This window comes from Ylistrum balloti, unplaced genomic scaffold (assembly GCF_031769215.1).
Source record: "Ylistrum balloti isolate Yb309-2 unplaced genomic scaffold, AGI_CSIRO_Ybal_v1 Utg370910, whole genome shotgun sequence".
Classification (NCBI taxonomy): domain Eukaryota; kingdom Metazoa; phylum Mollusca; class Bivalvia; order Pectinida; family Pectinidae; genus Ylistrum; species Ylistrum balloti.
The window spans coordinates 644,685-716,773 of NW_026782516.1; the positions used below are offsets into that span (position 1 = coordinate 644,685).

Sequence of the window (72,089 nt, forward strand, 5' to 3'; positions counted from 1 at the left end):
CAGTCTCCTTTTAGCCATCTGACATAAATAGTTAAGAGGGAAGGAGTCCATCGTGATCACAATGTAGGTAAATATAAAAAAACAAGTAAAGAACTTCGACAAATCTATGGCAAATAAAAAAAGATTAACAGGAAAAACTACTGAAAAAGTACAAGTGAAATAAGACCAGGGTCCGTATTCACCAAGCCATTCTCACGCTCAAACTAAAGGTGTTGTGCTCAAAATTCAAATGTTGTACTCGCCTATTTATTCTCGTGCTCAAATCATATTCATGAAACGGCTGTGCTCAAAGTTGTGAGCACCTTCACATGTTTTCTTGAGAATGGTCTTGGTCATGCTCAGGACATCATTCTCATCATGGCGGCATAGCGGTTAGTTCATAAGAAGAAAGAGAATTTGATTAAATGCCAAAAGTAGTGTGCTGTGTTTCTAGATCGTCAAAAACCCGCTATATAGAATTTATCTAATTCTGATCGGTTACTTCGATGTACATCAATGTATAATGTATGCATCTAATTTAAGTTGAAGTATCCGATTTATTCACCAATAAGACCAAGAAAGTTCTGTTGCATGCTTGCACTATTTTGGGGAATATTACCGCAGCTGGTTGTATATTGTATGTCCTGCAGTATGACTCTTCTAGAAAGGTATACATGCGCCATCTTCTTTATCGACAACAATCACTTAGTAAATCTTGAAAATGTCACGTTTCGAATTGAGAAAGTTAAGGTGCATGCCAGGGTCTGTAGTGTTATAATTATTTTATGTCCTCGCAACAGCCAGGGTCATATGAGTACGGATCCATGTCTACTGTTCATGGTCTCAAATTTAGCTATCGCTTACGAAACGCAGTGAGACATTCTTTCTCTGCTCTTTCACTGACAGTACTGTCATTACTTTGAAATTCATGGATGACATATCGAGGTTAAAGTGTCGCAAATTGTTTTCATTAACCAATCAAATGTCTTGTTGCTTCTTAAATGAATTAGAATATGCAGGAATTGTGCTCTTTTGGAATATCTTATTTCTGAGACTTGAGATGTCATGTTTTTTTATTGGTGTCTCCGGTATTCATTTCCGATTTACTCGGAAAGCCAGACAGCTGAATGGAGACATCCAACGTAAGAGGACAACACAAAACTGTTTCCATCTGAAATCCAGACTTTAACTGGTATACACGTACATGTAGTCAATAAGGTTCAATGTGCAATATATATTCAAATGTTTTTCGATTAAACACCTACTAACGGGGAGAAGTTATAATCATATCAAATAACTTCTCACAGAAATGTTGACATTTCACTTCAACCAAGTGAAGTGTGCGACATTGTCACTTGTTAAAGAAGGTGATTGCTAAAATATTTATACAAAAAAGAGAAAAACGACGTCGTCCATTAGAATTGTCAGAGAACAAGTGAAACAAACCAAATGGGACAATAGTAAACGAAAAGGTATGGTTAAAGAAACCGTGCCTTATGTTTAATGAAACGAAAAACAACCAAAATTAATGTCTTTGCAGAAACGTAAGAAATAAGCTATCCAAAATTTAGTTCTACATGCAGGTCACTGGACACATGAACACATGGAAACACACAAACCAGCATATTCCTTCGAGACTGAACACATGACCACATACAAACACACAAACCAGCATTTCCCTTCGAGACTGAACACATGAACACATACAAACACACAAACCAGCATTTCCCTTCGAGACTAGACACATGTACACATGGAAACACTCAAAACAGCATTTCCCTTCGAGACTGGACACATGTACACATGGAAACACTCAAAACCGATATGTTCCTTCGAGACTGCACACAGGAACACATAGGACACATGACCACATACAAACACACAAACCAGCATATTCCTTCGAGACTGAACACATGACCACATACAAACACACAAACCAGCATTTCCCTTCGAGACTGGACACATGACCACATACAAACACACAAACCAGCATTTCCCTTCGAGACTGGACACATGACCACATACAAACACACAAACCAGCATTTCCCTTCGTGACTAGACACATGTACACATGGAAACACTCAAAACCGATATGTTCCTTCGAGACTGCACACAGGAACACATAGAAGCATATAAAACCGATATCGTCCTTCGAAGCTGGATACATTAACACATGGAAACATACAAAACCGACATCTTCCTTAGGGAATGGACACATGAACACATGGAAACACACAAAACCGGCATCTTCATTCAGCTGGACATATGAATACATGGAGACATAAAACCGATATCGTCCTTCGAGATTGCACAAATGAACACATGGAAACATGCAAAACCAGCATTTCCCTTCGAGACTTGACACATGAACACATGGAAACACACAAAACCAGCATTTCCCTGCGAGACTTGACACATGAACACATGGAAACACACAAAACCAGCATTTCCCTTCGAGACTTGACACATGAACACATGGAAACACACAAAACCAGCATTTCCCTTCGAGACTTGACACATGAACACATGGAAACACACAAAACCAGCATTTCCCTTCGAGACTTGACACATGAACACATGGAAACACACAAAACCGGCATCTTCCTTCGAGCAAGGACACATGACCACATGGAAACATACAAAACCGGCATCTTCATGCAGCTGGACACCTCAACACATGGAGACATAAAACCGACATCTTTCTTCGAGACTTGACACATGAACACATGGAAACACACAAAACCGGCATCTTCCTTCGTGCAAGGACACATGACCACATGGAAACACACAAAACCGGCATCTTCCTTCGAGCAAGGACACATGAACACATAGAAACACACAAAACCGGCATCTTCATTCAGCTGGACACCTGAACACATGGAGACATAAAACCGACATCTTTCTTCGAGACTTGACACATTAACTCATGGAAACATATAAAACCGGCATCTTCATTCAGCTGGAAACATGACCACATAAAAACATACAAAACAGGCATCTTCCTTCGAGCCAACGATTCACATATCAACAATATTAGAAACCAGCTTTGATCTGTATGAAAACAATATAGATTTATAAGAAATGATGTCCGTTTTTATCTAGTTATGTATTATGACGTCACCGATTGTTATACGTTGCGCTTTCAAGTTATTAGGAAATGAACCACGGTAAATATTAACAGACATTAGGTAAATACGAACGAATCAACAACTCCTTGACCAAGGAAGTAACGCCTTAGGCGAAAAATTATGTTATTTCATTTCTACGTTGTTATGGGAATTGGTACCATCTAATCAGCTGCAAAAGAATTCTTCCACAAAGGATTATCTGGTTTAGGTTCTATACTTCTATCAGTAGTTACATTTAGTTGGATAAACAACTTTTTAACTGACGCTTGTTATGTGAAACTGTGCCAATCTAGGAGCCATCCAAATGAACTTTTAACCGAGCGGGCTTTCGGGGTTCACAAACCATATTACTGTCAAAATCTTCAGAACCAAAACAATGGTTTTAAGTTTACTGAGCCCCTCATTAGTCAGTTGGCTAAAGTACACATTTAAACCCACAAAGAACTGTCATAGACGAATCGGTATGACATGTTGATTAATTTCTACAAATGTCAGATCAATTAAACCAGAAATCTCTGGGATAAAATGAAATCCTATTAAGGAGAATCTTTCGTAAATTCCCTTTTCCCCCGGCTACACAGGTAACAGATCGTGATCTTTGTGGCGCAGAAACGTATATGTAGATGGATATGGGATTGCCTTGACATCTCTCGTCACTACAATATGTTGCATGTCACTTGTAATTCTCTAAAATTAAAAGTGTGTTCACGAAAGTCTCGACTCGTCTCCCCAGAGTAAGCGGGTTAACATACTGGTCACGTTCTAAAAAGGTTAGTGTTCTGGTCAAAGAAGACAAAAAGGTACCGTACCTAAATCAAGTCAAATTGAAGTATGTATTTACTGCTGTGGGAAAAGATCGCCTCACGGAACACAGTGTCTGTATAAAACATTACAAACCTGATCGTGTCACAAGTCGACTGAATCGTAGGAGGAATTCATTGGCAAAGTACATGTATAACGAATCGCGTGGAAGTCATTTCAAAATATAATGCAAATACCACATGTACATGTAGAGATTATTAAACACAGTGTTGATATTTATAGGCTAGCAAACGGTAGTACAGTCAAGACTAACCACTATTTGTAACAAACCTCTTAACAGAATACATAGAGGATAATATGATTTTTTTTTTTTTAATATATATATACAATGCTGTTAGGTACTAATTTCTCTGTTGGTCAGACATTATCCCCTCAACTTGTGTATATTGCGCAAGTATATATACATATATATATACCCAGCGTTTTGTGAATAATTATTTTGCAAATAGTGTAAGCATAGAGTCATGTATTATTTACTACAAAACAGGTGATGTAATTCCAAAAGGTCGAGCGGGTCATACTTCCAAGACGAGTTTGGAAATTCAAATACACCTAAAAACTATGCTTTGACTTTTGGGGAATTCTTAATATAATATAGCAACATCCTGGACCTCCAAACTATGATTCTTGCATAATACATGTAATTTGGCATCCAACGACTCAATTCAAATATCGCGAAATCTTGATTTTATAAAAAAAAAAAAATGTGTTTCGTTCTGTGACATGAAGTATTTCTTGTTGCTCGTTATCATGTCTGGTGGTTTCGCTGTCTGAACACTTGTCATTAGAGAAGGCACCACTACTGTTATAGATTGACAAAGGCGGGTGCTTTTGATGAAGCACAAGACGCATAAATAGGCCTATATTTTTTTGTAATTTAGTAGATTTTTGAGCTCGACTTAAACTTGTTAGCATATGGGTATGTTCTCGTGAGAAATGACTTCTACATTTCTATACTTATTAGTGTACTTTGTGGTGTCGTTGACGCTGTACGGGTCTCTATCTTTGTAGATGTAACTTATATACTTAAAATTTGATATCGATTAAAACCGCAGGTGTAGTCGATAAAATTAGACCACTTTGTACAATTTTCCTTGAACTTTCAATTTCAATTTTTTTGACATGTATTACTTTTGATGAAATACACAACAAAAATCAAACACACTGAAATAGTATAAAACGAAATGTAGATTTATTTTCATATATATGTACAGCAAAATAACAGAAACTATTGCTTCAGAATAAAAAAAAAGGAATTTTACACAACATGTGTTGGCTAGTACATTAAGGTCCTCTAGAGACGGGTATAGATCTCGACATGGTACAAACCCCCTTCCTTACAAATCACACAAACAAGCGATGTATTCTCCTTAAACTATTAGTATCACTCTTACACCTTATTAATTATAAATAAAAGATAACAAGCAAACAATGCAAACAAGTATTAGGTTAACAAGTAGTATACATATTCTGTTTTAAAATCCTTACATTCCAGTATTTTTTGTTAACATACACCTAGCTGCTAGATGTATGAAATATCTGGGATGTTCATATCAACCATAAATGCCATTTTATAATTTCAATTTAAATGAACAGCAAAATAGACATATTTAATTTTGATGATTGGCAATTAATCTTACTGGCTTTATCATCTATTCATATAATATCGCAAGTCCAGCTGTGATCCTCTATGTCAACTACATGTACACAGTCTACCATATATATATATATACTCTTTTTTTATCTTACTGGCACCACACACACGTATCTATCCTTTCATGATCCTACAACAACAACAACCCACCGCCTTGCTCCAATCCTTCTGTGATGGAATGTGGAATTATTTAAATCAGATTGACTGGTAGAAAACATAGTAAACGTAGCAAAAAAGTTAATTGAAAAATAAAAACAACTGATTGAAGATAAGAAACATGTTGCATGCCATGAAGTCAGTAAATGTCATCATTTCACAGAGAACTTAACAGCTATATGTGCCGGATTTCTCCATCATACTTTCTCTCGCTCTATGAAATAGGCATTCCTCCCATACACCTCATGCAACCTCACTACTAATTCTGAATCTCCCTATCACTACTGTAGAGGCTGACAATTGGTGTGAAGATTAGACATATATTCCTTACAATAAATTAAGATCACACAAAGATATGTGTTCAGCAATTAAGCATTTTTATCTTTTTTTAAAGATATCACATACAGAGTGAGAACAGACGCGTGACTACAGAAGTGCTAGCATCAGGTGCTCTAATCATCAAACTGTATGATATAACTGTAAATTTTGGCTCAAGTTCTCTCTCATTTCAAAATGCTTTAAAACGTGATGTCGATGCAAAAAGATGGAACTGAGTGGTTCACAAAAGCTTATGATGTGTTTAAATAAAAGCCCTTTACTGTACTAAAGTTCAGTCATTACCTCCAATGCAGTTTATATTTAACACAACAGGTGGGTGACAGTCAGCTTTTATAATTAACGACATTGTCTTACCACTCACTGAAGGAATGCATTTTTATGTACATAAAGGATACATATTTTTCAAAATCAATTTCAAAACATGAAAGTTGAAAGCCATTACTGACTAAATACTTTTAGAGGTAATTAAGTATTTCATTAACCATGTTGTATCAATAGAACTTGCTTAGATAAAACTTTACCATTTAAAATATATATAGAAAAAATATACAAGTGTGTGGGTTACTGTTGGAACTCTGCACTTTCCTGTAGAAACCTGCACCAATATATTCATACCTACATTTCAATATCCTTTTTGTCATTCTAAAAGGCAGCCTGCTGCAAAAGACAGCTGTGGTTTTAATGAGCTAAGCACTACAGCATTCATCATTTTAAAGTACTGCACACTACTTCATACATCTCTTCGAAAATCCCACAAAATGAATTTGGAGTGCACAACTTATAATATAATTTATCTCAGCTGTGCTCTGTTATACTAATTTCTCCAAGAGCTGTTAACTGTATACGTGTAAAAAGCCCACTGAGTGTCGTCTTATTCATTATAAAGTAATCAAATATGTAATAACTATGAAGATGTCATTTAATTTTCCCTGTTTCCCATAGTTTAATGTATAGAAGTGCAGTGTACAAAACACTGAAAAGATTTTTAATTATTGAGAGATATCTGTTAAGTCATAATCTTCAGAAACAACATCACTGACAGTGATTATGCTATCAAGTGATTACAACTCTGCTGCTTGATTCAATTTATCTATTGTACAGTAGGTTTTCTAAACTTATGGCAGATAAAATTTTTTACTAATTCAAATAAAGTGTCTTTAACAAATCATTTTAATGACTTACAACATTTAATACTTTTAGGTAATTAGATGTATTGCATTTGTGTCAGAGTAACGGGCTGACTTATGTTAGTAGTAATTAAGTTATACACAGACATGAACCCATAACATTACTTCTCTACAAAAACGTTGTGGCTTCTTATCTGTAAATTAACCACTACCTATACAAGTCAGCCAGGTACAATTACGAGAATGCAGTACATTGACTTTCTGCGTCAATTCATGAAAAACTTTTTTGCTCTGCACAATTCTCAACTGATATTTAACACTATCTGATTTAAAAATATTTCAATCATAATTTTTTTACAGAAGAGATGAATATGAAATCTGATATCTGATATTGTACCTATAATCTGAATCCATAAATACGGTGAAATTCTATATTTTGTTGGTGCTTAAGTTTCACGGTTTTTCAAAAGTATATTACTATGTTGTAAAAGTGCTCGTAGATTGTACTTGCCAACTTTTTAAGATTAATGTTGCAAACACTCTTTAAAATATTGAATTAGAAGCATATAATTTTACCTGCTTCACACCAAATATCAGCTCCATCAAAAGTCTATCTTTAGTTACCTCTTCCTGCATCAATAATCTCAGGTCCTTTTTTGCATTTAAGTGAGACAACTTTCACAATATCTGCCAGTTACACAGCATACCTTTCACACATATCTCCCTATATCTTACTCTTGCATCTGAAGTGAATTTCACCAGATTATGCTAGCAAAAATCTCGTAGGTGAATAGTATCATTCGACAGTAATGTCTGCTAGATTTGTAGCGTTGAACAGTAATGTCTGATGTAGCAATCAACCTCTTAAAGGATAAAAAAAAATTGTTCTTCACTTTACTTGTAAGTCATAGCAATGTAGGTACGCCATAAGTTTCTTAGTCCATACAGGATCATGTTCCAATACAATACAAATCATGGTAGGATTTTTCATATTCATCATAGGTAACACATTTTCCTTCAGATTTCTCATTATTCTAACAATGGTGGAAAATCAAAATTAAAAGCAATTTATCTGAAGTAACAAAAAACAGCGGTATATATCTGTAATAACATTACAAGTTATGACATTTTATGTCTATATCTGACCTAGCATGACCTGGTCACCTATTTAGTAAGTCAGTAAACTCAAATTGATAACCTACGATACATCCTTTCAAAAACCCATACAGCAGGACATGGGTGTTATATTGCATTGACTAAAAGGTTGTGTAATTCAAAAGTGCATGAATTCAAAAATAATCCTACAGTCGTGAGTAAACGAATACAGTGACTTTTGAATACATAAATCTTTTAGCATAAGCTTTCTAACGTTTTTATGAATGTTTTTTGTAATCAATATAAGATTCCATTTTCGAAAAAATTCAACACAGGAACTTTCATTTCAAATTCAATATAATAAACAGCGATATGAATCCTGAAAATCATATATTGGATTTCTGAAAAATGGAAAAGGCAGTGAATATTGAGACAAAACTGTCACATGACATCTCCTGTTTGGAGATAGTGATATCTTTTTCATTCAAATATTAAATGTATCTTTTGATAAGAGAAAATATATATACCTATATATGTTTTTATATCTTATAATTGATAGTTGTTCATTCGGTCTCCCGTTTTGCATAAAATACACTTTGTAAAAATACTCTGAAGTCTTTAAGACAACGTTACTTGATATAAAAAGGAAACTTTTGAAATATAACATAGTGAATCTACATGAATCATTGCAACAAAATAAAACTCCTAATGAGTTTATTATCAAATAAACATCGTTATCACGAAGAGTCACTCATATAATCACTTAATATACATTTTGTTGTTATCATAATAAATCTTAACAACAAATCTCTGTTTTGTTGAAAGTTAAAACTTCAACATAATTATTTTGGAATTCAATATCATCAACACCATGATACTTTGATTTTTTATAATTTAAAAGAAAGGAAATCAATTTGAAAATATCATTATACATATTTAATATGTTTAGATAGATTTGTTTCTAGCTACATTTTATAACTGTAAAATAACTGAAGTGATGATAACTGCAAGATCTTCCATTAACAGATCAATGATAAGAAACCCCAAAAATGTAACTTAATACAGTAGGGATCAAGTCTGGTTCATTTTCATTACAATGCATAATACAATCTGCAATTCCTGTGACATGTTCAGTACCGTGCATTCAAAATATTATGTTATCAACAACCATAGCACTTCCATATGTACTAGACAGTGGTATTTCAATTTATCTTAACTTGTCATCTATTCTACAATAATTGCAAAATGCTTAAGATAATATCTATGAGACTGGTTAAAATGGATGGAGGCACATGAGGGTTCTTATTGTGGTACCTAGGAAAAACCTATGTGGTTGGACAGCTACAGGTGACTCCATACCACTGCATGTCCAATCAGGACATCAAACCCTGGTCACCTAGATGAAAGGCGAGTCTACCATTGGATCATCCAAGCAAACATGATTCTAATGGTGTAACTAGAAATACACATATATATTATTTCCTTGAACTTTCCGGTCAATGACAGCGTACCCTGCTTGCTATACAGTGTGTCTATAATGAAAGTTACCTTGTTGATACTTTCATTTACTAATGGAACGTGATAAATATTGTACAAACCAAAGACATTTTCTATTTGAAGTATGGCCTAGATAGAATTGTATTTGCTCAATCTCTACTTCACCTAAGATTGGTCTCTAAGGTTGATGACTGAAATTTTTTGTTTCATATTATTTTTTTTTTTTTTTTTTTTTCAGAAGATTAAAAATGTTTTTTAAGTCTATTTATTAGTACATATCAAAGAGAAAGATGCACATCATAGGTCCATTTTGGATCATCATTACACAGAAGTGCTGCACTTGTGAGAGTACATCATTAGTGTGTATGATCTGAAGCCAAATATAATCTTAAAAGCTCCCGATGTAAAGTGTTATCTTTCAATCTGAAAATATAATTAGATATAAAATGAAGCCTCTGGAGAGATGAAAACAAACTCTGAGGTATCACTGTTAGTTGTATAGAGTCTAAAAAGATTGCTTGCTGCCGAGTTGATTAAATGTAAACATATAACTTAAGTATATCTAAGTAAAAAGTATGGTTTTGATTGGAATTAATTCATAAACAAATCATACAATTGATTTTTAACAATGTTTCTTGATGGTAATATGATTCTAGGATTTCTGGTATTTTACATGAAGATGTTTTATATCTTTTGAATTTGATAGTCAGTAATGAACATGTCATGAGTTGACTTGAATTTTTTATTTATTGTCGTTAACTTAAGGATACAAAAGAAGCAGATAAAGAATCGTACATGTTTGTGAGACTATAAAACTCAAAAGGTTTTGATGTCCTGTATCTGATGATATAAATGAAATATATTTTTATTTAAAATGAAAGTAGCTACTTAGTTTCTCTCTCCTTCACTTGTATTACACATGAAAGCCCTGTTTTTCATCTTACTTACAACATATTTTCAAACTATTGAAACCGTTACAAACATATTCATATGCACCATTTTAACACCACAGAAACACTCTGTGATCATTATATTTCATTAACATTGGGAATACATGGTATATGTTAAAAAATCAATACACATCATAAGCTTGGTATTAAAAAAAAGAAAATAAAAAAGTGCTCACCATCAATTCCTGCTGTTTTGAGTATGGTGGGTTGATTTTTCCAAGCTTACAACTTCTCAATGGCAGTAAGTTTATGAACATCAAGCATGAGAACTATTTTTGACTTAATGTACCTTCAATTTCATTAAGATATTTAAGATTGACATCATTATGGTGACAATATCAATATGATCAGTCAGGTTATTTTACTGATAATTCTCGTTGACAAGCACCTTTAATTACATCAGTCTGGACATGTGGTGTATCATTCTCTAATGTATGAAATACTGTAGTCTTTTTTTTCTTTCTTTCTATTTTTACTTTGTTTTGAGAGTGAATGATGCACTGATGCAGCCTCAAATAGCTTACAGGTTAGTGATATTTTTTCTTTAAATTTAAAAACATAATAAGACAATTAGCTATGTAGTGTTGTAAACCATCTTTGGCTTTGACTGGATGTCATCCCCATTCCTAAGCAGACAGATGATCAAAAATGTCACGATTTAAGTGTATTTGGCTGCTGGTAAAATTCAATCAAACCAAGCATTTTTCGAAAATAAATCTGCAAGAAACATGTCTTTTCCTTGTTATTCTATTTGAACATAAAAGTGAAGGTACACTAGCCAGGATAAGCTTTGTGCTAACTTTTGAAGAAATTTGAATTTGATAAAATATTTCATAATGCGTCTTTAATATTGGGTATATGCTGTAATTAAGACAGAAAGCATTCTTGAATTTAAATTGTAATCAACATGATTTTGGCTTTGTTTTAACTTAGTATTGCATAGGACTTTATCTCAATGGTGTAATTCATTACATGAAACTTCATATTAAATTTACCAGAAATTCTTTTTCATTTGAATTTAATTTCTAATAAAGAAATGCATATATTTGAAATTACAGGATACAAATGAGATAGGTTGTCTTGCTTTGTTCGAGTATCATTTCTTTGGTGAATATGGGTAACAAGTGCTAATCTAGTCACATTTCTCGACAAAACTTCCTGGGAATAATCCAGTCTTTCCTGTCCTCTGCTGCGTTCCCTTGTACCATCCATCATCACGCTTCTTGTGGACGTACACAATATCGCCAATCTTAAGTTCCAGCTCAATGTCACTCTGAGGAGGGTAAGGTACCACACATCTGCACCTGTGAGATGGAAACATAAAACTCATAAAGAGGTTTTTAAATAATTTCATATCTGCAATATCATATCCTATTATCTTCATCTCATAAGTGTAGGACATACAGGCAAAACTAGCATATCAAGTTATCTATCCAGTTGAAGGAATTCTACAATGCAAAGACGTGAAAGATAATAATGTCTAATATCAAAGCCAGAAAAACAGACAGCTATTTACAGGGAATATATCACTTACTTCTCCCTGAGAGGGGGATTTGGTCTCTTTGGTTTGGATGGCTGTGGAGGGGCAACAGATGAGTCAAATGAGCCAGTCTTAACATGTAGAGAGGTCTCCACGGACAGCAGACTGGAGGTATCTGAGGGGCACGATCCTGACCTTACATGGGAAATAGTGTTGTTGTTTTCCAATACTAGAGAGCTGGCAGCACCGGAGGCTGCAGCAGCTGCTGATCCTGCATCTTCTACTGCAGTGGACTTGGACTTCCTGCTCTTCCCAGAGGTCAAGCGCTTTACAAGGCTGATCTTCTCTTTGTCTCTCTTCTCCTTCTGTTTATTACAAAAAGAAAATATAGCTTAAACTTATGTGGTTTCTTCTGTTTTAAACAAAAGGAAAATACAATTTTAAATCAACATTATGTGCCTTCTGCTTCTGTTTTACACCAAAGGAAAACTAACTCAACTTAAATGAGCAGGTGAATCGCGATTAATTGGTCTGATGTCAAGATAAGTTCAAAGTGCTGAGATGTACAGTTGAAAGACAAAAGATAAAATACAACTGAGAAAATGAAAGAATATAAATGTGGAGGTTTAAAGTATTATGACTTCTAAACACAATGACTTTGTGAATATCCTACTTCATCTGTAAAAGGTATCTATCACTAATATTTACATTTATTGATTGACAAACTTTTTGAAATCAAGAGAAAACAAACTAAAAATATTATGACTTGTAACATTACAAAGAATATATATAATTACTTCTATAGTTACAATGTCTGATATTTAGGAATTCCATAAACTTACTTTGTCCTTTGGCAGCTGTAGTGCTGCACTAGGTCCATCTCCTGAAGGCCCTATGACAACATTAGGTGGCGTGATGTTAGCACTAGTAGCCATTGATTTTTGCATGGCTGATAACTCAGGTGAAAGGAATGCTGGTCCTTGGTGGTTGGTGGAGGTGCCCGACCGTTGAGATTGGTAATTTGTCATGGCGATAGAGACTGGCTTTGGAACATGCTGGTGACTAGCTGCATTGCTAGATGATGACTTATGGGCTGAGCTCGAACGATCTAACCTGTGTGATGAATGACTTGATGATTTGTGTGACGAGTGAAGAACCTGAGCATTAGCACCTGTGGGCACTGTACGACTATCTGATGAGTGAGCAACAGAGCGAGATGATACAGATGAGGATGATGATGTTGTCTGGCTGGACTTGGAGCTGGACAAAACTGGCACAGAGGACGGTGAAGAGGAAGATGAAGAAGACACAATGACAGATGATGGTGGAGATGGTAGTTTGGCACGACTACTGGATGGCTGGGGCGATGATGTGGCTCTGGGAGGTGTAACAGAATGACGTTTGGGGGATCGGCTGCGTCTTGAGTTGAGTTGTGGTGACCCAGACATTGGTGTGACACCAGCAGCTGAAGCAGAGGTCGTGGAGGTGCAAGGTGGGACAGAGGATGTTGGAGCAGCAGCTGTGGTAGTGGCTGGTGCTGTCATCACCTGAGGCTTGGCCCTTATATTTAACACATTGGAGCTTCCAACAGCACGAAAAGCACTTTGGTGCCTGCAACATTTGTGGAAACAATTGTGTATTAGATTAGATAATAAAGAGAATGAAGAATGCAGTGAGTTTAACAGACTTTGTTTTGTTCATCAATCATCAAGACTAGATAAAGGCTTAATATTGGCCCCACGGACATCAATCTTTCTATTATGACTTTCCAATCTTACTGGATTACCTGTGGCAGATAACTTATTTCCCTCCTGGTATTCCTCTCAAACCACACTTTTCTGATAATAACCTACCTGATAAGCATCAGATAGTTACCAGAAGAAAACCATTGTCCTTTAATCATAAACCACATTTGTCTGACACTTCGCTGTAAAACACCTGAATGTGGCAATATATAAGTTTCTTATAACAAGGTGATCTAACATCCTCTGACACATACCTGACTGTTTGGACATAGTTGCCAGGGAAAACACCAGTACGACCAGACTTGAGACACTGCCCCCTGAACCAGCCATCCTGACACTTATCTGACACTGTGTAATAATCTCCTTTCTTCAGTTCTACCTCATCCTCCTTGGTAGGCTTGTAGTTGTATAAAGCTACATATCTACAGGAGAGATTTTAAAAACATTCACATGTATGTGTGAACATAACTTAAGGAGAAATGGCTTAATAATTGTTTCTACTGCCATAATATGTAATCTGCCAATGCTTAAAATACTAAATGGCCCAAGATGGGTGGCATGGTGTCTATGATGTACAGTTCATGTGACAGAGAAATTACCAGGAAAAAGATTATTTTTGCAGCACAGTATCACTACAGACTTCTTCATGGGGAATGCATGTGGAGTTACTGATACAGTGTATCTTATTGATAACAAGGTTCCCCCCCCTCCCACCCCACCTCGGCAAATTCTTCTTTGCTCTGTGCCCAACACTTTCTGACCAAGAAAAATTCCTATTTTCCCTACCAACTTAACATTCTGCAAATGTCTTACCAATTTTCATTTGAAACCCTTGAAAAGCTTGGCATTAGAATATGTGTGGTATTGTTTTGGTAGATATTAGGAGATACATAGGTAAATCAAATTTCAAACAAATCAGGACAGGTTTGTCAATTAATTGCGTCGGGTCATTAATTTGTTACCTCTTTAGTAAAATGTCTGCCAATGTAAATCAAGTCGGAGTGGGAGATGTATTTGTTTCAACATAAGCATACAGTACTCAAAATTTTTGGGGGAGATTCCCAATACCATAACAGTTATACCTGCATATTGTATAAATCTGTGAATGATTAAATGATTTTGCAATTTATTATCACTATAGAGGTAATGATCTTTATTTGGAAAGCTGTGTTCCTGGCAGTAACATTATAGATTGCAAACTTTAAGTGTTAGACTTTACCTGAATAGACCATGGATCATATTTTTACAGTTACAGCATGCTGTCACTTGGGACAAATCATTTTTAAAATGGTTCCATTTCCGGTCTTTATGACATCTACTTACACCACTGAACTAATGCCTGGCGGTGCCTTCAGTCCCTCATGTGGTGACCCTTTCTGAGTATTAGAGGATGTCCCATCAGCACCAGCAACTTTTACATCCTAAAAGAATTCAATAGATATTTTATTTACACCATATCCATATCAAACACATATTTGGTACATGTGTTGTAATCAAATTGCATCAACTTGAGTTGGAGTTGTCCTTCTTAGTTTGAAATTAACTCTAATTCGGTTATTGTTGCAATAAGTCACTAACATTAAAAATCACAACTGATATTGCTAAAGAACCAGAAAAGCTAATACATCTGAATATTTCAAGGTTCTCCAAGCAAATACTGTACACATTTTATTGATATTTGGACTTGGTTCATCAACTTTGACTTAAAGTCAGTTCAGCTGATACCTGAATACTGCCTTTCCCTTTTTTTTTTAAATCAAACCTATTGAAGAAAACACAATCTTAATTGGAAGTAATTTATCAACCAAATTTTGAATGCTGAGAAAACAATCTTCTGATAACAATGTTTACCTGTGTTGCACTAGAGGAGGGCAGGCTTTTGCCAGCAGCTGCTCCCTCGTGAGACTCGTGGTTATAAAAGGGGAGGGGCGGAGGTGACATGGAGCGAGGAGTTGCTATAATCAGGTTACCAGCACTGTTACTGCTGATTTCTAACGATCTGCAATATAACACCATACAAGTTTACAATGGTTGACTTCAGGGGCACATTCAAGTCATCGTAAATCAGTTGCTAATAATGATTTATTAAGCACATGTTTTCTACATGTAAATCTTAAATCAAATATTTCGTAAAGAAGTCTTATTTTCAACTTGCTCATTTGCATTGGACAGATATGTAAAACAGGACATATACAAATAAATATACAGGAGTCAAGTATGCTTTACCGCATTTGAAACCTGACTTTTTAACATACTGCAATACACTGTTATGCACAAGAGATTTCAGAAATCTCAATAGTGTGAGCTAAAAAAAAAGACAACACTACAATAATATAGGAATAATGTAATAATATCTATGTTACATCAAATTAACATACCAGTCAACATAAACACTCAACCCATCAAACTGAAAACAGGACTTCATTAAACTAGAACAGAGATCTAGTATGACATTGTCAAGCAAAACAAGCATGCATATTCAAAAGCAAGAATCAGAATTTGTAACACAAATCAGTTACCAGGTTCATAGTTCAACAGTAAACAAGACACTTGAAAGATATGTCAATATCAGACTCAAAAATGTTTTATGATTTGACAATGACATCAGCATTTTACCTAAAAGTTTATCTGATCATTTAAAAAGGAATTTAAAGCCTCTACATCAATGTCAGAGTGTTTATTTTCATGTCAACCTTTATTTTGTAAAATTCAAGTATGAGAAATCCAGGGACCTATGAAATGTCTATAAATCTACTCAATATAAAATGAAATTTGATATAATATTGATAACTGTTATTTACAGATTACAAACAAGTTTTCAACTTATGATTATGATCAATTAATCAATAAGGGTTTAATTTAAGTCTTTAAATGACCTTTTTCTTTCCTTAGCAAATTTTTCACATATACAAATACTTGTTAGTATTTTTCATGAAAGAAAATAAAAAAATTATATTATTATTTTTTTTCTCAAAAGTTATTAATAAAACCTTTAACAAATGTGTGTTAATAATTTTGGATGTCATTAAATACTAATGTTTACCGTAAACAGAAATTAGAGACAAAAACCAGTAGAGTGTAAAGTGCCAGCTCATATTAACACACATGTAAGTGAAACCATTTTTACCTTCTATGACGCTGGTCATGACTAGAATGTGACCGATGGCGAGAGGAAGCATGGAACGAGTGTCGTTTTTGTTTTGGAATGGGATCCACCCTTTGTGAAGGGTGTTTATCAAGACCAGGGGGAGGGGCCGCAGGGACTTGTTCCCCATGTGACCTATCCCCACCAGTGTGAGGTCTTCCTGCATGCATAGGTACTCTGAAAGAAGGCACACACAACAGTAACATTCCAAAATCAAACATGTATGACTATATTGGTGTTTGTCCAACTGCTTATTCCACAAAAGTGTCCAATGATAACAACTGTTTTAGATGACAAATCATTTCAAATTCACTTTTCAGATCTGTTAAAATGATGCCTATCTATGTGATAAAGAGCCTTGCCCCTTTATCATTCTTGTTGAAACAAACAACTGATATAAACACCAAAGAAAGAGAATAAATATACCGAACAGATACTAGCCTTGCATTTAGATGTGTTGACAAGCAAGACTAATATCTGTGTACAATATGTATATGCATATAAAAAAATTTGGAAATACATACACATACAAACACACACAAACAGTTCTTTTAGAAAGCTCTAACATTTCAGATCTACAAATACATATATATCTATTCTATCCACAAAATATCTTCAACTTGTAACTAACTAGAGTATAGTTTAAAAAAAAACGAATTCACAAATAATGCCTTCTTTAACTGGTTAGTTACCTCTGATTTATATGGTATCTTAAAGACATGGCAATAGAAGCAAATATTTGATAAATCATCAGTATGTATTTTCTCACTCTTCAGATTTTTCTTTATTATCTCACTCTGAAGTTTTATCTTTATTATCTCCCCCTTCAGATATTTCTCTATTTTCTCACCCTTCAGATTTTTCTTTCAGAAGAAAAAACCCCACTAAAGTACTTAAACATAACTTATACTTTTATTTCACATTTCCCAATTGCAATAAATACGATTCTAAGTCTTGACATTACTTTTACAAAATTCACATGCAAAACACATCACACAACACAACCAATACTAAATATACAACACTGACAACACTATTAGAATAAGGCCTTACTTTGCTTTATAGTTGATTAATGATTTGGCAGCATCATTCATCTAAAGAAAAAGAAAAGAAACATTAGTAGATTAAATAATTGAATCTTATTCTTTTTTAACAATAACTGGTATCAAAATGATTCTGATAAAACTAGTTTGAGTGTATAATACTATGTATTTACATCAAATACTGGGATAATGGATTCTGTAAGTCAAGACAAAAATATGACAAATATATCTCATCCTCAATACTCCAGGGGTTGCAATCACTTTCGCTCTCTGCACCACTGGAACATGTCATGGCAAAATTGTAGGCATAAGTGAAAGATAACCAAAGAAAGATAACTCTTATTTAAAATTTACCTCAACAAACGAGATAGGGAAAATGCCAATTTTTTCCCCCTTTTTCCCTTCCACCCAGTTATCATCCACTCTCTTTATCACAGTCAAGTATTCTTCCTGTACAAAACAAAAACACAATACTTTCAATTATGTTTAGAAATATTGAAAGTAACCAATAGGAAGGCTTATTTTTGAGAGAGGTTATTTAATAGTAGCAAATGACTACCTCACTGAACAGCACATGGGGAGACCTGTCAGTTGCCATCAAAATTCAAAAGCATTTGGGGTAAAGTGACTTGCCCAAGGACACAACCTCAACATAACAGACTGATAAGTTTCCCATATTACTGAGAAACAAAGACCAACATGGCTCGAGGTCATTAAAACCACACGACCTTCATTGGAGACTATGTAGGCCTACACTACCTGAGGTATCAAAGTTGCCTGCCTTTAAGTGACAACATAAAGTGAATAAATAAATTCATATGTGGTGACCCTGCAGCAAATACATACATAAAATCTAAAATTACTTTGGGACCTCTTGTTAAAACTTTTTAGATTTTACAAATCTTTATTATCTCTTTTTATAGATTAACTATCATAGATAATGGTAAAAGTATTACATCTATGCTTTTACAGATAAAGTATAATAAATAATGGTTAAAGTATTACATTTCTCTAGTTCACCTATCAATGGATACTATAGCATGTCTGTTTGTTTGCAGGGTTTACTGACCGGTGGATAGCCAGTGCCATTTTAAGGGTCTCTTTGTAGTGGCTGGTGGCCAACTCACTAAACCACATACAGGAGGCCTGTCACATGCCATCCACAGCAATTACGGTTAAGTGTCTTGCCAAAGAAACAGCTACGTTAGCACAGACCTCCCTGTTTCTCTGCTTCCTGAAGAACACAAACTGCCACAGGTAGGGAGTGTTGATCCACACGCCTCAGATCTTTACCTGATGTTAAAAGCACCAGTGCTCTAACCCACTAAGGTATCACAGCCCCGTAATACTATCGTATATATATTCCATTAAGGGAACCAAATCTAACATTTTAAGAAACACATACAATGTGAAAAACTTACGATATCATTCTAAACAGCACTACATATGACCGACTATCTTGACTTAACTGTAAGTAAATGAACATTCATTATAACAATCACTTCTTTAAATGCTCTGTTCAACACTATACTAAACAAAATTCATTGGATATATTATCTTACCTTTTTAAATGCTAAGCAATCTTTCTCTGCATCATTCACATCAAAGTCAAACAAAGCTTTACATTGGGGCGTAGTGACAGGTAACGGGATCACTACCTGTGTAGAATATAACCAACAACACAAGTCAGTAATGTACAATTCACAGCAAACAAATATATTGTGAAATGCTGATAATATCATCTTCACAAAAATAACACATAACTTATGGTCAGTGATTTGCTTGTTTTCTTAATTTTGTAATCATTGTCAACATAATTACAACGACATACAGTCAAATACCTGCAATAATTCCATTGAACACCTGCCAGAAGGACACATTGAAACTATATCCACGAAATTATTTATCTTTATATTCTTTACCACCAACATTTTGGGCAATATTTATAGAGTATCTCCTTGAACTGAGCTACAAAACTCAATCTTATAAAGAGTGAATCCAGTAATTGGAACACCTAAAATATAGAATTGCCTTCCAGTGCATTGTATTGGCGTAATACAGCAGGGTCAGTCGCAGTTAAAGTCTCACCATTACTGTCTAGTACTGATGTAATGGGATAGCAGAGGGCATATTAAATGTAATGTGAATCTGTTTTGCTTATCGAAAAAGGTCAAAAGAATAAAAAAGAAACTCAGGATCAGTGACCAAATAACTTCCAATTAAACTGCTCTATAACATTCATGGCAAAAAAAATAAAATATAAATTTGATAATATTAGTTTGCCTTATGATAGTAATACTAGTTAATTATGGATGAAGAGAATTCTGAACTGTGTAAGCCCTATAAATAGAAACAGACCAGAGCGTACCTGAACATAACTTGCAGGAAAAAAGCCATGCTGGCCACCAAGATCCCCATGATACCAGTTCTCATCTACCTTTTTCCGAAGCAGTATCAAGTCACCTTTCCGAAAGGACAAATCTCTGCAAAGTATGCAACATAAAATATTTACAAGGTTTCCAAATAAACCATACTTGTTCAAATATGTGCATTATTAAAACTGAATTTAAAATTCAAGTTATTTGTAGAGGTAATTTCTCATGAAAAATTCCATTCTTAAAAAGATATCAAATATCACATGTAACATATAGCATGCATATATATAATTTTACATATTTAACAACTAACAATGTATGCATATTACAATGAAAAAAAATATTTGTTAAAAAGATGTTCACAAAGTTTAAAACAGATTAACACACATTTGTTATGAATACAAATAAATTTGTATGAATACTATTAAAATTGTAACAATTTATCAAACTAAATGATTTACTAGTTGTACATGTATTCAAATATCCATGTGGCATGCCAGTAAATAAGTAAACGATACACCAAGTTATAAATTAATAAAATTGTTGACAAAAAGAGAACACATTGTCAATTTTTTTTATAAACATGGCCGAGAGTATAATTTAACTATTAGTGAATATATATAATTTCAAAGTTCTTGTGTCTATTAAACTGCATTAATAGATAAGTAACATTTACTAAATATACAACATAACTAATATAACAAGTTTACATAGAGGTTATAACACTTGATGATGTTAAAATCAACATAATATAGGTAGTTATCTTCATCATTTCTCATTAAAATTAAATAATTCTTACCCTTGATCCTTCCCTTCATAGTTATATAAAGCTTTGGCACATGCATGGCTGTTGTTTGGAGACTGAAAAAATTTTAAATCAAACAATTGTTGAAGTGATACCCGATATACCATAATAAAATATTGTTGCAAACAAGTGTATTTTTATGTTAAAAGTTCATTCAATAAAATAGCTTTGATAATATGTGATAATGTTGGTTATACTGTATATTAAGCAATAGTGAATCACTTCATATATGAATTTCAGACAGCAAGATCTATATAGGTCGACATCAATAGTAACTGTCCAACCAAAATAACTTTTAAAGTTTAAAGTTAATAATCATACCAAGAATATATGTGCTATGTATGCATTACTATATATATAGGGGGGAGGGGGAGGGGGGGGGGGGCGAAAGATTTTTCCCCTATCAAATCGAGACAGTGGTAAAAATACATTTTTTTCGTATTACTATCGGAAAAATATATATTGAACATATACAATATTCAAGAACTAGCATTACACACCAAAAGAATGGCTTAACAAATCAAGTTGATTAACAACAATTAAACTTGACATGCAAGTTTGTATGCTGGGGATTAGCAGTTCATACTACTATGTAGACTTAACGCCTAGGGTGAAAATTGTTTGATGCATTTAGAAAAAGAGAAAGATAGTACAATCGAAATTGTATTTTGCGTAATATATTGAATGAAGCTGCATTTGATAAAAAAAAAAAAATATCTATAGTTTTCATCTAGGAGTCTGTTGATCATGAGCACCAAATTTCATCAATCTCTTACTACTTATAGCAGGTACACTTTAAGTATTTTAATTCTGACAGAATGAGATTATATATCATTATTTTCCTAGAAGACAAATTAAAACTACCTTGACCACAAGTAATGTACATAAAACAGTCTCGCATACTATGGGTGAATACAGACATGGCTGGTACCTGCATCTAGACCTGGCCACAATGAACAAATACATAAATAATTTACTGTAAATGAGTCCCATATATGGCACAATCAATTTCTACCACTAAAGTTGTGCTAATTACAGTAACATCCGTCTGTTGATGTAATCAGAATATACACTATACTTGTGAACGTTTTTGTACATTTGTAATACAATATAATCAATGCACCTGTCTTGAAGATCGACTGCCATGTGCTGTACTTTGAATTATTTCTTTCCCAGAGGTGGGAGAATAAGACCTCTCAGTTGCCTGTTTAGTTTTGATTCCTTCCAGTAATCGTACAAGAAGAATATTGAGTGGTAGATCTTCAACACGTATTTCAACAAGAGTTCTGCACTCTGGACATCGAAGTTCATGTTTTGTGCTGACAATCTCGTCTAAACATCTCCTACAGAACGTGTGTTGGCAAGGAAGCACCTTACTAGTTCCATCAAGTCTCTCCAGACAGACAGAACATTCCAACAACTCATTCAGCGACTGTTCGTCCATAATTACAACCAGGTGTGATGTAAGGCATACCAAAATATGATTCCGAGCAGTGCGCTACATCATCTTACTTCTGTCTGTTCCTTGCAGTCATACCCCATGATACTGAAAATAGTCAACACAATGATGATGTCATCTCATTTCATTTCAAAGTCAATGACAAGTGAATAATCATGTTGGAATGATTAATCGCGTCAAGTCATCTTTATCTAACAGTGGAAAGTGACTTGTATTGATTAATATTTTGAAAAGAAGTCACTTTTGGCAACTTCTTGGCTGATCAGTGTTGTCAGAATAGTTGTAATTTCTGGAATTTCAAGTTGATATGTAGTTCTGTATCAACATCGCCATCTTGGAATTAAAGCGGAAGTTGTGGCGGATGAATATAAGGAAAATAATAGTGAGGTGAAGTAGTTCTAGATAAATGTAATTAATATCATATTCACGTGAAATAATGAAGCTATCAAATCATACAGAGTAATATATTTGCTATTATTTAACAAGATTTTTATAATTTATATCAGATTTGATATAACTTAATTTTTGCCCAGTATATCTAATTGACCTTCACCCTTCAAGATGGACGATGTCTGTTGTGATGTGACGTTTTTGGTCAATGGTTGATTGCTGCACTTCCTGCAAAGTGTGCGACAATGTAGCTCTTTGGAGATATCTGATCAAGTCATTTTGACCTTAAAAAGATGAAATGTAAGCATTGTGTTTATGAATTGTCGATAGAGCACATTCCTCGTGATTATCGTAATTTGATGCATTTTTTATTGCACACACCCACCCTGAGCTGTCAGCTTGAAAGCCAGAATGGGTTTGAACACTTGGCAAGCTGTGCCGAATTTTTTATTACGTTGTGTACTTAAGATATTATAAATATTTGATTTAATCATTAGTTGTATTTTTAATATAATCATGTATTTTGAAGAAGTTCTAGGTGTATACCACTTCCACTGTTAAAGCAGTGAGGATGTAACCGGGTTTATGTGTGATTCACAATTTTCAAGTTGATAATGTTGAGTTATTCGTCTAAACTCTCCTGAATTGAAATTCCCAAACTTCAGCAGAAGGATTTTATTTTGCTTAGGACGTTTATTTTAAGACTACTGATCAAGATTGTGCACCTGCCCTGTCTATAATTAAGAGAATGTTGCGTTAATAATAGTGTTGATTACAGTAGTGGTGATGAATCATCATACATTGCGATGCAGGAGCCAAGAGGATTACTCGGCTCTTGGTTTTGATAGATTTAGTCCTAACACTTGACTGAAAGGAAATTCCCACCATGTGGACAATGTTTGACATTTTTGTACATTGTAGGCCCAGCAGTTCTTTATTTTTAAAGAGACATCATAGTGAACAGATATTATGAGAATTCGGATAGGTATGTTGTTTACATTTCCAATTTGGTCTAGATGCTATTTTGATAGACATCTACCAGTTTAAATATCAAAATGTCTCATAATAGTGGATTGATTAGTAATTATATAGGTAAAATGACCAAACATTGATCGAAATAAAATGATTAATAAAACAATTATTACTTGCTTTGATCAATGGTGGTTGACTATATTACTAAGCATAGGACTGCTTTTAACATTAATATTTTAACTAGTTCATTGTACTGGTGACTTCATAATATCTTGATTGTCTGGTATCTGCTTGTGTATTAAAATGATATTTCTTTTGTCGCAGGACTGGGTCTAGCTATAGCTACTTCCTGTAAATATTTGTACCATAATTTCTGAGAGAATCTGAGCAGAGCACTGACAAGAATCTTGGTTATGCCCTGCTGTATTCTGTCTCTAGTTGTACCAGTGTTTTATTATGGTAGTTATATTACTTACTCTTGTTTCAAGTACATGTGGCAAAACATGTATACAGGATGATTAATACAATGTTTTACAACTTGAATTATCAAAGTTTTTTCTCTATTTTTGTCCCATGGAGACATCACAAATGTATTGGACAGTTCCCCATGTAGTGACATCATAAACATATCAGATGGTTTCCTGTGATGACGCCTCAAAATTATTATATTGTTCTCTATGAAGATACCACAGAATTGTCAGACTGTTCCTCATGGTAACATCACAGAGGGATCACAATATTTATCACACATCAAATAACTTTGTTTGAGAAGACAAGTTGAAGAAACTTTTTTTGTGTGTATGTTGTTACAAAATGTTAGAACATAAGCAATTTGGTAAAATATCATTTTGTCTTATCTACAGATTTCTTGTATGTACATATTTGCTGTTTTCCAAGAATTCTAACATGCTAGAAGGCATCAGTTTTGGTCTAACTCATAAATAGATATACACTTGCATATATGAACATCAAAGCAAGAAAAAAAAATCAGTACAGATTTTGAAATAATTTATCTATTTCTTCATTGTTTCAGGTTAGAATCAATATCATTATCTTGATACACCATGTCTTGGTTCAAGCGAGGAAAAGCAGACAGTAGGAATACTGACCATTTGAGCGACAATGGCAGTACATCTAGTGGACGATCAAGAACAGACACGGATCCGGAAACTTGCTTGGAGGTTTTCCAGAATCACTGGACACAGGCTCAAAGTATTATCATGGCAAGGGAATCCAGCACCCTGAGTAAAAATCAGGAGTCATGCAGCTATGATGATGTAGAAGCTGTTGTGAAAAACTTTGAGCAAATGATTAACTTGCTCGCCAGTGAAGATGGTTTGGATGAAAATGGTCAAGGCATGCCTGGGCCTATCCTTCATTTTCTCCTTGAGCAGAACATTTTTGAAAAATTTTGTACCTGGTGTCAAAACCAGCAGGAATATACAGAAAAGTTAAAGCTAGAACAGTTACGAATGTTTGAGTTGTTAATAGGACAATCTCACCAGTTGTTGCTGATCCACAAAGCTGTGATAAACCCTATCCTCCGACTTTTGTCATCTTGTGTACAGGACACGAACTCACAAGTAATTGAGAGTAGACTAGTACTGATACTGCATCAGATATGTGCTTCCATCTCCCAGCAAACTGTTATTTTAGAAAGTTTTTTCAATGCTAATGCTGACCATGGTCCTGCCAAGTTTCTGATTTTTTCACTTCTGATTCCGTTCATTCACCGTGAGGGAACCATAGGACAACAGTCTAGAGATTCTCTACTGTTGATCATGACACTGTCATCTAAACACCCTCATATTGGGGAATACATCGAGAAATATTCTGACTTCTGTCCTGTAAGTACATTTAGCTGTGTTGACATTGATTACAACATTGTGAATTGCATGATACATTGATAATAAATCCACAGCTTATAATGTAACGTTATAGGTTTACATTTCATTGATTGAAAATTACTAAAAATTTCAAATTAATATATTTTTACATATTTGATGGGAATCAAGTTTATTAGTGTATTAAAGTGTCCGAAATGTGTTTAGCAAGAATAATAGTAAATAAATAATTGCAGGGACTAGTTCATAGCTTTTAGACATGGATTTCAATAGAAGTTTAGTTGAAGGGAAAGTATTTTGGGATTTGCCCAACCTGAAGTACATTAAAAGTATATATTTTATTCACTTTACAAAAAAAATTATGGATATAGATATATATAGAATGTATTTATTTTCAATAAATTGCCTGTCATTAAAAAATAAATACTGTGTATGATATTTTTTTGATTTGCCTGCCTCAGGTACTGGCGACAGGATTAAGTGGGCTGTACTCGTCACTACCACGTAAGATACCAGTGCCTGCTGAGGACTGGTTCCAGATTACACAAGATGATATCAACCAAGTTCCAGGGATCCAGATGTTCTTGAACTCACTGGAGTTCTGTAATGCTGTAGTACAGGTATCATAATACTAACATAAACAGAGGTTTACTTGATACCAAAGTATATTTAGTGTTTATTTAGTGTTATCATATATTCAAAGCGTGATACATACAGGATCTTACATGAGTATTTATTTGATATTATAATATTTATTGAATAATTCTTAGTATTTTTCGTATCGGTGACACTAGGGGAAGGTAAATATGATAAATTTGTAATGTGATTTGTAAAATCTTGCATGAATATTAAAAGAATGTAAAATTCTGTTCATAACACTACAGAATTTTCTTTTGTAACATGTGTAGAAAGTATCAGAAATATTGAATAATTACAATCATTTTTAGTCCATGCTTTTTCTAAGATGTTGCTATGCAGCAGCATAGGTTGCCATGTAACTTCAACATCACACTTTCAACTAGAGCATGTAGCTGTTGATAAAAATCTTTTTGAGAAAAAGGTATTTTTCTTTACAGATCTCTCACTCCAGTGTCAGTGAACAGCTGATAGAATATATATACAAGGGTTTCCTGGTCCCTGTGATGGGTCCAGCCCTGCATCAGGTAAGATTTACATCAAACTCTTTCACTGCGTCACAGTTGATGAACTTAATCTTCCAACCCACAAAATGACAAAAGAAACTACTAGAAAATGTATCTACACTTACTGACAATTAAACTAAAAAGTTCACGGTTAAATCCCTATATTTTGTGGAATAGTTTAAACAAATTGACTTTTAAATTCCATTGATAATTAGTGCATGATTTCGATGCAGTTTTCTATGCATAAATTATGGAGTAGGATTATCCAACTGAACATGGTCAGTGAGAAATATCTTTACATAATACTGTACTAAGTACCTCTGTCATTCACCTCAATTTTCTCATTACAGGGGGGGGGGATTAGGCTTTAAAACTCTTACCAGATTAGTCACCACATAAGTGTGTACCTTATAGTAACACCGTTAGGTACTAAATTTGATAGTAGAATTTAGTGTGTAGACTTTTATGTCATGGTGTAAGTTGTGGTATTGTGAGTCAGTGTATTGTAAAACACAGAAACCAGAACATCACCAGGCAATGCACAGCTATCAGTGGGTCAGTTACACAGGACTTTGCACTAGAGCTGACTTGCACTTTTTTGTTAGTAAATCAATAGTCTCACATCATGTGTTTATTTATTGATTATATTTAGGTTTACATGACTGTGTGCAACATTTAAGATAATATTTCATCTTTCACAACAATTGGTTTGTAAACTGAAATTATTTAACTAGGTTCAATACTTTTGTAATCTGAATGATTTTAAATTAGAAAATTAATAGAAAAGTGAAAGTCCTAAGGCCCCTCATCTTAACCAAGTTAGGTACCCAACCAGGCCCCCCATTCCCCTCCCAACTCCCCCCCTAAAAAAAACCCAAAAAAAACAAGAAACAAAAGTGATGATAAACAATTATATTGGAGTAATCAAGCAAGCCAAAACTCCAAATATTCAAATGCAGCATGTATTTGTTATGTGTAAAAAGTTCATTACTGACCATTTTGTAAATATTTCAATAATTCAGAAAAGAAAGTAAATATTTGACATTGATGATGCTATTTTACAAGTTCCTCAATAACATTACACATTTACTAAACACATGGGGTAATCATTGCTTCAAATAATGAGAAGGTGTATTAACTTGCACATATTCAGGTGGTGGTATATTTAGGACTGGAGACTGTTGATATGAAAGTAATTATGTACTGCTACAGATGTAGGAATAGATTGGCTGTCTAATAGAGAAGATAGAATATTTGAGACAACCTATTATTTGTAGATTATTATTTGTATTTTTCAAAGAAAATGTGCAAGAGACCGGAAAAAATTGATACAGTACATAATCACATGAGTCATTTATCCAGTTCATATCTTTGCGATCAATCAATTAAATTGGAATTTAAGAAATAGCATTACCTTTATGTTTGTTAGTATGAAATGGAATGTTTTACGATCTTGAGTATACCAGTTAAAGGAAAGATTATTCTTTTAGCACTGTGGTTCCAGGCCATTTTTTTCATGATGCCCATTAGACTTTTTGTTCAGGTTGTTCTAAGTGCTGAAATAAAGAAAGAGAGCAGATGTGGGTGTTTAATGTTTCTATGTTTTAGAGTGATTGATGTTAAGGCACTAAATATTTTGACATTTCTATAGGACGTTTCAGGACTTCCACTCCCCCTCCTTGATTCTCCAATGTTTGCGGTCAGTAAACGTTTTCATTATTTCATTTTGTGTTGTGACTTTTGTTTCATTCCTGATTTTCAGTATTGCAAGTTTTTATTTCATATCTTGTCCAACATTTGTTTCATTCGGCTTTATTTCTCATGCACATGCAATGCTGAAAAAGAATGTTTTTTGCAGTTCAAATAAAATTCAATATAGAAAACAATTAAAGTTTATACTAACTACAATCGCTGTGAAAGAACTTATCTGTGATTTCAATAAAACAATACTCCAAAGAATTGATAAAACATTTCTATTTTTTTTTTTTAAGATATTGATATGTAATAGTTGTCACATACAATTGTAAAGAAATAATCTTTTGTTTTTTTGACTGACAATGAAGTTCTTTTAAGTCATTACACAAATCATGGAACAGTATCTTATCAAAACTAGATCATAAAGTTGGGGTTTCCATTATTTAAAACGGTTCATTTATTTTATTTTTATTTGTTTGTGACGAGCAGACAGAAATATTAATTAACATGTGTTTATGATGGTTTGTTTACGATCACTCTTAAACACTCTAAGTTATGTACTGGTCTAAAGCTATGACAAGTAATACAGTAAGCAATTAATGCATACATAATTTGGGTCGCAATAGCTGTCCACTTTTTAAAGTATTAGTCTTAATCAACATCAGTTGATGATCTGAGGTGTGTGGTTCAATTCCTGCTTGGGGAACCATTCTTGTTGTGTCCTTTACCGAAGTTTCCCAACTTGCTCTGGATAGCATATGAAGGCCTCCTGCATGTTGTTTAATGAGATAGCTACCAGCTACGACGTGGTCAGACCCTGCCTGAAAACTAACCTGGCTGTTAAATCTAGGCAATAACCTTGACCACAAAATAAAACATATGCTATAATTATCTACTGATTGAAATTAAAATCCAAATAATTAAGTTTTGCAAAGAAAAATGTTTCACAGGAAGATCCAAAGGGAGTTTAAGAAAAATGTTTTGTGGGAAACTCCAAAGGGAGTTTAAGAAAAATGTTCCGTTGGAAGATTCAAAGGGAGTTAAAGATAGATGGAAACCCCACCTTTAATCCAAATTTATATGGATTACATGTAGTTTACCAATATATTAAACAGGTTTTATCAGCATTTACCCAGTAATGTGTCACCAAAGAAATGCATAATGTTATAACCATATATAATACAACTACGTATTTGTGTATACTCCAGACAAAAAGATACATTTGACTTTGTTTAAATTTGTTCAAATTTGTATTCAGCTCTTGCTATGCACTTTACATTGTAGAGTAGATAGGGGTGTTGGAGGCTAGAACTGTATGTCAGTATAAACCACAGAAATATCTATAGTATGAAGGTTACGTCAAGGTTATTAAACAGATGAATATTGCTCTAGTGCAGCCAAGATGTAACACAGCATTTGATTGGTCAATCACATTTGTTTAGAACCTCATGACTCTTACCATATCATACCATATATAAATTTCTGATTTGAATAGAGCCCAAATTATGACAGTTGTTACAGCTCTGTTGATAACCATGACTAACTAGCTGAATATGGCATGAAAATTTGTCATAAAATAGCATGACCTCCAAGAAAATCAACAAAATGCTGTGACCCATTTGAATATTCCTGATATCAGTATAATGCATGAAAGTATGGTATAGATTTGGAGGAAGAAATGCAAACTAATTGACAGAAAATTAGGATCATCAGATTTTATTAGACTGTGGATAACTATAGCTGGTTTTGGACAATTTATGTATATATATACTGATTGTGATAATACTTTCACAAATATCTTATTTATTTCTCTGCTTGGAGTAAAAAAAAATCAGTTTGTAACAATATACGTATGAACATTATCATCTTAATGAAAAGATGTGTCGCCAATGATTTTTACATTTTTAGGAATGATTAGATGGTTGGTTACAATAGAATGTACACATACCATGCAACATTGCAGAAATCAATCAACTTTGTTATCTGATCCATATTACCAGTGAGATCTGATAGATAGATAAAATGTATACACGTTCTAGGACATCCAAACAAATATTTGATAACATGACAACAAGTGCTATTGATTGTAATGATTGGGTTTTGACATTGGATATGATCTGGTGTAATGCTTGCTTTGCATGGGTACTTCTGAATGGCACCTTTTTGTCTGAAGAGAGAATGATGGAAAAAATAATTCTGCACCACCCATTGCTGTTGAATTTGTATTGTGTTGGCTTTGTCGCAGACTGATCCATTTCTCCTGGAATTCGTTCTTAGCATACTACATGGGCAGAACTTACAACCTGGCTGTCTTAATATAATTTTATACAAAACAATATTTTATACGGAAAATTATGAAGATTTTATTTGATGTATAACCAGATGGAATATTGTGATTATAATGATATATTGAATAAATACAAAGATTAATTTATGTGACATGATTTATTTGCAAATAATGGGTGTTTGATATGAACATGTTTTTGCTCATCTCACTCAATAAACAGCTTTTGATGTCGGCAAATATATCCTGTCCATAGTTACAAAAATGATATATTAATTACCTAATGATACCATAGAGATATTCTGAACGTTCATGTAATAGTAAGTAATTTCACTATTTATAAACCAACATGCTTTACATGTTGTTTGCTTGCCTTTCAATGATACCACAGATTTCTAAACAACAGGGATATGTTTGTTGTGTGGAGTTAGAACAATACACAGGGAACTGGGATGTCTTGTTTGATATTGTATGGTATACCATATTTTTGCATTAATGTTTGCAGTTGCTATTTTGCACTGAAATTTTGCAAGCTGTTAAACACCTATTGCTCAGGATTGTGTCATGCTTTAGACTTTGTTGAATAGCACCATCAATGTATCAAAATATTTTCATATAGGCTGTTATTATTTTTGCATAAGATCAGGCTTTCCTAATTAGCATTACTGATAAGGATTAATGTAAAACTTGTGTGTATTTGGCCACCACAAGGATGAAGACTTTTACTGTCTTTGTAAGGTATTAATACATCCATTTTTCTGGCATATGTACAATTAAAGAGTCATTTTTTTGCGGTAAAATTGCTAAGTTGTCTCCCATTATTAAAGTTTATTGTTAAAAAACAGATATTATGTCTGTAAGTCTAGTTCATGATACGAAGTCAAAAAGAGAGATTTAAGTTTAGATATTGTTATTTATCATATATAACTACATCAATTAACAGCTATTAATTTGTTTTCATGGGTGGAGAGGAGTCGGGAGACTTTCTATTTCACGTTTTCCTTAAACTAGGATAATATTCACATTGTGAATTACTGAAAGTAGATTGTGATGCTTGGAAAACAATACATTAATCTTCATGAACTTGGATAATATTTTAATTTGATTTGAATTGTTTCTATTACTTAGTTTGAATATGTTTATCCATAGTTTTTGTTCCCATTACAATTGTGGAGAGAATTAATGTTGATGTCATATTCGTTGTGATTTCAGAATTCTCGGGAGGAGGTGATCGCTGCTACGGCCTACCTGGAACTGTTTCTGAGGAAGATTTCAGAGCCAGCACTTACTCGTGCTTTCCTCAAATTCATCCTCACAGAACAGAATGATGAGATAGTTATACTGGAATCCCTGGTCACAAGGATCAATAGCAGCACAAAAGTAAATTTTTGATATTACAGCTTTCCTGTTTATATCATTATAGATAAGAAAGAAACCGAAATCCTTCATTTATTACTAACTTTAAGTTTACTTTTTCTACTTTTTTGATAAATATTCATTATATACCTTGAAGATTATGGTCCTCTCATTAAGTTTTTAAGTACGGATTATTTTGTGGGTATAAAAATGTCTAGAGTAAGTGTCTTAGTGTTTACAATGTAAAATTCAGCTGTAATGGTAAAATAGGCTGTTTTCTGTACAGTGGCACAACAAAACATTTTATACCTCTAGGCTCCAGTTCACTTAATGTGAAGGTAAAGACATGCTCAGCCAAGTGAGACAGGAATGGTTTTTAGTTCCTGACAAAGTAGCTGTTGTAAAATCTCCATAAGGTCAAGACTACAGTCTGGAACATCTGACTGTTTGGTGAACTATTCATTATCATTACATAGTCATTGGAATGACTGTGCTATGTCTTAGTGCACTAATATGGTGAAAGTATATATATACAACATGCTGGTTATTCGTGCTAGATTGAATGGTATGTCAAAGACAAAATTACTTTAAGAAATTGAAAATGAGTTTCTGCTTCATTAAATAATATCAAATAAGCATATTAATTATTGTAATAGATTAAGAAATCTGTGTAAAAGTACTGATTATTCTTTGTCTTGTTTTTCAGCTGTTGTGTGTGGTTTCCCTTTCCCTGTTTAAAACACTGGTTGATAAGAACTGTGAAGATGTCATGTTCCAGCTGATCCTCAGGTACTATTACACCACAGTCATTAAAGTTGACCGCAGGGTTTCATAGATGGTGTTTTACATGTCTGAACAAATCTGTTTAAATGAATTCTACATTTTATGTTAAATATGTATTTCCTGTGTTTTATGATTTAAAGAGAACTTGTGACATAATACGGTAGTAAAATCAAATGAATTTGTGACTTAAAAAAGATTAATTTAGCAGATAGGCAAATAAATCTCTGTCAGAATGAAGATGCTTCTGATCATATACAGCATGAAATGTATTATGTAGTTATTTTGGCAATGAAGGGAACAGAGCAATGTTTGTCCTCATTATTCAATGTAGATAGAGAAAAAAACATGTATTACAGGTATCTTATACACATTAGCTAAATATTGTAAAACATTTGGACCTGTAAACAGTGTATCTGTAGCAAACACTAATGACCCAATTAATTAGGTAAAACTTCAGACAATTTTAATATGTTTTAAAATATTGTTACATTTTATGTCACAGAAAAACTTTTTTTCGATACCAGGTATTTGATTCCCTGCACTCACGTCATGGTGAGTCAGCGGCGAGCTGTGAAAGATGTAGATCTGTATGGCAAGAGTGCTGAGAAGTTCCTTTCCCTCCGTCCTAACTGTTGCGTACCAGATCTAAGTGAAAGTCCAAAGGGCAGTAACTCTTCACCAACTGCAGACAGGTATAGAACCAACTGTCTCCCTTTTTGTTATTCTTCCATATGTAGACTTTGTTTTTTTATATAAAATGTAGAATGGTGGTTTGCAAGGTATGTTTATGTTGGCTTGGTGTACTGATATCCACTACTAACATAGTGCTCTGTGTTGTTCTGTGCCAGTTCTTTTAATTGCAATCAAAGATTTATAATACTACTGGGTAAGTAATTGTTTTTATTCAGTTGCATATAGTCATGCAGGTTTTTAATAGAGATCAATCTATTCAAAGTTTCTCTGTAACATAATATACTTATTTTTTATAAAATGATTTTCGTTTTGTTTTTTTTTTTTTTTTTCTTTTTTTATCAATTTCTATTTCTACTTACCAGTTTGTGTTCGAGTGAATATATTCATTTAGTACATGATTTTGTAGTACAGTTAAAAGTAATTAACATTTAAATATTAATGTATGAGAAAAAAATTAGTTTTAATATGATAGTGTTGTGGTTTTGCTGTCTGTTTTAGAATGTTCTATTTTTATTTTGTCATTCTTAATGTTCTTGATTCTTGATTTTGAAATTTCATGTTGATTGAAGATGATATCAACTTTGAGTTAAATGAAATGTTCAGACTCTAAAACCTCAACACTATAGGACAAGCGCATGCTCTTATCATAGAATGTTTGTGCATTTTGGACTCAATAGCTTTATACTTTGTATTGTTAATGGATATTAAAACCACAGATAATTATAACTTACATTCAAATAAAAAACTGTACATAGAACATGTTTGATTGATATATTATACTCCTTCATATTGTTCTTAATGCTCCCCTATCTGATTATGACCAAGAAAATAGGGTACCAGTATCACAGGTTGAATATTCAATAAACAAAAAAAAAGAAATTAAAATATTCACGCTTTGGAGGCTTCACAAATGCACATCTGTTTTTCAGAGTGTTGTCTTCTAGTTTTTCTAGTTTTTTTCAAGTTTGGCTTTCTCTATTTTTTTTTTTTTTTTCTTTTTTCGTGGCTTTTTTTTCTAACAAAAACAATGAGGAGTAATTTGATACTTAATTTAATTTACTGAAAGTTTTCCTATTGTAATTTGCATGCTTCACCTATGTTCTTTGGTCATCTTGTAGCTGATTTGGTTTGTCCTGCACTACCTGTTCACACCATTGATTAACTGTTCTTCAGTAAGTTTAAACACAACACAGCCTGTTATTTTAACGGATTAAAAGAATGATATACTTCAGAGAAACCAGACTGTCAGAGTTTTTATACGGACATGTCTTTAAAATGTAACTGAAACTGGTAAACAAATAATGATTTTAACAAAAAATTATTAATTTGATTGAAATTGTGTTTAAATAAAAACAAAACACAAAATCTTGAAAAAGAAATTAATTTAAGTGCACTTTCTCCCTAAATGTGCTGCCATTCTCATCATTAATTGGTTAACACTTGTGAACTATCATTGGAAACCAAGAAATTTATGTATGAAGTATGTGTAATAAATTTTGACTATTTTGGTGGTGTATTGGGGCTGACAGACTGTGTTGTGTGTAGGTAACTGTTTCCCATTGGACATTGGACTGTATCCACATCCTCTATGTCCTTCTGTATATATAGATGTGTGGGTTTGGGTATCACTAGCCCTACCCCAGCCATGCCCCCGGCCTCCAGGCCCAAGCGTGGGCTCGGCAGTTTTCTACGAGCACGAAAACAGGAACAGGAGTACCAGCGTACACGTAGAAGGTAACACTAACCCCAGGGCATGTTGAATATTTGCATGACTCCAATCCTAATATTTAACCCTTCATGTGTTATCTCCTTTGAATTCTTACTTAAATGAAATAATCATGATTCCATACATGTTATAGATATAACACACAGTTAATTATAACGGAATATGGTTTATGGTTTGAAGTTAACTAGAATTGGATCATGTTAATTTCATGCATTGATTTGAAGATTTTGTAACATCAAATTTTGTGTTATCCAATAATAAATGGAATTGGAGGTTTTGTGTAGTATCACTACTTTTAATATGTAAATGGTGAGATTTGTAAGTTCAAAAATCTATTAGATAGTTTCTAGTTTAAAATGCTTTGTTCTTTCAATTTTCTGATTTTTGGTTCCTTAATCTTTAAGCAAAATCTGAATAACTTTCATTTCTTAGGAAGCTTTTGATGTTGCTGTTTATTTGTGACTGTGATCATTCTGTTTGTTGTATGCATGGTAATGAAAACCTAGTGGTAGGCATGTCACTGGCACACTTTCTCTCTATAAGACAGCAACCATAGAATTTATCATGTTCGGAGTAGTGTGTTGTCCCTGCCTGAATGATGAATTTGATATTGATTTGATGAATGATGTTTCTGGATCGTGTGCATGTATTTCGCAGATTATATTGTATTGATGTAAGATTCAATAAGCAACCAGTTTAATTTTACTGTCGGGATTGTTGTTTTTAAATAAGATGATTAATTTGTACCTCCATCTGATAATTACGGTAAAGTTTGTCATTGTCACTAAATGAATGGTAATTCCCTCCAAAATTCTTTTAGTATGAATGAATCAAAATACTTGATCACCTGCCTACATATTATATATACTGTAAACAATCTCACATGAAAGCTTTTGTTTTATGTGGCTAGTGAAGCTGAATCAGTTTTTTTGCCTCACTCGACAGTTTTATATATTTTCGGCAAAATTGAGCATTTTCCATTTCATTCTAAGGATATCAGCAAAACTTACACTCATTCAGGATGAATTTTGATAAATCTTGTAAAAAATATGAAGTTTTTTGCATAGCTACACCCTATTTTGTATTGGTTTTCAGTTTTCTTATAATTTGTATCCACATGTAAGAGAGGAATTCCCCGTGACACGGCATGCATCATTTCTACCCATGATTCACATAACTTTTAGTTTTTCCAGGATCTATCCCTGTATCCCATCTTCTATGTTGTTAGTACAAGTTTTGATTTAAAGAGGGAAAGTGATTACTCAGCAGCAGTTTGATGTTTATAAAGTTAGCATTCTGAATTAACATGTTAACATTATAACCAATTCTTTAGATGATTGACCTCAATTGGATGTTTCAGACCTCAAACCTCTCGGTACATGTAAATTAATTTTCTTCTATTGGTTAAAGCATTGAATCATGATAACAGTAATGCTTAGTATAAAGTATCCTTAATGACTGCTTTATAGCTGCAATGTTTATGTAATACAAACGTCGATGCTTTTGAAATGTTTTGAAAATATATTACATTAATAAGAGTTTGGAAAAAAATGACACAGAAAGTTGTAGTTCATGTATATCAAGTAACATATACAGCCAGTTGGGCTATTTTAAGATGGTGTCCAGGGAAGATGAGGCCACACAAGGGCCATTTGTAGTGTCATCCCACTGAAATGTCAAACTGTAGCATAACACCAACCTGATCACATTGTTCTGAGAAACACTTACACTGTGTAACTAGCCATCACCGCCAGTTGATTTGGATGAAGATACGCTAGTGTTGATATGTCAACTGATCATCTAAAACAGAAAAAAAATCTCAAAAATTATTGGAAACATTGAAGTTCAAATTGTGCAGTGTTAAACTATGAAGGAGGTGTTCAATTAAGCAATTCAGTTTGCTGAGAGATTTAGTGTGTTACTTGAGCATTTTTCCTGCCCTACCTGATCATTGTGTAGAAGGATTGATAGTTGTTGTATACTTATGTTATGATGTATTTTTGTTGTATTTTATATGTAAAAAACAAAATCATGATTTTATTGCAAAACTCTACAACTTTCCTTTTCTTCATTTTCCTCTAGAGCTGCCTCGTCCATTGAAACACCAAAGACTACCCTGTCCCCAGCGAGCTCCAAAGGCAGCAGGCTGGAGCACTATGAAACTGACTACAACGAGTATCTCCTAGAGGCACGAAAATCACTAGAGAATACATGTAAGGCTTGTCGTATCTGGGCATACCCTTACGACGGGGACAATCCCTCACCCACTGTGTTTACAGATCTGGATACACCATCATCGCCTGACAGTGTGTGTGATGATAGTAAACGTCCTAGTATAGGTGAATCAGTGTTAGATAGTACAGTAGGTAACAACACAACACCCGGTGTACTAATGTTGTCTCACGGTAATGTGAATTCAGCCGTGTTCAGTGATGGCAGCACGCCAACTGGGCTTACCTCACCCAGTATAATCTCTAAAGGATCTGCACTAGTTAACCGTGACTTTAGGTCATATTTAGCATTGATTGATGTGACATCTCCGGACGAGGATAGTAAAAGGGCTCCATTTTATCAGTCTGAAGTGTCTGAAATTTTGAGACATTATGATTCATCACGCTCTGACCGGTGGGGTGCATCAGATGAGGAGGACATTTCTGAATTTCTGTCCTATTTGACACTAGAGGTGGGTACGCCACCAGAATATGAACAGGACAGGACAATAGAAGATAGTATTCTGTCTCTGGACTCCGTTCTGACTGGTCTTTGTTCTGAGACATCTGGTTCCAGTTTATCTACCCAGCTAGAGGACACCAGTGGAAGTGATAGTGTATTCAGAAGTAGTGCAGGGTCACAACTTACTGATAATCAAATTTTACATACTCCATCAAGTCAAAATGATGGTACAGCATTTGATGTGATAGACTCCAAAGTGATGCACGTTTCTGAAGATGGTTCAGGCCGATCAGAGGAGCAGACGTCCCCTGGTTATCCTCAGGATGCAACAAGCTTCGTAGAAATCACTTTGTCCTCATTCACATCAGACACTAATGTACACGATTCTTTATCAAAACTGACACGTACTAATTCTTTGACATCAGTGAATACAAAAGAAAATGGATGTCGCTCTCCCACAAAATCTGTGAGTTTCTCCCTCCCTAACCCTTCTATGCAAATGCCAACCTTGTCCTCAGGAATTATCCAAGTGCCTTCTTCAGACTCGCATGGTAAGCCGACGGACACCTCACCTACCATAGGTAAGATCCTTCATTACACAACCATCAACATTTTGCAACATTGTCAATCATGTGTTTGATATCACAAACAAGGTTATTTAGATAATGACTTGTACAAGCTGCAGCTTCATCCATTTAAAATATTCCTGTTTTTTCACAATTATATGCAGGTAACAGTTTTGCTGAAATGTCAACCCTTATGTAAATAACTTGAATTTCGAGCAGTAATTATGGATGGCTGCACGAACACTTACACTGTTATTGTGATGTCATAATATTAGCAAAAAACGATATAATATTCAATTAATTTGAGTTACATAAAATCAATGAAATCAATAGTACGTTCTATTTCAACATAGTATGTATTTGTATTTTCATTACTGAAATGCCCAGCCTTTTTAGCATTCAGAGAATCCTTTTTTATTTATTGATCTTGAAATTGTCAGTTTTGTTTGCCTGACTAGAACATGAACAAAGTTTGAATGATGCCTCCAGTATGTTGAGGCTTTATCAAAGCTGCATCAGTTTCTTAGAAATATTCAAAATGTGAAATTTTCTTGTTTAGTTTCTTAAATAGTTACATACCGATATACGTTTTATACAGATATCATCCTTTATAGTCACCAGTATTATTATTTGCATCTATTAGCTTGTATATACAATGGTTTGAAATAGGAACCGTCACCTATCCCATCTTCATATAACAGAAGGACTGATATGTTGATCTAGTGAAATATGTATTCAATGAATTGATCACCTGCTTCACTGAGCATGTCACTGAGAATGTAGACGATGCATTAACAGCCTCTTACATTACAGGACCGTTCCTGAGCAGTCTGTTTAGCAAACTGGAAGGAATGATGCAAAACAACCTCTCCATCAACTTAGTGTTGACAGGGGTGATAGCTCGTCTGGCAGCCTACCCTCAACCACTGCTGCGATCCTTTCTCCTCAATCATAACCTTGTATTCCAACCCACAGTCAAATCTCTAGTCCAGGTACACACACATATATAGTCATGTGCATGCGTGTGGGTTCCATAGTTTTGTATGTATATATATATATGTATTGAATCCCCAATATGTATGCTTATGAGTTCGGCAGTGTTTGTGTATATGTGCATGTAGGTGTGACAGTTATTGACTACGTTCCATTCTGAAATATATTCACCTTATGTAAATGTCCCGCATGTTGTCTAAATGAATTAAACTTCAAGTATATCGTACAGTAGTAGGTAAGAAATAGAATTTATCATAGCACAAATCTGATGTGGTGAGACAGTTATCATGCAGTCGGTAGGTTTTAATATGGGAGCAAGTTAGAGTATGTAGAAAAAACCTAAATTGTTTGATGAAACAGAATACTTGATATATTTAGCAGTGAACTGCCCATAAAATCATCCCATGAAAAGCATTATAAAATCACAACTGTATGCATACCTGTTCCATTAAAGTAACAATACCGGTAGCAATGAAACTTATTGTTTTTTATTGACATGATCATGAATTGGACATTGTATCTGTGTGGCATTGGACATTTCAATGGCTATTATTGGATTATATATCAACAAATTTTTGTTCAGTAAAAGGGTAGTTATTCATCAAATGTTTTGATTTCCCCTCTGAGTATGAACAAATTCCCTGTGAAGAAAATATATTGAAAACAAAAGAAATTTCTCAAAATAAGTGCATTTTCTCCCCAAAATAAAGCTAATTTAGTTTATTTCATTTAACATATTTCTAAATCATGACATCAAATATAGAAGATATATCAATCTAACCTTAGCATTGTCATTTTATTCATGTAATCTTCATGACTGTCTTGTATTTTTCCCTCTTTGTATTTTGGCTTCTGACTGAAATAGGCCTAAAGTTCACCATTTTCAGTGATGCGTAGGATCTATTCCCCATATTCTTGATAACTCTTAGAGTTTTTTAAATTACAACAATTGTGTAGTGTTTTAATGGAATATATGTACAATTTTAGTACAAGAGATCTTGACCTTTCTCTCACCCAATCAGAGAATCAAATCTTGGCCATCTTGTTGACTGGAAAGCCGTCAGTCAATCCTTATATCATATAACGACTTTGAATGTCTCATACATATATAACAGGCTTTGATAAACTAAAAACATCAAAGATTGAATGTGTATTATGTTTTGAAAGTGTTATAACACTTAAACAAGTGAATTCACATGGTAATGGGTATAGTGGATGTGGAAATATATCGATATGGTTTAGGATATGGAGAATATGGATTTGGACATGAATGAAAGAAGTCTATGTTGAATTATGTAATTTATGATTTGTATCATAAATTCATAATGCTTTGCATTGTTGTTTTATTTTCCCACTTTTTTTAAACTTAAGGTGTTTTTCTGTGTTACATATTCGTGTGTTATTATTTACATAGAGTGTAGTGTGTGGGTGTATTATTTATGTTACCTGTTAAAAGTGTGTGTTTTTACTATATACTTTGTTATAATACAGTATACTTTAACTATTTTTTTGTCCAATTTTCTTCAAATTGTTACTAATAACAAGATGGTATGAAAACATTAAGGCATTAAGTGAACTGAGTCTTATAATTCTGTGATTATTCTGTTAGCTCATGAAGTCAAACTCAAAGTCTGTACGGCAGATATATATATACAAATATATAAAGCTGTGATAGGTGAACTCGTTAAAAATATCTAAGTTATATTAGGAATATTATACAAAATTTTATATCCTCCGCTGATCATGATTCATATTATTCCTTTTTAATACACTTTTTCTGCATGGTAAAGTATAGTGAGTGCTCGAATCCCTGTCCTTTACAGTACCCATTGTAATTTTTTCTGCAGTATCAAGTGTTTTTGTCAATGCGAGATTGTAGTACAAGTGAAGATATTTTCTGGCTTTTCCAGGTCCTTACCTCAGTGCGTCAGAAGGTCGACAACTATTCATACACAATTCCAAACTTTGAAGATCTCCTTTTGCAAGCGAGGCAGAACTTGGCTAGTCGTGAGGAGAACTGGCGACTGGGACGAAACTACAGCTTTTTACCACAGAATGTGGCCACAACTCCGACCACGCCCAAAACATCACCTATAAATAACATCAATGTTCAGATTAAAGGTATGTCCCCACCATCCCTCCCCAGATCAAAGTATGTCCCCACCATCCCTCCCCAGATCAAAGGTATGTCCCCACCATCCCTCCCCAGATCAAAGGTAAGTCCCCACCATCCCTCCCCAAATCAAAGGTATGTCCCCACCATCCCTCCCACACCCAAAACATCACCTATAAATAATGTCAATGTTCAGATTAAAGGTATGTCTCCACCATCCCTCCCCAGATCAAAGGTATGTCCCCACCATCCCTCCCCAGATTAAAGGTGTGTCCCCACCATCCCTCCCCAGATCAAAGGTATGTCCCCACCATCCCTCCCCAGATCAAAGGTATGTCCCCACCATCCCTCCCACACCCAAAACATCTATAAATAATGTCAATATTCAGATCAAAGGTATGTCCCCACCATCCCTCCCCAGATCAGAGGTATGTCCCCACCATCCCTCCCCAGATCAGAGGTATGTCCCCACCATCCCTCCCCAGATCAGAGGTATGTCCCCACCATCCCTCCCCAGATCAAAGGTATGTCCCCACCATCCCTCCCCAGATCAAAGGTATGTCCCCACCATCCCTCCCACACCCAAAACATCTATAAATAATGTCAATATTCAGATCAAAGGTATGTCCCCACCATCCCTCCCCAGATCAAAGGTATGTCCCCACCATCCCTCCCCAGATCAAAGGTATGTCCCCACCATCCCTCCCCAGATCAAAGGTATGTCTCCACCATCCCTCCCACACCCAAAACATCTATAAATAATGTCAATATTCAGATCAAAGGTATGTCCCCACCATCCCTCCCCAGATCAAAGGTATGGCCCCACCATTCCTCCCCAGATCAAAGGTATGTCCCCACCATCCCTCCCCAGATCAAAGGTATGTCCCCACCATCCCTCCCACACCCAAAACATCACCTATAAATAATGTCAATGTTCAGATCAAAGGTATGTCCCCACCATCCCTCCCCAGATCAAAGGTATGTCCCCACCATCCCTCCCCAGATTAAAGGTATGTCCCCACCATCCCTCCCCAGATTAAAGGTATGTCCCCACCATCCCTCCTCAGATCAAAGGTATGTCCCCATCATCCCTTCCACACCCAAAATATCACCTATAGATAATGTCAATGTTCAGATCAAAGGTATGTCCCCACCATCCCTCCCCAGATCAAAGGTATGTCCCCACCATCCCTCCCCAGATTAAAGGTATGTCCCCACCATCCCTCCCCAGATCAAAGGTATGTCCCCACCATCCCTCCCCAGATCAAAGGTATGTCCCCACCATCCCTCCCACACCCAAAATATCACCTATAGATAATGTCAATGTTCAGATTAAAGGTAAGTCCCCACCATCCCTCCCCAGATTAAAGGTATGTCCCCACCATCCCTCCCCAGATCAAAGGTAAGTCCCCACCATCCCTCCCCAGATTAAAGGTATGTCCCCACCATCCCTCCCCAGATCAAAGGTATGTCCCCACCATCCCTCCCCAGATCAAAGGTATGTCCCCACCATCCCTCCCCAGATTAAAGGTATGTCCCCACCATCCCTCCCCAGATCAAAGGTATGTCCCCACCATCCCTCCCCAGATCAAAGGTATGTCCCCACCATCCCTCCCACACCCAAAATATCACCTATAGATAATGTCAATGTTCAGATTAAAGGTAAGTCCCCACCATCCCTCCCCAGATTAAAGGTATGTCCCCACCATCCCTCCCCAGATCAAAGGTAAGTCCCCACCATCCCTCCCACGCCCAAAACATCTATAAATAATGATTAGCATACCATTCTGGAAATCACTAATTTAATACCAAGAGATAAAATGTAAAATACACACTAATTTCAATTCTCATGTGTGTTGTAGATTATAAATATTCTTTGTTGTTTTTCTCTGCAGAAAAGAAGAAGCTGAGCCTGACGGACTTGCTGTTTAGACGCTCCCCAGTGGGGACCAAACGACCCTTAGCAGCACCACGAAGAGGAGCTCCCCAGATGGAGATGGTGCCTGGCCGTGGATACCGATATGTGCATAGACAGAGAATACCAGAACCAGTACCCACAAACCCAATGGACTCTTCAAAGACACGAAATATTGTATACTGTGCTCTCATTCTTGAGGAATTTGTGAAAGAATTGGCTTCCTTTAGTCAAGAACATTCTGTCTTGTTCAGAGACGAAGGTTATCACAGCAATTAAGTAGGTTTGTCTTTCATGAGGGTTGAAAATGAATGCCACTTCAATGTCAAAATGTTTATCTTTAAGTGAGAAAACCATCAAAAACGTTTTAGTTTTGATATTTTTATGTTATGCAGAAAATCGTGCAGTAATTAAAGAGATTTTGATCAAGTCATGTTGTAGTACAGAGATCTAAAATTTTGTACAAAGAAATCATGGTTGAATATTGAAATAGAAGCAACAAATAGCGCTAGTTTTATAATGTTTCTCGTAATTGCAGGGCTTTCTATAAAAGGAGATTATTTGCTAATGTTCAGTGCTTCATCAGAAAAAAACTAGTCATAAAATGGTATTACAATGTCATCATATATTGTATCTCTCTTTTTCTAAAGCTGTTTGTTTGTTTTGTGATTTTTCTACTATCTGTAGTCCACACCCATTTTATTTGAAGTGAATACCCAACGCCTCCACTCCAGTTACAGGTAGTGGGAATTTGAGCTGCTGTATGTGTGTGTTACTATGTTTGTTTGCTGGTGTGTCCACAGTCTTAGTGTCACAATCTAATGTAATGTTAAAGGTGTATGCTACCTTTTATATTGTTCAAAGATTTTAAGAAGAGTTTTCTTTCCTTTATGAATGTTTTCAATCAGCTTGAGCCGTTATTTCACCATGGCTATTTTGTTGCTTGAAAATACATTCTTGTTAAACTTTAATATCTCTCAAACAGTGGTTGACTTGTTACGCACTCTCAAAGATTCCTATTGCAGATTTTTTTATTTCTCAGAAAGCAGTGTATAACACAAGTACCATGAGGTAATGAGTTTTAGTGATTTGATTTATGTTAAGAGGATTTCCAGGCAATGCCAATGCAGCTCTCACATGCTTCCCTGCGATAATTTTCGGTATGGCTTCCAACAGATTGTAGCGTTCGAAAATGTAATTGTTGTGTTTATCAATTTTTTTATTATTAACTACTCTGGAGGAGAAGATTTATGGATTCATATTTTGTCCTTTATATGATTTCTACTTAGTCTGCAATGCGATTTCTCTACTTTTTCTAATTTGTTTTTATTGTTTGTATAACATATTCAGAAAAATAATTTGGGAAATAGAACATTAAATCTGCTTATTGTATTTCAAAGAGACTTAAACATTTGTATTTAATTACAAACTATCGGTATTCCAGAAAGGAGCACTTAACATGTTGAAGTCACATGGAAACTGGACTCCAGTGTAAACATTTAACAATTACCTGGTTCAAGAAACAGCATATTATTCAGAATTTCCTGAGTTGTGATATGTACTGATTGCTGTATGTACAGAAATGTTCCATCAGAAATTGTTCTGATGTTTGTGGAATTTATCGTGTTATGTTTATCTTATGGAATTTTTCAGGAAACTTCTACATTGTAAATTGATGTGAAACTTTAAGCCGGTATACGTTCTATTGTTAAGGTAAAAAGAAATATAATAATCATTTTTTCTTTCTTCCTTTTTTCTGCGGAATTTTTTCTATATACTGGTTTGTATTAAATGCATTATTCTTCATAAATTTTTGATAGTCATACATCTGTTTGTTTGTTTTGGAGAATTGGTTGATATTTCAAATCATGGATTAAAGCATAGGAGATCACCAGATATTTAATTGGGAGATAATAACATCATGGATTTATAACAGCAAGTAATTTAATATCAATTATGTATCAAACTAACTGTAATAGAATGCTTTACTGTAATACCATGATTGGGAGACACAAGATTAATTCAAGATTTTAAATATAAACGACAAACTGTTGTAATCTTTATATTATGTTATAATTGTTATCAATTTCTGTAGATAAAGCATATTTATACCAATAGTCTAATTATATTATAACGATGACACAATAAATACAGTAAACACTGGCGTAGATTATTTATAAGTTACAAAATTATTGAAATGTACAAACATATCTCTTGTTATAATACAGTGTAATACATTATATGCTAACTTTTACTCTTTTGTACAATGAATTTCAATATTTTACATTGAGCAAGCATCCATATTTAGGCATTTTTAATTTAGTCAAGAATATATTTTACAAGTTTACATTGTTATACACATGCAGGAATATATTACCAGTCGTTACCTCTATGCAGTATAAGTTTTGATGCTTGAACAATGATATACCATTATTATTTCTCATTTCTATTCAACTTACCTTGACAGTACAATTTTGAAGTTTTTTGGTAGGACACACTTCTTCTGTTGGGCCTGACATTATTTCACAGGATAATATTCACATATAATGAAGGACATTTCTGACCTCAAAATGTTTTTATTAAATTATTCTTCGTCACTTCTGAAAACATTTCCTTTGGAAAAGTGTGGTTTTGCAACTTTGGAACATGTGGTTCTGTTAGTGAAGCTTGGATATGGTCAAGCTGTTTTTTGTATCTGTTTTGAAATAAATGTACTTTCATTAACAGTGATGGAAATATTGCATGGTTACGAAGCGATTTGTAGCTATTCAGAATATATTGTAGATGAAAATCTCCAGGCAGAAAATAAGTGGGAGACTAAGAGAGGTCTTAATTATTATAAAAAATATCATTTACCTTAGTTACCTGTGTGGTTGTTTAAGTGTTCATATTGGATAATATACCATTTATTATAAATTATATTCAGCATATACAATTATGGAAACGTTAATTTAATATTATAGACTACGGGAAATGTAAACTATTATTTTGTAAACATTAATAGATTATCTTTGTGTATTCTGTTATGTACAAAAAAGTTAATTTTAAAATAAATTTAATTGTTGTTATTGAATTAAAATGAAATGCAGCTCAATTTGTAAATACAATTTTGATAATATTGACAATAGATACATTTGTATAGCCTTTCCATGACCTCTAAAACATAATTTAGAAACTTTATATTGTACAGATATTTAAGCCAATAAGTATAAATTGAAGAAGATTGACAATATTCCATTGTTTCACCCAGAAGTGCATTCCATGAAACTATAATGCATTCGTTCTAACTACGTGTATAAACAGTTGGGTCATTCATTTAAAAAAAAAAAATTTTTCTCTCATAGAAACAACAGATCATCAAAAAACCCATTAACTTTGATCTCTATTTAAAACAAAAATGACAACTCAATGGCACAAGAAAATTTCATGAAGGATTCCTAGAAATCTGCTAAAATCTTTAACAGGTATTAAATTGTTTTCATCCAGTAATATGCTCATGTCTGGCAATGAAAACCTTCCCCTGTCTACAGCCTCCACATAGAAATTACAAACAAAATGCTACACATTGTAATGCAATAACTGAAAGTCCACTCCCTGACATTGTGTCCAAATTATTACAAGTTCCCTTGGGCATCTTGAAGGATAAATACAGTACTGGAAAGTCATTTTTAAGTGTGTTATATATTTCAGCGAGAGCCATTTTGTGGTATGTGTTAACATGTATTGTCACTGTGGTAGAGTACACCCTAACTGATATTAAATCAAATGATCTCCCATTGGTTTGTATAGTGAGCTGTAAAGAACTCGGTTTTGTTGGTTATGCTTTATTTATTGCTGTTGCTAAGTTTTAAATGAAGATGTCTTTAACATGTTGTTTTAAATCCAGTTCGTTTTTTCATTATTCTGACATTTTTCATACTAAAACACTGTTTTGGTATTAAATATTATGATATTCTTTTGCTGCAATGTTTCTGTTTTTGTCGTAAGCTCAGTTTGCTAACACCAATTTGTCAACATTTGCAATATTTTTTTTATTTATATGACCTACTATGGCTTAAAGTTTGTTCATGGAAAAAGATATGTACACAACTGTCAATCTAAGGAATAGTCCTGTGTGAAATAGAGAGTACAAAATAACTAGAATGATCCATTCTTATCCATTATTAGAGTTTGTTTTCTCTGCTGAGTAGGTTTGTAATTATGCTATTTACCTTGTCTTCAGTAAAATCCTTTGGCATGTTGTTCCCCATTGACAGAAGAAAATTTTAAATCTTTGACAAAATCACAAAACTGGGTTGTCATTTGTTGGTGGAAATCTACGTGAATGGAGTTCAAATTATCATGGAATTATCATTTTAAATATTTTCATTGTTTAAAAGACAATATATTTGGTCTGTATTATCTGTTAGTACTGGTTTCATTATCTCTGATTTAAGTGGCTGAATTGATCGTGATTGATGAAACTTTCTTGTTTGTATAGATTTTCTTATCTTGATCCAAGAACTGAACTAAATCTGATACAGTGTCAAAATCATTATCATCGTTTTATCAACCAGAGGGCATTGCACTGTTTAAAAAAAATCACAAAAAACTTGTCCCAATGAGTTAATTATATAACTTGTTGATTGAGCCGCTGTCAGCCATTCTGGTGTAGATATATGATTAGGAGACAACATAGTAATTCATTGTTAATCTGATTCTTGTTTGATGTTTACAAAAACAGACATGCTTCTCAACGAATTGTTACCACCAGACTGCCTTGTATTGATGCCTCAGGTCCTGCTGGGGATGAATCAGCAACATTGTAGATTGTTACTTTTCTGGAGAACTACACTAAATGTATTCTTAATTGTTTTAGATAATTGAAAAAATTCAGATGAAAGATTTGCATTTTTTTCTTTAAAACAACAGTTGATAAGGGGAAATAACTTGAGATAAGTTAATATTCCTGTATATTGAAACATTTTATAGATGCTTGATAGTAGTGATACAGAGAAATAAATGTATTTTGATTATGGAAATAAGAAATTTTTTAGTAAGACATAACATATTTGTGAGGCATACAAAAATACAAGAGTAAGATGCTTTTACATTGCCAGTATTTCATCCGTGTTTTTGAAATCATTGACAATAGTACCCAGCTTAGATACAAATGTACTATACTGTACGGCATTCTCCCCATTTCAGTTTATTGTGTATCCTTCTCTATCTTTGACCACGTTGAACATCTTGTTTTGTGAAAATACCTTGTGCCTCCTGTAATTTACGGATATTTGGACAAACCAGGAACAATTAGATATATGTATAATTTGGTTAAGGATTTTCAATTGAATAACCAACTGGAGCATTAAGAATTGAACTATTTGTCAGACTTCCTATCAAACTACCTTATAATCTTATACAATATTTTAATTAAACCTGGTCATAATCCCCCAATAATTGTAGCCTCTGGTTATCAGTTGTACAAAACAAAGATTGTCTAGGCACCTAAATGAATATTTTCATTTTTTGTTTTTGTTTGAACTGTTGCACAATTAATGATGATGGACCTGATGAAATGTACCATTGAATGAATTAAATTAGTGGATGAAATGACATGATGCTTCTTTATCAACTACTCCAGATTGAAACTATACACATAAAGACAATATTGTTGTTTCATAATATCCTAATCAATAGTAAAAAGGGGACCGGTTGTATGGTTTGGTAACGCTTAACTCAGTATAGTATTTATCACAGAGAACCGTTTTTGATGATATTGTTTTTAGAATATTTACATCATAAGACATCTGTATTTGGAAAGTGGTAGAATCTACCCTGTTATGTTTGAGTGGAAATTATTTTAAAGCACCTGTTTAAAAAGAAAAAAAATGCCAAACAGTGCAATAACTTCCATCTGGTTCTGTTATATGTTTGGAAAATATTTTGATGAATTATAAAAGTAGTTTTATTTCAAGCTTTGCTTCCAGAGAGTTGTGTTTTCCATTGATGAAATTATTATTATAAAAATCTTGTTAAAATCTTATTTGATTTCTAATTGAAGATGTGACAGTTCTATCTAGAATGTGAATGGTCACAGTGTGTTCTGTTTTCACATTCTCTTTACATTAACCAATGCAATTTTTGTATTGTTAGTTTGATTTGGTGAATTTGTTCTGGAGACTAAATGGACATTTTTGATCACTAAATAATGGTTGAAATAGGATTTTACATTACAGTAAAACTTTCAGAGTGTTATGGATGTTAAGGCACAAGCTAATTGATCATTATTGTCTTGTAACCCTACAATCGTTGTATGTTTACTCCATAGGAATATTTATACAGGTAGTATTTCATACATCTTCAACATCAGTTACATTACACTGCATTATAGGATGATGCTTAACAGAGAATGTGTCAAAAATGAAAAAGACAGTTTCTTTCAGAATATGTAGAGATATTTTACTACAGAATTGTCCTGGAAGATATGTGGGGTTTCATTAATCAGCTGTAGCTGTATGGGGTTTGTGATACTGTGGTTGAATGTTTCCCCAATAACGTTACTTGCCATGCCAGTAATATGGCATCCTGTTTGTTAGCCAGTTAAGGTAGCTTGATTTATCTTGACGATAAGAAGCTTTTAAATAAACTTACTCTTAAACATGCCTCATTGTCTGTTTGTTTTATTAGCTCACCTGCTTGAATGTTTAGTGAGTTTATATGTCATGGCGCTGCATCCTATGTCCATTAATTAGCTGGTCGTAAGACTTCAACTTTTTTATCTTCTCAATAACTAAAGGATTCAGGATACTGATATTGGGCCTGTAGCATGATGGAATGAAGAACTACTCAGTTTATTCAAATGGATGACCTTTACTTTTGTGAAGGTCACAGGGATCAAATTCTCACAATCTTCAAATGGCATCTGCCAACTACCCAAGACGTCCAGTGTACTCACATTGGGCATGTAGCATGCTGGAATGAAATGTTACCAAGTTTGTTCAAAGTCATGACCTGAACCCGTTTTCAAGGTTTCGGGGGTCAAAAGTCTGATGATATTAAAACGCATCTTTCTCAATAGCCAAAATGTCCATGGTACTGAAATTGAGCCTGTAGCATATTTGAATGAAGGGCTACAAACTGTTCAAATGGGGTTTCAAGCACGTATATGATAACTTGACCAAATGGCAAAGGTTTCTTTGTAAGCTGCAGAGCAGATAAGGGGTCTCTATATTTGAAGTTTTGTACAAATTTAAATTTGAAGACATTGAGACAATATTTGGTAATAATAATAAATAAACTATATTCAAAATGGCCGCCGTTATCGCCGTCTTTAGAATTGTGTCTAATTCATGATAACAAAATATTGAAAAATTTGAATGATATTGAGGAAGCGTTGTGAGAAGGATCAGAAGTTGGTTATATACTTTCGTTGTTCATTTAAGTCCTACAGAAGGACAGTAAGACTGCTGTAACGTTGCATATGGAACCAGCTATGCGTGGAAAAATGACGCTGCCGTTGAAAATGGACCATGGAAGTGGTTCCGTTTTTTCATGAGTAGACCGTTGAGATGTGACCGCAGAAAATGGACACCGGTCAGAAACTTCTTTTGAAATCACCACAGACATCGCTGCCTTCCAGAAGCACGCGCACTCGAAATTTTCACCTGCCCTATGTCTGGATTTTTATATAAGATATATTAATTCGAATGTAACAATAACAAGACAAATTGAAGGTATATACATATTACCTACATTAAGTCACATGATCAGTATAGTCTTATATGGCGATCTTGTCCTAGATCGTAAACACGACCGTCTTTTCTTATATGAGGTCAATATTATAAATATATTTCTTTCAACGTTCTTGCTCTAACTTCATTCTTTTAATAAAAATATGAAAACACGTCATATATTTACTTACAACTATTATCTACCGGAGTCAACATTTGAGTTCACTGTCTCGTAGTATACACTCCAAGATCTGCCTTTTTTTAACAGACTGTTTTATGAAACGTTAAAAGCCTTATTCACAATCTTCACCTACTGTACAATTTTTCCTCTCAACCTTGCAAGGTCACTGTCGACATTCTCACTCTACCACCTTGAATGTATTATCCGGCTATTATGAAACACTACAGGTACATATTTTAGCCTCGTCTGTCAATTCATTATGACGTATACTTTTATGACTGGTGTATTAACAGACGAGATTACTACCTGTGGTAAGAATTTCTCTACCTATTTCAGTTTCATTTCCCTTTCTAATATAGGGAATTTTCAATGCCGACAAAATATAGTAGAAACCATTGAATTTCAACATTTTTAATGAAGCGAATTTTCGTCGTCGTTAACATTTAGTTGGAACCATTGAATTTTGATATTTCTAAGATGGTAATTTTCCAACTTCTACAATATTTAGTAGAAACCATTGTATTTTGATAATGATTTCTACAATGAATTGAACAATTAACACATTGTGATTGGAATGGTGTTGGATATAATGCATGTATTTTAAGATACTCCCGATTGGCCCGATGGAAGCAATTCATATTGTCTTTAATGCCTTGATTCCTGTATGGATCACCGCAGAATTGTCACATGACAACTCGATGTGTATTTAATACATGTTAACACTCGGGCACAAAGTAGAACTGTGCGAGTTACAGACATTATATAAATAGTTTAATTGTGACCACTCCTTTAAAACCTAATCTGAGCTTTTTACTCGATTTCTAATACCTTCCGATAGGCGAGGCTTTTTTCCATCATAATGTCAATGTTTTCTTCCTTCATAACTGAACCACCCCCACTGACTTCAGAAACACTGACTGCAATGTTTTCAATAGAATGGACGATTGATGTTTCTTATCGCACTCAGTTCAAAACCGTCTGATCAAAAGGTCGAGTGAACATCAGCGTGTTATTTAGTGATTTTAATGACGTCAGGAATTCCTTAGTTGTTGATAGTCAGAGGAAATCATTCGTCACTATAACGCGGACTGAGAACCGCGATTTTTAATTCACGTGTTATATCAGTAGGATCATATTCGTTACAGTGTCAATAAGCAAGACATTTGCTCTTAGTCTGGTCATTATAGCTGGTCTCCGTAAACAAACATCAAATTATCAGTACACACAAAACTACACGATAAAACCTGAAATGTCTATACAGTCCGAAAACCTCATGGCTTCATCTGGACAAACACAACCCATTGTACAACTGACTACAAATCTACCTCGTAACGGTACCAATCTCACCAACACAACCGAGCAGTAAGGGGCTGCGACAATGTCCCCAGTACCTCTGACCAACTCACAGACAACAGGAAGCAGTAAGAGGCTGCGACATTGACCCCCAGTACCTCTGACCAACTCACAGACACCAGAAAGCAGTAAGAGGCTGCGACATTGACCCACAGTACCTCTGACCAACTCACAGACAACAGAAAGCAGTAAGGGGCTGCGCCATTGACCCCCAGTACCTCTGACCAACTCACAGACAACAGAAAGCAGTAAGGGGCTGCGCCATTGACCCACAGTACCTCTGACCAACTCACAGACAACAGAAAGCAGTAAGGGACTGCGCCATTGACCCACAGTACCTCTGACCAACACAGACACCAGAAAGCAGTAAGGGGCTGCGCCATTGACCCTCAGTACCTCTGACCAACTCACAGATAACAGAAAGCAGTAAGGGGCTGCGACATTGACCCTTGTACCTCTGACCAACTCACAGATAACAGAAAGCAGTAAGGGGCTGCGACATTGACCCTTGTACCTCTGACCAACTCACAGACAACAGAAAGCAATAAGGAGCTGCAACATTGACCCCAGTACCTCTGACCAACACACAGACACCAGAAAGCAGTTAGGAGCTGCGATATTGACCCCTAGTACTTCTGACCAACACACAGACACCAGGAAGCAGTAAGGGGCTGCAACATTGACCCCCAGTACTTCTGACCAACTCACAGACACCAGAAAGCAGTAAGGAGCTGCAACATTGACCCCCAGTGCCTCTGACCAACACACAGACACCAGAAAGCAGTAAGGGGCAGCGATATTAACCCCATGTACATCTGGCCATCACAAGCACCAGAAAGCAGTAAGGGGCTTCGTCACTGACCTCCAGTACCTCTGACCAACTCACAGACAACAGAAAGCAGTAAGGAGCTGCGCCATTGACCCACAGTACCTCAGACCAACACACAGACACCAGGAATCAGTAAGGGGCAGCGATATTAACCCCCTGTACCTCTGCCCAACACACTGACAGCAGAAAACAGTCGGCCGATTCTGTTACATCTCGCACACTACGTACTTCAGTTTTACTTCGTTCCACAAGGGTAATTTATCTGATGAAGGTGAACGTGTAGTCACCGAAACGTCACACTCGAAGCTTTTACTGGTTGTGTTGTAAGAACTTATATTCTATCTAATACAATTATTATTTACAGTCAATATTAGAGACAAATCAGACAAAGAGAATTAAATGTGAGGTAATTGTAGTGACAATGTTTACTTAAATATGTTACATGTAATTCCATATTTGAATTGAAATGCGTTTTTATCTTGTGTCTCTTTCCAATGCTTTATTCTCACTAATGTATCTATAATCTGAATGAGAAGGACTTAAAATCAAATTCACTGACGCTTTGTTATGCTGAAATGATTAACGATGTCTCATTCTCACTTAAAACGATTTTAAAATATCTGTAACATTCAACTGATCTACAATAAGTAATTTCTTACCATCAAGTGTTCTTTGAATACATTTCAATCGAAATCTCACTTTTCATTCGACATTTACTGTTGCGAATGTGGCATATCATCTTGATGCAAAAATTAACATTTGGAAGAGAGATGAATAAAGAATATAAAGAAACGGAAAGGAAGAATAAACAAGGTGATGTTCTCATTTTTCCAATGACGGCGACAATGACAATAATACAAAATCTACACTGGTAGCGATTGAGGAGACATTCAATACTATATATATTCCTGGAAATGTTGTTGGTGTGACTCGACTACAGAAACAAAATCGGGGTTAAAAAGCAATTAGTCATGAATATTGACAAATCAGCAAAATGTTTTGTACTTTTTAAAATATACCTTTCTTGGCTGCTTTGGTTTGTTTTAACCACGTGACTGGTAACTAAATTTAAATGTTCACGGAAACAATATTTTCGTACTGGCCTTAAAAAAAAATGCTCCACAAGCGGCCATCTTTGATTTAGATTTTGAAAGTTTTTTACACTGTATCTTGAGAGCTACTCTATAGATCTTTCTCAAATTTCTCGTATAGGTTCCCCGAGGTCCCTTGTTGTGCCTGTTTGAGTTTTGGACTGATCAGAAAAACAAAATGGCCGACAGACAGCCATCTTTGATTTTGCCTAGTAAAGATTGCTATTGATATTTCTTAAGAAGTACTGAATGAATGTCTCTCAAATTTCATACGTATGTTCCCTTTGGTCCCTTTCTTTGCTCGTTTGTTTTTGGGACTGATTAGAATAAACAAAATAGCTTCCAGAATTTGGCAGGTAAGGATTATTATCGCTATTTCTGCAAATGAATGTTCAAGTGTCTTATTAAGAGCAAAAACAGAAAAGAGAAGAGAAAAGAAGTTAAAATATCCCAATTTCAAAGAGCATATAAAGATCAAACAATTCCTTGTGGGATCTCTTGTTTGATTGTTCTTTTCTAAATTAGATAAAACGAACAGTTAAGTGCTGATTTGTATTCAGGTGACACGTCAAAACATTTCTGACACGTACTCTGAAATCTCGCACAAGGTAATTTATCGTAAGCTATGAAGAACAGATGTTTACATGCCATTGTGTTTTATAACTCGCTTTATCGTTATAGAATGAATCATTTATCATCAACATTTTGTCCAATACACATGATGTAACACACAGCCTCAATAAAACAGGGTTGTTAGTTTATGTGATAAAGGTGGATGACAAGGCTGGTTGACTATCCATAGCTCATGATTATCATACCGTACCTTTCTATCTGACTAACTCCGGCTCCAATAGAAATCTAATCCTTTAGTTTTCTCAACAAGTAGACAGCATTGTAGTTGCACCATGTTATTTACACGAGCTATTTTCAGAAGAAAATTATATGTTGTTTATTGTACTGAGTCCTTTCGTTCATTTACATACGCCTTCGCTTTAGCTTTTATCCATTCAACTTTTTTTTAAAACTAACACTCAACATGAATACTGTCTTCTTGTCAGCGAACTCCCCCCTGCTGTCAACGTTTATCCACCTCTTTAGTTTGATTAGATCACGTCTGATTGGTGAAACAAACCCGGTCCCCTATGTAAAGTGCGTTACCAATGCGACTTAAGACCACCCAGAGTAAGTGTCATACTGCATTTAAAACGAAAACAAGAGTATTCGGGGGGAAATGTATATATATATATATATATATATATAGCTTAAAAAGTGACAGTTAAGTGCATTACTACGCGACACAAGACAACTATAATCCAGTATCGCACTGATATTTAAATAACAAAATACATTAAACAAAAAAACCCTTTAGATTAGAGAAACTATTTCAGTCGTCAAATGACACATGGAGCTGTTTACAGCTACATCTTCAGACTGGTACATTGTCATAATATGAATGAAAACTTCATACACTACTCAATCGTTTGCTTTTCTGAATTAATGTTAAACAAGAACACCACTATGAAAACCAGAAGGAGAATCTGTTTACTCAACAGCATTTAACCAGAAGTTAATGCTGCCGACTCATAACAAAGAAAGAAGGTGCGTGGAAATCGTTTCCTCTGACTTTGATTATCACGGACGAAATTTTCTTTCGGTTGATAAATCCTGCACCTGTCTTTGTTTAAGGGTAAGTCCAACGTTTTTTTTTTAATTTTTTAAACAAGGGAACACCGACAGGTAAATAATATCTTTATTCTAACTAGAAATCAATGAAAATGCAAATATGTACAAATTAATTTTGGACATATAGTAAGGCCAACCGAAGAAAATACAAGGATTACTATTAATCTGATGATTTACACTTTCTCCAAGTACATCAAAGTCAATTAAAGTACTTCAAAGATGATATAGTTTCAAATAGTCAATATCATGTATCATTGTTAACACGTAGGTTTATAAATTCATTAGAAGTATATTCGTTTTTTATGAGACATTTTAAATTGTACAAGTTTAATACAAAAAGAATTTTTTTTAAATAATTAATTGATACTCCTTTTATTGAAGAAAATCATAAGACATGTTGAATGAACATGTAAATGTGTTAGCAAAGAAGAAAGATGGATAGCGTAGATTTAAAGTTGTAGTTTGACCGCTATCCGTACCGGCGTAAAATTCGCATTACCGCCTCTACTGTGCCAAATACGGTAAAACTTAAACCCAATAAAAACAATGTTATATAAAATATAATTAAAATTTTATGTTTCACGCGTTTCCATGTTGATTGTTCAACCTTCTCGTCTGGAATCCACAAAATAAATGTCATCATGAGTGGGGGGAACACGAACGACAACGAGCTGCCACACATAGCGCCTACGAGTGGTTGTAACAGGTCCATGTTTGGAACTGCCATCGCAAACAAGGCTGAAACACAGAAAACCTTTCCTGAATCAACAGTTATGTCATTTATGTCATTTTTATTTTATTGATTCAAAACGTAAATTAATAGTATATTTTATATACGTTTAATTGTATGTAATAGTCTAATGATTCTTGACTTTAATTTACTGATAAAACAGCCTTGTGTGGCAATCATGTTGATGTCGTTGTTTCATTCAAACATAAAATGCGATGTCTTTGAAGTTTTGATAAGTTTTTTCCTGACAAATTAACATCACATATCTATATCCGTTACGTGTAAAGGCTATAGGACTTGGTTCTGTCTTAAATTAACGTTTGTCGAGGGAAAACATTTGCAAGAACATCTGTCGCTTTAATATCATGTACTTTCAGTCATAGCATTTACCTATTTAAAGATATCAATCCAGCATTAATGTGTAACATTGTTTAGTTACCTTAAGTTCGGTTTTGAAATATTTCTAATAAGACTTTTGGTTTATAGATATACATTACATATTCCTCTTGAAATCATTCAGAACAATAGGGAGAGAATATAATGCCTTTATCTTTGAAATCGGCCTATAAATTGAACGGAAAGGAAGGATAAAGAAAGGAATCAGCATTACTCCTACTTACTCATAAAAAGCATAATGAGTAGTCTGACAACATATTCTCCATATCTGATCAACGTTCCTGATGTAACCCTCCTTTCAATACCTTGCCAGATTACTTTGGATGGAACAAATAATGTGAATCCAACTGCGGTATAAAGGCCTAATATATTGAGCACCTTGATACCCTGATACCACCTGAAAGGAAACAAATAATACAGTGACATTAACGTGACATGAAAAGAAATTATCTATAGATTATTTCCACACTGAATAGTAGCAAATATACTTTCTTTAAATATCTTCATTGATTCAAAACTATCAATTAACAACGCAAAATGGCTTCAACGAGCAAAGCTAGATTCGTGCAATATCTTTTCTTTGATTTTATAAATCATCAACTACTGATACTTTTTTTCAAACTTTTACGTAACGAAACAAAATTGATATAACTAAATACATATGTAGCACATACACTTCATCTGTTGGGAGATTCAAGATCAGGGAGGGTTTCGTCTTTTCGCCAAACTTGAGGAAACCGAAGAAACCACAGGCTGTATATACGCTGACCGTTATCGACATTCCAAGCGCCGCAAGACCATTCCATCTACCATAACTATGTTTTTCAGCCATCCTGTTCTCGATAGACAGGACCTGTTAAAATATCACATTTTGGTTTAATGGCTTGATATTTGGCTCGGTATTTGAGTTGATTAAAAATGATTGCAATATTTCAAATGTCTAAATGATACATGCTTACCGGAATTTTCTGAAATTGCTTACTTGGAATTTAAGATGCAAGAACTTGTTTGACAGACTAACGATCTACCAAACGAGCTTTCAAAAAAAAAAAAAAAACAAACAAAGGAAAACAAAAAGAAAAACAAATAAACAAAGAAAAAGCAAAACACAAATCACATTTCTAAATAGGTAGGTAACGGTTCGTTTAGCATAAAGTTGATAGACAATCTGAGTCTGTTTTTCATTGTATATCTCAAATGATGACTAAGACTGCAAGCCCCTGCTGTTTCCTCCAGGAAAGATATACCTGAGATACAAAGATAACAAAAATGTAATTGGTATGTCGAGGCTATGATCCTAACTTCAAGTACTGTTATACTTACAGTGCCAATTCCTTCGTAAGAAAACATGATATTCGAAATGGCTATAAGTACTAAGTCACGTTGTTCGTGAATTCCTGAGAACGATGGTACAGAGTCAATGCTCGGTAAGTCCCTGCAGATGTACTGTATCACGGTGACGAGGCTGATCATGTTGAAAATGTTTCCAAGTGTTGAAAATGGAGCAAGGAGTGTCAAAGTCGTTGTCATGCCTATCGGCAGTAACAACACACCGAAAAATACCACATATGGACGCAGGAACAAATGGTCACCTATGTACACTGGCACAAGCTGAAAAGAATGTAGAAACAGACCATGCATCATCATCATCATCATCATCATCATCACAACAAGTTACCATAAATGATGACATGGAATCATGTTGTTTCAGTAAGTGAACAATATCCTACTGTAGGTTTCCACACATGACTCGCCGATCAATATGTCTTCCATCTTAAAGGTATGCGATACATTTGATAAACATCATATTTTAGATATTAGATATTTTAGATATTTTTTAATGATATGTTCATAAGCGTATACTTACTTGTTGTAAATATGCAGCTGCCATCGATATGTAGACTATACAATACCCTACGTTAGCTATAGTCAAAATTACAGCAACCGCTGTCCTGCAAAATGACGAAAACAAGTTCCATTCTTCTTCATTGAAACGTTAATATGCGGTACCTACGTACAGAAAAGTTTTGAAATATTATGTCCATTTCAATTATTTCTATCTATTCAAATTTTTTTTTTTTTTAATCAATATGAAGAACTCCTGTCGGGATATTCGACAATATCAAAACATTTTGCGGTTATCATGAAAAGAAACTTTCCCAATACCTAATCCAGGAATTAATGCTGATAAACTGTTGATGATGGATGTTCTGTTATAAATACTTCGAGATTCTTACACGGATTTCAATCCACATGAAAGTTATGAAACGATTCTTTGAACTTTTCGTTTGTTTGTTTGTTTGTTTGTTTGTTTTTGTTAGTGTTTGCCAAGACAAATGTCACAATCTCATAGGAGATTGGAACGACAGTCACTTTATTTGGTGACTTTATAATACATATAATGCCATGAAGCAATGATGTCACTATGAAAGCAACTGAAACCTCAGTTAATTACAGTTCTGTGTATATCGTGTTGTAAATGTTATCTGAACTAATTCTATGTTGTGGGTGTTATAACACTGATATCGGTGTAGTTATGTGATCATTAAAACATTTACTCGACAATAAAAATCAGATAAGGAATAAATCAGATATTATCTATAAAAGCTTATGTAATAGTGTTGTAGTTAGTTAGGTAATGGGATACTGTTATTGGGAACGCAATGCGAGTTGATATGGCAGTCGCTATAAAATTGTGTGTTGTGTTAAGTGACATAAATAGGAACAACGTGTTATACAATCATTTCCTTGTCGCCAAGACACGATATCCTAAACAATTGATACTTACTTTGCTTCTTGAGAATAGTTTCGTGAGAAGTCCGGACCAATTGACATTGCGTAGCCAAACACATCAACATAGTCAAGTGCTGAAACTTTTAGTCTAGAGAAAGGCAAGTCGGTAAAAATTTTAAAATGCTCAAATAGAACAGTATATAAGCTGAGATAAGAAAGAGAAAATGTGACATACTACATGTATATTGATCAGAATTGACATTGTCAATGAAAAATTAATCACAAATTATACTTATGTAATATATAATACATCTTATATCTCAATTCATTAAATAACTATTGGCCTGGTTTGTCAATTGGATTGAATATTTTTATGAAGCAAACTTCGAGAAAAAATAGATTGAGATGTACTGATATATCGATATTACCAAAAGCACACCGTTATTACATAGAGCATCTCTCGTGAATTTTAGATATAATTTTGTGCTGTTCTTTTTGGCGTTGCTTGGCGAACAAAATGAAAACTTTAAATGAGAAATTCGTTTTACTAAATGGTTTATCAACCATTGTTTATTAATCATGTTACTACCAGGATCTATGCTTATGTTTTTTCTTTCTTATCACCGTTATTACGTAAGATATAATATCATTATGTCGGTTTCGTTGAGGCCGATATCTTGGAATAATATTGTTCTGTGTGCTGTTCATGTGAGTGTACATGATAAATCTAAAAGTTTCATAACTTAATCTTTTAAACTATTTTACATCGTTGAAGCAGCTATTTGTTATTTTTTTTAGAAAAAGGAAATATGTCTGTTGAATGGACGTAAATACATTTCATATAAACTCAAAGCAATCAGCCCGAGTATTGGATAAGATGAAAGCTAAAGATTACGGTAGACATATAATAAAATGAAGCCACTTTTTATGAATCGTATTTCGTAAAAGTTACGTCCAATCAAAGAGGAAATATATACAGGGCGAAACCATAAACAATGATCGTGTTTTTTGGAGTTTTGTTTGACAACGTCTTCGTCTAGTTTGGTGGTAAGATCTTAAACAAACTACTGGCATACGTATGGAAACCAACTGCGCCCCTCTGTTGGTTGACTTTTGTTTTCATACGAGGCTAAATATATTAAAGAACTTATCAAAACAGGTCACAAAGGCCTTGCAAAGTCGTTAAATTTCACCTTCAGATATATTGCTGACGTCTTGCCTTTAAATAACAAAAACATTATTCACTACTTCCTTCGTATATATACACCAGAACTGGAAATCAAAGATACGACAGACTCTTCTATTATAGTTGCTTATCTCGATCTTTTCCTATAACGAAACAAATGTGAACAACTTTCCATCAAGTTGTATGATTAACGTGATGATAACAATTTTCTTATTGTGAGTTTTCTATTACTGGATAGCAATATCCCTGTATCTCCAGCCTATGGTATTTACATGTCACAGTTGATTTGATATTCAAAGACTTGTTCCCAATATCATGATTTTCGTCAGTTGACTGACAAACTCGTAACACAAGAATTCGAAAGATGCAGGTTGATGAAAATTATGGGAAGTTTTATGGTCATCATATTGATCACATTGAGAAATATCATATTTCTTTGTGCGACATGGAGCTAGGCGTACTTGTTACTCGATAGTTTGGCTGTTAGTTCCGTTGTTTTATACCTTGTTCTCATTTGAGAACGTAACATTATTTCCTTGGATTGACCATGGTTTACATGGCAGGTGTCCTTGATGAAGCAGAAGACGCTTATTCTTCCGGAACATCTGGGGTTATTCTTATACTTTTTCAGGAGTCTCCGAGTAATTCTTTCTTTTGTTCATATTTTGCCTTGGTTTTATGGAATTTGAGATTAAATTTATTTTTAAGCACATGGTCTGATTGTCCTTGTTCTTTTTTGGAGTCATCCTGTAAATTTATTTTTGTTCGTATTTTGCCCTAGTTGAATTTGAGTTTGTATTATGATTATGTTGACTTTCTTCTTGTTATTGTATCACTTAACCGGCACTTAAACATAAATCAGTTTTTCAACGAGCAGATTCATGATTTAAGTATCAAAGCAACATTTATAACATTCAGTTACAAATATAACGCAGTTTTACGATTTGTAATATTTGTAAGGTTACTAGAGATTAAGGTCTGTACCGTTTACACATCAGCTGAGAGCAGTGTATCAGCGTCAGTATGTTGAATGTGGCAAGCCATCCCATCGCTAGCAAACAAATGGTGCCCGTCTATACAAACAGAAATTCAGAAAGCTGCATTTTGTCATGAAAATGACAATATGCTTATGATTGCGAAAACAAACGGTCTCAAAACAGTCTAGGGTGTTTTCCCTTTCGTTTTGAAATATTCCAGAAAGACAGAATTCTACAATGACATGTTTTTACTATTTTTTAAGAACAAAAGGTACGGTTAAAAAAAAACTATAAAGAGAAATGATTGTTCCAAGATAAGAAACTTCAAAATCGTCCTCAAAATAAAACAATATATGATTACAACAGTTCTCCTTTTTTCTGTGATAAGCAATATTAATATATATCACACTTCCATAATAAACACCTGATCTTTGTATACTTCATATACTATCATAAGCGATAGGGAATACATTTTATTGCACCTATAAAGGAAATCAAGGAAATGTTAATATTTTATACCTAAATCTAAGAATATACCTATATCAAATAAAACACTGTTGATTTTTGTACAGATACATTTACATATAGGTCTCATTGTACGCCGAAATATGACAACATCGACTGACGGAAGCGTTCACCTCCGAATGAAAAGCAATGTACTTCACTGCCAGGTCTGTAATATGTCTTACACATAGGACTACCTATCAGTCAACGCAAAGAAGTCTATTGTACTGGGATTTTGAGGGAACTGTCAAAACTATATTTCTCTCTCAACTGCTGATGAGAAATCAAGCTTTCAACACAAGCTCAAATAAGGTATTTTTATGGCTGTGGACTTCAAATTGATTATGAACGTTTTATGAAAACTATATCTTCCAGTAAAGTGTAGGACAGTAGGATCATCACAATTTTATTACCAGTGATTCAGTCAAAGGCTACAATAAGTTTAGGCCACTGCCGCTTGGGTCAAAGGTCAAAAATTAAAATCTACTACCGTGCACCATTAGATAATTATTCACACATGCAGCCTGAATATTGATCCAAGAGAGAGCTTTTGATTTCATTTAAAATCGTATGCAAGTAAAAGATTTTAATCAAAATGTAAAACATACCCAGATACCAACGAGTTTTAACGTGTATGGCATTGTCAGCATTCCGGCACCGAGGAAGCCTCGAATGAAATGCATAAAAGCCACGAAGTTTCTGAAAAATATCATAACATTTACTCTGACATTGTAAATGCTGGTATTTATGTTTTTGTTGTGACGTTATTGTAAGTAAGTATGCCTTTGTATTTTGCTGAATGAAATAATTTTGAACAATTTATACTGAGAAAATTGTACCTACAAACAGCAGAACAACAATTACAGATAAATTTTAAGATGATTAATCATTGGCGAATGGAAATGTCGCAGTCTGTTTTTAAACGTCACATAAAAGAGTTGGATCTCTGACGACCTTTAATAGTCGACGTAGAATTGTATCACATCCTATTGGAAGGAACTTTGTGAGAGAAAATGGAAGATAATGTTGGCGTGTCTTTTTTATTTTGCACAATCAAATTTTATTAATGCATTGCTGATTTTTACAAAGCGTAATAATGAATTTAAACATCCACAATAACTGCTATATCAAGACATACAATAACTGCTAGTAGCGAAATCATATTTTAGTTCAACACTTCGAGTGGTAAAACCACTATTATTGCTACTAAAATACACACAGAACGTGTACTGTATTTTCACTAATATTTAAACGAATAATTCATAAATATTTCTAAATTTACAAGCTGCTAGATATTATGATAAAATGGTTTAATGGCCTATGTTTTTCGATGATGTATGCGATACAGATCATATAGTCATCAATCGAAAGCATTTTATAAATATTCATGTTACAATACTCACGATATCTTATCTTTTTCGTATATTTCTGTCAGCGATAAGTGGCCATTCTTATCTTCAGATTCCGCATTACACAGTACAGATTTGTCGTCCGTCTGTACAAGCGATGCTACCCCGTTTATATGAGGTTTTGATGACTCTAGTTTGGCACCATATTCTTTCTTATCAGACACTAACGTCTGTAGTTCCATAATGAGAGGAGAATCTCTTCAACGGCGCTTTGTCTCCACTCTCGCCTACGCCATCTGCAACAAGAGCATATATTTTCATATATCATAATGTCAATTATATTGACAAAAACGAACAATACATATACACTGTAAACAAAATAATAAATGATATCTTTACCCAATTGTCAAAAATTGTTTGGTATCCCTTTAAGGGAAACGTTATAAGGATTCTGGTGTATAGTTTTGTATTTTGGAAAAGTATGTTTATTTTGCTACACGTTGATTTAAATATAAGTTTCCCTATACACCTACAACCTACATCTGCTGTCCTTGATGCACAAGCTGTCTTAACGCATATCACAGTCACAATGGGTATTACCTTACCAGCAATTAAAAACCCTTTGATGGTATGGCATTAATAGTTTAAAATTGATCGAATACTTTAGATTATTCAGGTGGTGGTAAATGAAGGTAAATAAGGACTTTATGCAGACAACCTGTGAAAATATTTGATTACCACAACAGCAAAAAAAATCGATGAGGTATTATGTAAGAAAAACACCACAAAAATTCGAAGTTAGCGGGGGGATATCATGTTTTGCACAAGAGGCGATATATATGTTAGACAGTGAATGAGGCTTGTGAGAACACTGCGAGTCTGTATAAAGGAATCAGACCATGTTGACGACCTTGTAATACAATGTCTGTCACTTCGTCTTGTCGAACGTGATAAAAGTGTTACAAAGTTGCATCTAATTAAAACATTCTCTCTTAAACGCCAGGACGAGTAAATAACACAAAAATGCTCTTCCCATGAAAAGTGATTGCATCACTACGGAAATATAAAGACAAAAACGATATAAGAAAGAAGTATTTTTGTGGTTATCTGGATGGAATTAACAAGTAGTGGCGTTATAACTCGTGCTCGACAGTCGATATGGACATCCAAACAGACATGATATATACATATCGCATTAGATTTTTCTCTACAATGCATCCCTATTACGACACTACAATGTATGATATAAAACCCATCATGATAAACACAACATACTTATTTTAGAAATCTTCTGAATGCTTCATGACTGTCCTTTATATCAGCCGTCTAGCCTGACACCTGGAAAGGATAATACAGGGCACCACACAACATATTTCCGAGTACAAAAGCTGACGTATAAAGTAACAGAAATATGTAAAACCCCAAGTAACCTTCCCGGTCCTCTAGAGCGTAAAGATAAAGTGATGACATTTTCACCGGGCGTACAATACACCCAGTGTTCAAGATTTAAAGAGGTAATTTTTTAACTCCATTCAAAAGAAAACGCGTCCGACTTTTTATTGTCTGGGTGTATCTATGATCACAATGTGTTTCATCTAGTATATTACTTTACATATCTACGTCGCAGCCGTCGGTATATTCATAACGAAATAACTAAACCTGGGTTATTTTGATTGCTTTCTTTAAACAATATTTATAAGATAAATATTCAAGATGAGAAATATACCTCCATAGACTAAATAAAAAAATATGACATGGTGTGCGTTTTCTAATCTAATCTCCTTTCCTCGGTCTTTACTTTAAATCGACCGATAACGACACTTTTGAAAGTGTCATGATGTTATTTACTCCAGCGTTGGGTTTTGATTTCTCGATAGAAACCACGCTGCTGCTGTCAAACGAAGATGATAACAAAATGTTTCGACTAAAAACAAAATTTAAAAAAAAAAGATATTTCGACATTCCATTGTTTGTTTATGATATAACAATTCCTGTGATCGACATCAACTGACGACACAATTACGAGACATATTTGTGAAGAACAAGATGTATTTGTCTGGTCATTAGTGTGATATACCAGGAGTTAATTCAGGGGTGCGATATGGAATATGGCGTGCTACCTGTTCGTAAGTTAGGTTTTTCTTTGTTTCATCATTGTTCGTTTAATCATAGTTTGACGTCTTGTAATCAATTAGTTGAAATTAAATCATTACCGTTAATAATTTGAAATACTTACTTACATGTGACTGTGAAATATCTATATCAATATATATAGAAATGGAGGTTTTCTTCATTCGTGCTAGCTCTAAATAATTTGCTTAAATATAAGTCCGTCCTAACAGACTCTTCATATACTTAGAGGTAGAAATGTATGCAATGCTTTATACCACATGTATCTGCCTTGATATCTGATCGCTGTAATTCCATGTTAAATTATACACTTGTCGTTATCTTTTCATCTTTGCAAGTTTATGTAGTTATCTTAAGCTAAAAACACGTCTGTCTTCTTTCTCACTAATAGAACATTATAGTAGAAATGAAACTTACCCCCGTCCACTTAAGTCGCCTTTCGCTTATACGGTATAAATTATCTACTGGTACACAACATCGGTCGAGCGAAGGACTGGAATATGTTAAACAGACGACATTATACGTATCTTGTTCATTGGAGCGTGAAGATGAAGAGACGACAACGATAATCTATCTGCAATGTACTTGGTGCACTAAAGTAAAATAGCATAAAGCCTCGTTTTAAACACAATAGCTATAAAATATTTTGTTTGGTTAGCAAAATCTTTACTGCGTTTGTATAATGCTGTATACACATTTGATTAAGTTCAATCTCACGAGCTTAATTTTTTAATATTCACGTTTGATATCTTCTGTGTATAGATATACGGCTGATGTAGACATATGATATATACACCACATGCATTTGTATTTATCTAACACCACAATGCATGAATGTTTTGCGCGAACGGATAAAGTTTACTATCTTTGACGATGTTAAATATTCTTACCTAACTAGAACACATTTTGGATTAATCTTTGTTAATTATAGCATTCCACTAGTGTCCTTGTAAAACTTATTTGTTGATATTCATCCAGTCGAATTAATGTTGCTTACACGTCGGAAATTACCATCATGTTGTGACAATGGCTGCATGCTTGTTAATTCCATAAAATATTACCGAAACATTGAGATTGACTTAATAAAAAAGTAGGTGTAAGTTGTAGAACAACGAGTTGTGTGGTGATTACTAATTATCCTGTAATCACATGCTTAGCAACAAATCTAATACGAAAACAAATAAAGTAAAAGTATTTAAAAATAGTTTTCAGACAATAATTTGTATCGTATTACAATTCATGATGAGCAAAAACTAAAACATGTCTTTAATATGCTCTGTTGAATATTGATCATACGAGCGTCAGTGATAAACATATGTGCACAACTGATTACAACATTGCCATCCACACAAATTATTCATGATATGAACATTTGCATGACCAAAGATACAAATGTCTATGTATATATAAAATGAAGTGAATGTTTTAAGTCTTTATGAAATATGTCCTTGCCTTAACAATGCAAAAGTGTAAAATCCTACAGTCAGCTAAAACAGAAATTTGTAGCAGTCATTAATTCTAATTGATTGAACACGATACACATTGACTATCTCTTCCCGAGTTATCTTTCCTTAACAGTCACTATGTAGGGTATACCATGAAGGGTATCGCAATGCAATGGCGCTTGCATTGTTCTGAAAGGTGATAAATCAAATATCCGTAGATAAGAAATACATAGCTATAGAAATATTTGTTGTCTCGGTTATACATTAAATAAGATTATGTTATTACGATTTAATTATATTTTTTTTATTTCCTCAGTGAAATTTTCATCTTTAATCGAATATATATGTATGTATGTGATTTATATGGGATCTTGAAACAAATGTTTTCGTTTCAAATGAGATTTTACAAAGCAAGACGTTTTATATTATTTTTGCAAGCCTGGTCGGGTAAAAAAATCAAACTTTTTGACGACTATGTATTTTCATAGTGATAATAATTTCAAATGGACAAGATTGATTTTCCTTGTGTGTTTATAATGCATGGTTTTATTATGTTTATTAATTTTGCATTATATACACTTAATTATATTTTCTTATCAATTGTTTTTATCATAAACCGATAATTTTTACAATTAGGCGGTATGGCCTTTTGTGTAGGTGTGTGTGTGTAGTGTGGGTGTGAGTGGACGGGTGGGTTTGTGTTGGTGTGGGTGGGTGGGTGGGTGTGAGGAAAGCAGAATGTGTATGTACGAGGGTGTCATTCTGTTTGTTCCAAAACTGAAAAATCAAGTAAAACTACTTTTTGGGACAAACAGGATTTTGTATGTATAAGTCTGTAATGGCTAAGAAAACAAACCAGCAATTAATCTACAAAGTGTTTTATCTAAAATACAGGTAAATTTAGCACTACATACCACTATAATATAATGTACATTTTATATAATTATACAATTATACTTACAACATAATTTAACTTGGAAGAATGTAATATAGTATACATTTTATGTTCAACTATACAGTTAAGGACATCACTATAGAAATCAATAAAACCAATTAACACAATTCAAAATAAAACGAAATCAGTCCATGTGCAACAGGTATGTGGCTCAGTCTCCGTAGTTGATGTAGTCGATGTCGTTGTTTGGTAAGAGAGTTTTCAGTTGAATGAGACGGTCATTTAGCATTCTGTAGCGGCGTCTCTTCGGCACAGGAAGTCCTCCAGCAGCATGTTGTAGGCGGTTAATGTAATTGGTAGCTTAAATGTCTTTCAATACTCTGAGGAATATGGAAATGCTTGGATGTGCATGTGGGATCTTTTTCTTGAGTTTGCTATGCCATCCTTCCAAGTTGTTTGTGGTCCTGGGTCCATCGTTGTTAAAGTGGTTCTAAACTTGTCGGGTCTCCTTCTATCCATTGGGTGGTGTTGTATCTACGGGTAGGTCGACGTCTTTAAGGTCCTCCAAGGCGTTGAACCAGTAGTCCTCGATGTGATGTGGTGGTATTAGTGGAAGAATGGCGGCGGCAACCATTTGTATTTTTCACAATTTTTCAAAATGTGATATTCCATATTTCAAATTTGATTTTTTTTTTAATTTTTAGATATATATATAATACAAAATGAAATTAAATAAAACATTTTAAAGATATATTTTAACAAAATCATTTGTTTCTGATATCCTATTTAAATGATTTTATTTAATTTATATTAATAATTCTTCCATGCTTATATATTGGTTTACGTTACAATAATATATGTATTTGATGTTTTCAAAATGTTTCAAAATAGCTTAACGGTTTACTTGTGTAAGTTTACCGGTATAAAATGTTGGACAAGTCCTTTACCTGTTAAAACAACACACGCAGGTATCTTAAATGTTATAAAAACACACTGCCCTATTTGTGTACATGTTTTGGAGACAAACAGAACAGTTTATTCCCACCTAGCCCAACACGTATGCCCTTGTACAGATGCATCAGAAAGAGCAGGCAACCAATGAAGCAAAGCTTATTCAAATCAATGCAGGAGGAAAACCAAGATCAGAGCGAAGGAAATACCGCCAGTTTGATTCCCAATTACAACGACTGAAGGACAGATTCAGAGCCAGACAGATAGATGTGGTGCAGTATGCAGACTCAGCCTCTCATCTTATTCATGTGGAGTAGATGTGAAAAATAGTTTTAAAAGTTTGTCAACTGATATTTGATAGTGGTTATATCTTAATTCGGTATCTTATTTCTGTATGTTTACTTTTTTCATGTGCTTTGATATTTCAGTATTATAGTCAATGAATATTTCTGTAGTGCTGTATGTGTGATGACTTTTTAAATAAAATGACGATAAAATGTTGTATATGTTTAAATTTTAGTATGATATGTTCAGTGCTGTGTTTTTTTTAATGAATGACATTTGAATTAAAATTAGATGAATGAAAAACTCTTTGTTTATCATGAATTTATATATTTTGATATTGAAATAAAAAAAGGATGAGTATAAACATTTTGCATATTGTTTTACTGTGCTTTTTATTTCAATATTGCTGCTAAAGTGAGAATATTTATATTTTGGTGAAATATTTGTGCAATGCATTTAAGTTAAAAAACATATAAGAAAATATAAGAAATTCACCCTTATATACATATATCATGTAAACTATACTGATTTTTATGAAAGCGACTATACTTTTATGGCAATTAAAATCCATTGTTCTTAAACACACGCCAGTTCCTTTTAGCCAACATTTTTACCTGTAAAAATAGAATGTGGGTTAAGTGGGAATACAGGAACAGGACATAGATTTTTTCAGTTTTGGGATAAACAGGATCAAACATGTTTGTGAAGGGAAGGGGTGGATGGGTTGGTGTGAGTGCAAGGAAGGGTTGTGATGAGATTGATGTGCCCACCATAGCAGAATGAGGATAAGACGGTGACAAATTATCACAATGCCGCAATTGTTATCTAATACAGTGTAGGAAATAAACCATTAAATATCTTGATATAGCAAACTAGATGAATATATAATATATATATATATATATATATTACATTATCACATGCTCGTTGTCTATGTCAGATTAAAAATATCGTGATTATTATACATTTCATTAAAACATATATTACATTTATGCTCAATTTAACCTTTTTCATATATATCGTCACTAAGTATTTCCACTTGAACATAACACACCGAATCTCTGCTAATGTTATATATGTAGAGAAGCTTGAACAGTTGGTTTCGGATGTCTGTTCGTGACATAGATGTAAAAGTTTTCCGGAAACTGTAAAATATGCACACTTTGTTGTTTTATGTTCTGAAGAGTTTTCTTCTTTAAAAAAACACAAGTGAATAACATTTTTGTAGTATTAATTTAGCATTAGATACAATATAACTAAATAATGTATAAAATTCCTCAGATAACAGTTTCGTCCCTTTAAGACTCGCCAGTCAGTAACACCTAACAAGGGCTTAATCTTTAACTTAGAAGTGATTAAATGACAACAACCGGTGATGCACCTCCGGCGTAATTCAATAATTCAATTAATTTGATTATTTTCGATATCAACTAATTTCAAAAGAACGTACGTATGTCTTCCATGGGACTTTAAACGCCGATAATTAAAATAAGGCCTACTAGCAGACGTTACATCATGCAATATCAAACGATTGTAAGATAAGACACTCAAATAACATTTACTGTTTCCCATATACAGTTTATAAAAACAAAAATAGGAGTATCTTAAAAAAATTAATTGATCTTTACCTTAATTAGTCATGGTTTTCTACAACTTGCCAGGACAATCAACAGTATCTTAACGATACTATAAAGTCAAGCATTTTACGAAGTGCG

General features: G+C 34.1%; 3 protein-coding genes across 3 annotated transcripts; 1 reads left to right on the forward strand and 2 right to left on the reverse strand.

Moving 5' to 3' along the window:
• Window positions 1-5,099: 5,099 nt before the first annotated feature.
• On the reverse strand, window positions 5,100-22,947 carry LOC132559430 (E3 ubiquitin-protein ligase SH3RF3-like). The gene is made up of 12 exons (XM_060224044.1): window positions 22,464-22,947; window positions 21,335-21,396; window positions 20,529-20,643; window positions 19,723-19,818; window positions 18,515-18,610; window positions 18,171-18,211; window positions 15,824-15,971; window positions 15,296-15,393; window positions 14,227-14,394; window positions 13,070-13,838; window positions 12,282-12,592; window positions 5,100-12,051 (listed from the first exon to the last, which is right to left on the reverse strand). Exons 1-12 carry the CDS (start codon window positions 22,782-22,784, stop codon window positions 11,880-11,882), a joined length of 2,397 nt encoding a protein of 798 aa, XP_060080027.1. The 5' UTR covers window positions 22,785-22,947; the 3' UTR covers window positions 5,100-11,879.
• Window positions 22,948-23,415: 468 nt separating this feature from the next.
• Window positions 23,416-45,237, forward strand: LOC132559433 (FHF complex subunit HOOK-interacting protein 1B-like). The gene is made up of 12 exons (XM_060224048.1): window positions 23,416-23,489; window positions 25,195-26,008; window positions 26,467-26,625; window positions 27,082-27,168; window positions 28,799-28,846; window positions 32,339-32,506; window positions 33,189-33,271; window positions 33,790-33,957; window positions 37,767-38,938; window positions 39,737-39,915; window positions 41,827-42,037; window positions 43,925-45,237. The coding sequence occupies exons 2-12, from the start codon at window positions 25,226-25,228 to the stop codon at window positions 44,221-44,223; spliced, it is 3,357 nt and encodes a 1,118-aa protein (XP_060080031.1). The 5' UTR covers window positions 23,416-23,489; window positions 25,195-25,225; the 3' UTR covers window positions 44,224-45,237.
• A 12,025-nt stretch (window positions 45,238-57,262) lies between these two features.
• LOC132559425 (proton-coupled amino acid transporter 2-like) lies at window positions 57,263-62,887 on the reverse strand. The gene is made up of 7 exons (XM_060224039.1): window positions 62,823-62,887; window positions 60,708-60,800; window positions 59,787-59,871; window positions 59,243-59,530; window positions 58,594-58,772; window positions 58,144-58,316; window positions 57,263-57,531 (listed from the first exon to the last, which is right to left on the reverse strand). The coding sequence occupies exons 1-7, from the start codon at window positions 62,885-62,887 to the stop codon at window positions 57,263-57,265; spliced, it is 1,152 nt and encodes a 383-aa protein (XP_060080022.1).
• Window positions 62,888-72,089: the final 9,202 nt, after the last annotated feature.

Excerpts from the sequence above, each read along its gene's own strand:
- LOC132559430 (XM_060224044.1), bottom strand. The coding sequence starts at position 22,784 with ATGGACGAACAGTCGCTGAATGAGTTGTTGGAATGTTCTGTCTGTCTG. Across the intron at positions 15,394-15,823 it reads CCTCCTCTAGTGCAACACAG|GATGTAAAAGTTGCTGGTGC; the intron begins GTAAACATTGTT and ends GAATTCTTTTAG. Across the intron at positions 14,395-15,295 it reads CCAGGCATTAGTTCAGTGGT|ATATGTAGCTTTATACAACT; the intron begins GTAAGTAGATGT and ends TCTCTCCTGTAG.
- LOC132559433 (XM_060224048.1), top strand. The coding sequence starts at position 25,226 with ATGTCTTGGTTCAAGCGAGGAAAAGCAGACAGTAGGAATACTGACCAT. Across the intron at positions 26,626-27,081 it reads TCTGTAATGCTGTAGTACAG|ATCTCTCACTCCAGTGTCAG; the intron begins GTATCATAATAC and ends TTTTCTTTACAG. Across the intron at positions 27,169-28,798 it reads TGGGTCCAGCCCTGCATCAG|GACGTTTCAGGACTTCCACT; the intron begins GTAAGATTTACA and ends ACATTTCTATAG.
- LOC132559425 (XM_060224039.1), bottom strand. The coding sequence starts at position 62,887 with ATGGGATGGCTTGCCACATTCAACATACTGACGCTGATACACTGCTCT. Across the intron at positions 60,801-62,822 it reads TCTCAGCTGATGTGTAAACG|ACTAAAAGTTTCAGCACTTG; the intron begins GTACAGACCTTA and ends GCCTTTCTCTAG. Across the intron at positions 58,773-59,242 it reads CTTACGAAGGAATTGGCACT|GTCCTGTCTATCGAGAACAG; the intron begins GTAAGTATAACA and ends ATATTTTAACAG.